The sequence below is a fragment of the Triplophysa rosa genome, linkage group LG2 (genome assembly GCF_024868665.1).
Source record: "Triplophysa rosa linkage group LG2, Trosa_1v2, whole genome shotgun sequence".
Lineage (NCBI taxonomy): Eukaryota > Metazoa > Chordata > Actinopteri > Cypriniformes > Nemacheilidae > Triplophysa > Triplophysa rosa.
The window spans coordinates 635,996-692,792 of NC_079891.1; the positions used below are offsets into that span (position 1 = coordinate 635,996).

A 56,797-nucleotide genomic window follows, 5' to 3' on the forward strand; every position below is an offset into this window, starting at 1 on the left:
ATCTGTTGGTGGTAAAAGCTACTACAAATTAAAATATCTACTGAATAAACTATTACTTGGTTTAATATGTGAAATAAAAACCAAAGCGAGGAGCCATCATGAGACTGTTTTTATATTTCATTTTTAGCCAATTTAAATTAAATAAAATAGCCTAAAATTAAATAAAATAAAACATTGAACAACATTCAACCACTTCCTCAAAGGCTAATATAAAAGAAAGTGATGTTACATTCAAAATGAAAAGACGACTGCACCTAAAACTCTGTCAGTGATTTTTATTAAGGCCACAGCCAGAAAATGTCTGCTTCCTGTTTTCTCCCCTGTTGCCATGGTGAATCACAGTATCGGAGCTCCATTGATGATGGCTTTTTACTAGACGTCAGGCACAAGCTCAACTCAGAGTTAACATATACTCAGAGTCGACTTACCTAACTCAGATCAGCTGTTCTGGAACTGAAAACTCACTTCACAGGGTAAGTCAAATCAGAGTTCAGGGTTAGGCTCAGAGTTTGTTGAACCTCCTTTTTGAATACCCCCCATGACCTGTTTATGAAGTTCACATGAGTTGTTATTCTGCAAACTGACATGTAGAAATTACATAAATGAAAAGGTAAGTATAAAGCATTCCACTAATCAAAAAGTATGCTAACCGATGGGTGTGAAACTAACATAAGATATAAGCATATGTACAGAAAATAGTTTAAACATGTAGCTTAGTTGCAGTCTAAGTGCAAAGTGCTAAGTGACAGTAATGTCTAGACATCATTAGCATGATTTGTATCCTTGAGGGGCTGAACTCATTCTTGTATTATTTGTGTTTTATAGTTAGCAGATGGTCCAGACCTCACTGACACTCCGGTGGCTCTCCTGACAGTTGATGACACTACTGATGCGGCCCTCTTCAGCCCTGAGAGCATCTGTATTGTTGTGGAGGATGAAATACTTGTGAGTGGTCCCACAAATCTGGCTGACTCATTTCTCCTGCTCCTTGGGTACGTCTTTGCACTAGACCTACAGTACCCAAAGAATCTCGAAATTACATTCACATTTATCCAAAAAGTTGTGATGTGTCTTGAGGACAACAAACCACTGAAAGGGCGTCTAATGACGCTGAAGAATGATTTGTTCAATGAGTGAATCACTCAGAATGGATTATTTGTTGAGCTGAGTATTGAGGAAGTTTTTTGATTTTTTTCCCCTCTTTACAAATGTAATCATTTGCCTCTTACCTCAGATTTAAGATGTGACGCTGTTTGCCTCTTCTACCTCAGATTTAATACATTGATTGTTAATAGATAAATTTCACAACATTGACGTATTGCCCAGCCAAAGTTTTTGTACTGAATAACTTGTGGGAAACGACTGTTCAATTCATGCACTATACATGTTTAATGTTCTGTTGCCTAATGCCTACCTTGATGCTCTACCTTGATGTTGCCAGTTGAAGTACGGCACAGTAGAAACCAGTACATTCTTTAAAAAGCCATTTTAAATGGCTCCACATTCTAATAGTTGTCATTGCTGTTGAGGATGGATTATACTTAGAATCTTATTGAATTTTATCATGAATCCTTTGTGAGTTTTTATCATAATGTTTATTGAATAATGTGAGATGGAGACCCAAAATACTGAATCTACCCTCTGTAGCAATGACCACTATCAGAATATGGAACTATTAACACTTAATGTACTTTAAAACAGATTTTGTTTTTGAGTCATTTCCTTTTCCTTTTGTTTTAATTTATGACAAGCACTTTGTTTTGACTGAGCTCCTTTGATTCGTGCCTTTTAAAAAGCACATTGTGTTGAATAAAAAAAGTTGTTAAATTGTCACTGTGGTGTCACTGTCATGTTTTCTAATATTATTAGCTGATTATAATTGTGTAGTGGGCTGACATCATTATTTCATTTTAGAATTAATTTTGAGTGTATGTCCCACATTTTGAGTTGAAAAATATTTAAAATTTTGTGTATTTCCCACATTATATGAGTTGAAAAATATTTAAAATTTTGAGTGAATTACTCCCTAATTATAAGTTGAGGAATATCAATATTTATAAGATAACATTGAGATAATTTAAGGCAACTATAAATGTAATTTTTATTTTATGTAAACTTAAAACATTTAAAAACATCACTAAAATATTTTTGTGTAATCTGTTACAAAATATTTTGAGTTCTGTGAATTATTAGGGTTTACAGGTGGTTGGAAGTCTCTTAACATCCTGATAGCGAAACATTGGTATTTTTATAATTATATATCGTCTGTGAAAGGCGTAGATTAAAAAAACTTCCGAGGGCAATGATACGTCTTGTGTACATTTTCAGTCAGCGTATTTTTCATCCCACTGCGCACCCTGTTCACGCAGACATCACACGTCATCAGCGCGCTCATGTGCGATGTGCAGGCAGCGGGACAATGGCGGACAGAAAGCAGGTACCTGGAGATGTTCGTCATTGTAGTAATGTAATTCACATTGTACTGTAATGTTTTCTCACCGGTGAATGTGACATGACCTCACTGGAACCGATCCATCAGCTTCTGGTCTGTGTGCGCGCTCATGTGTTTTGGAGGAGGCGTGGCTTTGGATGGTGATTCACAAGAGGGAGGGATCATATGATTGCACTGCTAGCAGGCATTTCCAAATGATCTGCTCTGCCTTTAAGACAGGTCAAACATTGATTTTAGTCTGGGACTAGCCTTAAGCCTTTGCCTGTGAAACCGGGCCTATGTGTAATAATAATTGACTGTATAAAATCTGATTTTTGTTTTATTTATTAAGGAAACGTTTGTCTTAATATATGGTCAGGTAGTGAGGGCTAAATCAGTGTCATGAATAAATGCCATCAGGAGTTTCTGAATGGAAAGACGAATGAATTGAATGAAATGTAAATCATTTTCATAAAAGGGCGATTGTATGCATGTAAATGTTTTATGAGAAGACCATGTATCAAGATAACCTAATAAGAAGGTACTTGTGTATGCAATAGTGTCACCATAATCACATCAGTTCAGATCAGTTCATGCAAACCTTACAGTCCAGTAAACAATAGATCATCATTTCAGACTGTGATGACTGAGTAAGCGCTTGAGTTTGTCTCTACATGATGTTTTTACACAGATGTGAAGGAGAATGACCGTGTCATCGTTCACACCGCAGTTAAAGATGATGTCATATCTGCCACATAAACAACACACTTCATATAAACAGTTAGGAGACTATTCACTAATGTCCTGATGACAGTAGAAACTGAGAGAGCGACAGAATTCTCCGCTGTGACCTAATGTCAAATGATGTGTCAGGAATCTACACGCGGCTCATGCACAGCGAGCACCAGGCCTACGAGGAGACGGGAGGTCTCTTGAGTTAACTCAACTCTGACACAAAGCATTCCAGATCCATCCGAGCCTCCAGCGAGGAGTAGCCCGAGACTCTGGCCTTCGATGATCGTGAAAACACGGCCTTTGTCCAGCAGTCAAAGTTTATCACTAGTGACAGATTCACACTGCGCTTGAATAACAACCAGACACATTGGTGTTGTTGGTCTTCTACTGTTTGCTGACAAACAGTTCAGTAAGATGTGTGAAAATCCGTCTATTATTTACACACCATCATGTTGTTTCAAACCTATGTGTTGTTATTCTTCAGTGAAATATAAAAGAAGAATGAATTCCTGAATTCTTTAGATTGATCATATTTGCCAAACCCTGCCGCAAATGGCACACTCCGGTCTTGTTGACCTCCTCCGAGTCTACACTTGTGTTGTGTGGGGAACTTGGTACCAGTCGACAAAGGCACATGAGAGCACATTTTGGGACAGACTTGAGGTTATCACGCTGGAAAGAGAAAGAGGTTGGGTGCATATGTATATGTTATTTCTCTATAAAACAGAAGCAGTTGTGCATGTGCCACATAAGGCCACGAGACCATAAGTGGGCCCTTGTCAGGCTTATAACCGATGGCTTGAGAATGTTTTTACATGCAGAGATAGCTGGATGTCTTTCAGAGAGATTGTGGAGGATATGGAGCGTCAAACCTCCAGCAAACACTGGAGGATGACAAGAGTCAAAACGGTTAAACGGCTCACAGAAACACTTCACAGAGTATCTGATCACAGATATTCACCTGACACGCAGCTCTCTGTTGGACACGTGTGAAGTCCTGTTATCAGTCTCACTTGACGCTCTGCTCATCTCGCTTGATCTCAGCACAGATCTGAAGACAGAAGCAAAGTCACGGGACACATGATTTGAAAGCATCAGAATTTTAGTTCTGCTTAACGTTCAGTGAAGCACAATGTCAGTGAATGTCTGAGAAGATCTGAGGCGCTCTTGTGCCGCCGCCGCCACCGTCGCTTTCATTAGAGAAGCTGGACAGATGCCTCGTCCGTTCCTTTCAAAACAAGTGGCACGTAAGATCTTGCATTTATTTGTAATTTGTTCTCAATGCCTGTCCCCTTCACCTTTATTCCGATCTATATTTCACATCTGGTCCCTCAAGCAATTAACCTTGGTTGAAACCAGAACACTACCTTTGGAGTGTTTTTTCCCTGGCTGCTATTTTGCTCCTGTATGTTACTTTTCAGCGATTGAACTGAGGGTAATGATTCTGAAAGGAAGAAGAATGTTCTTTCAATAGATAATTAGGGAGATTGGTTTACCAGACCCACTCAAGAGTCATTCACATGCAGGGACTACGCCAGGCCGTTGTCTGCGGCTCTCAAGAGGTCTCCCGAGACACATTCCCTACTGTTTCATTTCTCCCAGCAGGTGCCTGACAGGTAGTCGCTGGTGATGCGGGATCTAGAATGGAGAGGCCAAGTGAAAAGGTCAGTATCAGAGGTCAAAGGTGGGGAATCTAAGGTCAGAAGGTCAATGGCTACTGGAGTAAAAGTCTTGAAACATGGTTGTGTTGTAAGAACTTTCACAGCAGGAGTTTTCTGTCCACCGTCAGATTCCTGCAGTCCGAGTCACCTCCTACATCAACCAATGGTGGTAAGTTTGGGGAGGGACTACATGTTTGATTGACCAATGAAAACTGCTTGGCAAATTATTTGTGTGCATGTGTGTTCTGGTAAATTCTACAGTGTGTGGACTAAATGTCTCCATAAAGATCTTAACAGCAGTCATTTTTTACCTTGTGGGGACGTATTTTAATGAAAACAACTTTTGAATTGAACTAAACGATGTTTAAATGAAAACTTCAAAAAGGTTTGTGTGATGGTTTGGTTTAGGGCTTGGCTGAAGGTTACAGGAGACAGTATAAAAATCACTATGAAATGTGCATATATTGTACATTCTTTTACAAACTGATTTTGCCAGGTTGGGTCAATGTAATAATAAAGCTTCAAAAGCACATAACCCTGGCACATTAACTGCCAACTTTGGCCTCAAATCTGATTGGTTGATTGGAATGTTGACCTCGCATGATAAAATCAGAAAGGCCATTCGTATATACAGTACATAACACCACATGTGACCCTGGAGCACAAAACCAGTCTTCGGTAGCACAGGAATATTTGTAGCAAAAGCCAACAGTACATTGTATGAATAAAAAACTCATTAGGATATTAAGGACAATGTTGCACAAAGATATTTTGTCAATTTCCTACAGTAAATATATAAAAACTTTATTTTTGTGAGTCCAGAAACATACCTACAAACTTCACTCGCTGCTGCCCGCTCTTTGGGAATGACCCACTCAAGTTTGGTATCTTTGTAAAGTTTAGAATTTCAGCTTTGGGTTCATCTAGTCTCCACATCCTCTTTGCAGCGGTAAGCCAATAGAGAGCGTTAAAACAAACCTGTTTCTTCTCAGCAACGGCCTGCTACAGCGTCTCTGATTAACAACTTCAAAGGCCAAATATCGTCCTCAGCTAACAAACCATACATCAATAGAAAGCTTATTTATTCAGCTTTCACATGATGTATCAATCTCAAAATTGACCCTTAAGACTCGTTTTGTTGTCCAGGGTCACATATTTAATTGCTCAATCATGTAGATTGTTACTGGAAAATTCTACCATTTAAAAACAAATTACTACAAATATTTTCCAGACTTATTCTTTCAGAACGAATGAATAACAACTCATCAGTATTCCTCCACACAATCAATGTTACTCCACAGAAGCAGAGATGTGATGAGAACACACGGAGGGAACAAAACGTCCACTCACCTTACACTCCTAAACCTGCAGTGTGTAACCCAATCTGTGGATGTACAGGTCACTGTCACAAGTGTTGATTACTGTACGCCGCTTCATATCTGCTCTCTGCCAACAGATTTTACACAGTTACACGACTGACAACTTCTCTTTGTAAGATGACATGCTTTACAACGGCAGACAAAAGGCCAACATAATCCTGAGCAAAAATACCTTCAGCTGACTGAAAACGTGCTGTTTATTCGGGTTAAAGGATCACATATATCTTCACAATCTGTGAGAAAAGTAACCCAAGCTTTCGTAGTCTACTGGGACAAGAATAAAGATGCTTGAGGCCTTATCGACAGAGCTCCGGTTATAAATTTCTCTTAACGCATGGGACTAGCAGGCATATGCTAGTTATAGGAACACCAGTGAATATTGGCTGGAGAGGTCAAAGGGCCGTGAAGGTCAAAGGTTTCATCCTCTTCTCGTCATGAAGTGCATTATCATCTTCTCAATGGACACACCATCCAGATGGCTCAGTGAGCTCAAGACAGCTGTGTTAAGCTTACAGCATATTTCATTCATTTTTAAGACATCATATTTCAAAAAGGGCACATCACGTGACATTTGGCTCGCGCCTATAACAGGAGAGATCATGTAACAAAAGTCATGTCTTAAACACGGACTCTGATTGAATGTCGAGGATTTCGAGGAAATCTTTAGCAGTGTTTTATTTCTGCAGCCATCAGTAACTGAGTGACGTGTCCAAACATTGCAGCCTCTTTTTGTCCTCTTGGGGAAAACTGCCCGTAAGAATCATTTTATATTCCTTTTGATAGCTTAATTATTTAAGACTCAAAAAAGAGTGACCTCATGACCAGTGGTTCTCTCTATATACTTCTAAAATTAGCTCCACAGAATTTACATTTATTGACAAAATCGGAATACTGTTGGTTAAAATATCAGATTAGATGTCAACGGTTATTTGGAGAAAAAAAAACTTTTACACTGGACACATTTTTGTTGTGATGTCTGTTATTTCAACGTCAAAGCAGTAAGATGGTAAGAGACTGGGCATTTCTCCCACACAAGCATCATATGACCTTTGCAAAAACCTCTCATGTTCAGAAAAGTGACTGATAGATCGCTGTTTATTTATGTACTTCAGCAGAGGCACAAAGCGCACTTCCAGTCTAAAAACCCCTCAGCTCATAAACTGGTTTCTATTAAACCGTCTTGTCCACTGGGCTTAATTTCATTAGGTTTCTCCAATTTTGTGCTGGTGTGTCCGTGCGCTGACCAGACGTCTCATTAACATGCTAAACAGTGAGAATGAGGAACAGGCCTCTCATTCAGTCAATAGCCAACAGGAGGAATGTCTCCTCATCTCTGGACTGTGATAACATCAGTCTCCGAGACACACCCATGGGCCACGAGACAGACGTTTATGGACGTCTATCTGCACGAATGATCAACACGAGACCAGCCGACCTGTTTGTACCCCACTCCGAGAGACAGTAGGCCTGCATTTCAAGCGGTGTAAATCAGCCTGTATCAGTGGCACACAACATTACCTCAGGTAGTTGGAGAAAGGCCTCTATCAGGTACAGTGATCGAGATCTCAGCGTAGGAAAGTCAGAAATGCTTTTAAGGTCTTCCTGTTGTTTCATGATGGTTTGGTAATGGCTTGAGATGTCATTCTGCTTCTCATGCAGAAGAACGCGGAATCTCTCAGAAATCCTACCAGCCTCTTTAGTCGTTATGGAACGTAAAACTACATGATCCTGACATATGTGCAAATCCTTTCATTAAACATGTCAGTTCCATTAGGCCCAGCAAACACCGTTACAAAATAAATCATTAAAAAAAACACTGCCTTGTCTTCCATTAGAGAGGCACTGGTTGTGTCCGGGCAATGTTTGGAAAGTAACACAGCGTTTTCCTTTTCCTACAAATGGCTGATTCACATTATGTAGTCACGCCCACTTCTGCCATTGTGTTTCAACATCAGCGCTACAAAACGGGGCTAATGTATCAGTAAACTTTGCTTGTGGCAAGGATCACATGACAACTGAAAGTTCAAGGACTACCCAGGCTACTGTGTGTAGCATACGCTGTAAAAATGCAGAGTTATTTAAGCTTGGCTCAAACCCAGCCATTGGCTTGTGAATGAACCTAAACTGGGTTGTTTTAACCCTAAATGTTTGGTTGTTCTAACCCCTGAGTTTGTCCCTTTTGACCAAACGCCCAGTATTTTGAGATTGTAGGGTAAAACTATTTTAACATGAAAATAAATGTAACTATGCTATCGCCTCGGCCTCAATTCCCAAAACCCACACAATAGGAGACGCCCTCCGACCGACAGTAGAAACACACGGCCGACAGAAACTTCACGAGGGCCACTTCAATTTTTCTGATCTATCGCACATGCACTCTCTTCTATGACGGATCTTCATTGTGAGCCTCTCCTGGATGGTCCACTCTCAGAAAAAACGACATGTGTTCTCCGGGGAGTGAGCGTAATGAAATCAGGCGAGTCGCTCTCACAGAATGAGTCTCTTCTGCTTTTAGCTGGGGCAGCACATTTCTTTCAGACACGAGCACCTTCACGGAGGTCTGAGAGAGAGAGAGAAGCACATTACTGCTGTGTCCACCACCACGATTGTTCTCCCTTGTTACTATTTTGCCCTAACGGTGCTTTTGATTTTATTTTCATTTTTCTGCTCCTTGTTCGGAATCAGATTAGGATCGATTGCTGCACAAGAGCATGTGGGCAGCCGACCGGCACGCTGTCGAATCGCACCGGTCCGCCATTGAAAGTATTCAGGCAACTAAATAGAATTGTTTGCCCTTAGATGTCAAATTTCCTGCGAGACAAGGATGTCAATACCAATTAGATTGTCTGCGGTAGCTGCGGTGATTCGGCGAGCGGGCTGCGCTTTATGTTTGCTCTTGGTAGGGCGGAGCGGTGGGCTTTAAAAAAAAACCCTCCCAATTCAGTTTTCTGATGGCCAACGGGCCGACATTAACTCTATTAGCTCGGGTGGAGGAGGGGCCGTGGGACGAGCCCATGGAGAACACTGTACTCAGCCTCCTGGCATCTGTTGAAAGGTCAAAGTCCGCTGAAGTGAGCAGAAAATGAATTAATGAAGAAACGTATTTAAGAAGCCGATGGCCTTACTGTGTCTCCAGCCGGCAGCCGTAGTTCTTCTCCTGATAACATGACAAATTCGTTCACAGGTAAGAGCGGCACAAATCACTTTACATACAGTGTGTATGCACTATAAAAACACTAGTCCTGTTGAAGACGCCAGAGATCAAGCGGGCGATTGTTAGTTTCTTTCCTTTTACTATTAAATCACATAAACAATTCACTGATTGTCATTTGAGCGTCAGCAGAAACGTTTCCATCGATTGTTGGTCAAATGTTTCAGGCGTTTGGACGTCCATCACATCCAGGACGCTTGAAGTCATTTCCACAAACATTTGCACGGGAGAAAGCGAGAGCGGTGAGCGTCTTCCATGCGGTGCTGGTGCTGGTGCTCGGCCAAGAACAACAACTCTCACCGTCTGTCTGTGAATAACGTTATTACATTGATCGCAACTCAGCAATTAGATGGATGTCAACTGTGAATATTTAAAGTGCTTTACTCACCTTGAATGAATGTGGAAATCCTGCGAGAAAGACAAGGTCAATATTTTCAGCCTGATCATTTAAGAGCAGCAATCAGAACTAATTCAATCATTATAAAAAGCCTTCAGTTAAACTGCGCTGCCACTTTCTCTTTGCTTAAGACTTGACAAATGACTCATTCATTCAATGATCTTTAAGTCAGAAAAGCCCAAAGCAGAACCCGCTGGTGCACATCATTGCCATTCAGCTTGAGTATATGGACTAGTAAAGATGTCGTGGCCGACTGATTTACTGTAGACAGGCACATTTCTTCTTTGTTGTTGACACATTTATCTTGTTAGTACTCAGTTTGCTGAATCAGAGGACCACGTGACTCTTAGAAGTATTGCTTTCGGACGGCCGAGGACGACGTCAATTGAGAAGAAACCTCTATGTTTCTTGTTTTGCTTCCGCGGCCTCACGACTGCACGTATCTTGAAATAAAGCTGTTCGCCGTGCCATCTTCACGAGAATCAGCAGGACGGTTGTTGTTGTTCTGACACATCGAGTCACGGTGCTCACGGGTTTAAATCTGGGTCGCAACATTTCCAGCGTCTCTCCGCTGAAAAGAAAAAACAACTAGTCGACATCTTTCAGAACACAATAAACAAAAGGCCGTGAATTTATCGTCATCCTCTCAACAGGGTTAGAAAAGCTCATTCAATCTTTGTATTGTTTATGTGTGTGGACCCTTTCTGAACACAAACACTGATCACATCTCATAGTTGAGAGAACCTTCCCTCATTTAGAACACTTCTCTTCAAGCCAATGCACGTGAAGAAACACCAGATGTTTGTTTCTGAGACGCTGTGCATTAATAAAGCTGGACATTCACATGTAACATCATGAAGACGATCATATCACCTACAACACAACAGACATTTACAACACTTTCTGTTACAGAAGTCGTCTATTATTTTAGATTTGCTGGATCACAACTTTTATTGTTACAGCAATATCACAACAACACTGCGGTAAATTGTTAATAGCTGAACAGAAATATATCATATACAGATATATAGTTGGATTAAGATATGTTATAGGTTTCCTTATTAAGAAAACAAGTCAAATTACACAATGAAAAATGAGGTAATATGATGGTTTCTTATCATGATATGTCATCTGTCAAGTGTAATATGAATGTCTACACAGATGAATAATAATGTCTCTCCTGATCTCTCATATATAACCAATATAATAAACACAAGCTATACGCTGAGTATTCAAGTCCTGAAAATAACCAGATGACTAATTATTAATATAATCATTCTAAACCCATCAGCATCAGGAGCTATAGAAACATTTGTTCAGATGGACACTTAATGTTCAGCACTTCAAACAACACTGACACCTGAAATTAACCTTTAACAATACTGAGCTCTCTCTCAAAGTAATTACATATGATGACGACGGGTGAAACCTCAACTTGATTCCACCCATTTACATTAAAGACATTCAAGAAAAATGCTTTTTCTTGCTTTTCAGATGACAGAAATGTCTAGTAATGTCATTTGTCACATCAACTTTTTTTTTCAGTTTAAATTGTTGAAAATTGAAATCAAATCTGCATGCCACTTGGGTGAAAAATCACCTTTTCCTGTGTCTGTTTTATGTTTATACTTTCTTTTCACAAAAGGTTATAAATAAAATGAGCCAATATTGACATGACAGTGGGTATTTAATATTTGAGATGAAAATTATGACCATATTCCTGATGTATTTAGCTGAACACAGACCGAGAAAGAGGTGGAGGAAAACTAGGATTGAATGGAAATGTAAAGACTGTGTGGAATGCTCCAGTTAATTCTGCCATGAACTTATGAACCTCACCCCCCCCCTTCACCCCCGTCATATTATCATAAAAAAACCTGAGAATGTACAGGTCATATGAATGATAGAACTATCCCATCAGATGAGTCACATGTCGCTGGATTTGGTACATTCAACAGTATGTCATGTAGATGGATTTACAGTTAAACAAATATCACATCAAAAGGCAGAAGATTCTAGTTTCAACATTTTACAACCAACTAAAGTTTAATTAAATTCATTACTTGTTGAAGAATAGCCTGTTCATATACTTTTTATTATCCAAAACAAGGTTTTGTCAACAATTGTTTAGGGGACAGCAAATAAAAAAAACGAAACGATTCTGTAATCGGATCGTGACAATTGTATTTTTAAAAGTGCAAATGTTCCAAATATAAGGCTAATATCTCATTTCTGCTGAGACAGAATGATGTTGATCATAAAAGGGTTTTTGATGAATCATGACCTTCAGCCGAGGGTTGTTTCCGCATTCCCTCCAGCAGGAGCAGAGCTGAGATCGGCACAGAGCCGCTCCTCCCTGAGAACAATCTCATTCAGTCCTCCTCTCTGGAGACCTACTGGAGCAGGCCATGTTACCCCATCTGACGCATGCCACAGACACACAACCTTCAGCTGATTTAATGTGCCAAACCAGTTACTCAACTGTGGACTCAAACGGTCCAGCAACCTTCAATGCAACAGAACACACTTGCAGCGTTGCATGATATCAGGTCGGTGGAGAGTAAGAGGCCCTGACGTGTCTTTTATTGCTGCTGCAGCGGCGGCCCAGTCTGCTCATTGATCTTTCATCAGGTCATAGAAGGGAATGGAGGTGAGGAGCCTGCTGGAGCCTGTCTGTGATTGTTCCCAGTTTCCTCAGATTGTTTTGCCTTTGGTAAAGGCTCAGTGCTCCTCTGTGCGCTCTGAAGGTAAGACAGGAGACTGCAGACATTTCAGGGAACACGGAACTGTTTCACGCCGTGGGTAGACGGACGATGTGTGTGTGTGCGTGTGCGTGTGTGTGAACAAGCTGTAGGAGGGGGTGTGTGTTGTATGTCTAAAATGTGGGTGAAATAGGTTTCATTCCAGCACAGCTCAGGCCAAGGAATCTGCAGTGTCAATCAGTGTGGGGTTTTTCTTGATATTTACTCTGTGATGGATGATTGAATCTGTTAAGTGGCATGTATAAAATGAAATAAGATTCAAGTTTCTTTGCCATGATCCACAGAAAGGAAGTTGTCCACTTTCATCTGGGAAAGGCACTACACGTTTCCTCCAACGTTAGTTTATAATTACTGTACATATGTATTATTCATTGAAAGAAAGCCAAACGGTGGGCTCGGGCGACCCTGCGGGGTGAGATGGACACACAGTGACCGCTCTGCAGTCTCAGGGGTTTGAGAGCCAGGGACGGGAAAGATCCTCAACTCCAGATCATCAGATCAGCTTTCACTGAACTCTGAATATTTCATGCAGCAAGTCTTACAGTAGAAACCCAGATGGGCTATTGAAATGGAAAAGCTACATGTCCATAACTCACACCCCTCCCTTCACCCAAAGGGACAAGCTTCAAGAATGATGTCTGGCTCATGTTTCTGGTCAAACCGACCATGTGGTTTATGTAACCTCGTGCCAGCGCAGAGAAGCGCTGCGTACAGAAACCGTAAATTCATATTTGCCACTGCTGCGTCACTGCACGCGCACAGGATGAAGTTAGTCACTTCGACAAAACTCTGTATTTAACACTGAGGGGTCAGAGGAAGGTTAAATTGTACAAACATTATAAAAGAATAGCAAAATCAACTTGCAAATACTGGTTTTATACCTATAAACAGACGACGCACTATACAAATAACATAAACGAATCGTTCATGTTCAGGTTAAATACCTACCTTTGGTGACGTGTGTTTAATAACAATAAAAGATCGCGTGATGATCACAGTTGCTCTGTGATTTATATGCACACCCATTCCTCTAAACAATGTCATGAAAAATCCTGCTTAAGGCCTTTAGTCTGACCTTTTCTTTTATTTCGCCCGGTGAACGCGTATTAGAAACATTTCTCTGTACAGAAACAAGACGGAGTTGAGGGTAATATTTGAAGGATTTGTGCATAGGTATTAAAGAAACTAATATTGATAACCTAATTAAAATTAATAAAATTAATATCGAAACTAAAATGAAATACAATGCTAATGGTTGGCTAAACCTATTCCCACCTGATACGTATCCTATAAGGCCTATACTATATTTATGCACAGAATGTCCATCATTTCTACGGTTTTCATCACATCTGAAAACATTCTCGTGTTCCTCCGCGGCTGCACTGTTATTAAGTGTTATTCTTACCAAAAAACTACATCCAGCGTAAAAAAAATTATATTGCACCCATGTCTGTGTTTACACTGAGTGAATGGAATTATAAATCCATTAATGAAGGATTGATTAAACAAAGCCATTGCAATTTGATTTCTTGACATGTATATTTGCGATATCTTGGACAATACAATTTCAACAAACAAAAAAACGAATAAACTATTACTTTGTAATCAAGTGAATAAATCATATTTTCATGTTAACCGCTGTAAAAACCTGATTCAAAAACGCAAACCAAGAACATAAAACGACCATTACAAGCATACACTTTATGCGTTCATAAAACTTGTTTGACACCTGAGACTTTAACAACCTGTTGTTATTGCTTAATTGAGGTTTGGTGAGGGAAAGGGCTAGAATTATGTTTTGTAATTTTGTATTTATTTTGTAACATTAAACATCATCTTTGCGTAAAGTTGGTTTAATAAACTAATATTCAGGGGTTGGACGACTGGATTAGCACGTGATCATTTACCCTAATATTTCCTAAATAATTAAAAACATGATTTTTTATGAATTGTTGTGTTTAATAAGATTTCATAGAGCAACCGAGCATTTGGATTTAAATGTCCAGCCAGGAAAGAACGTAGGAATGTTGGTAATTCAATTAAAAATTTTAAGGAAATTAAATGTTGTTTAACTGAAAATAAACTGTGTATTTCTGAAAGATTCCTTATAAAAGTGTTTAATGTTAGTAGTTATGAATGCTTTTGTGTTACACGCATGTACAGACAACAATAACCTGTTAAAGTTATTTGGTCGGTGATGAGTCTATTTTAATACCGTTAATTGTTTTCACTGAACTGAAAGATTTGTGTTTGACCTTCTTTTTTCTTTACATAAGGCAACACTCTGCATGACTGCAAATACAACATTAAACATATCGCACTGATCAATTCTATCAGGCTAAACGTAATGTTGAATTATAATGTTATCCATATAAAATAACTCAACATAGTCAAACAGAAATAAAAATAAAACATTTGAACAAAAGCACGCGGTCTGCATTGATAAGAGCTAAAGTCAGTTACTGCTTAAATACATTTACACATAATCCAGAAATAAATATATCATATTCACCTCGTGCAAAATCTCATCGTTCCCAGAGTCTTATCTGACAACAGCTTTGTTCAACCAAATCCTTTAAGCTAGGTTTAAAATAATGAAACCTACCCTGCATTATAATTTACATTGTTATCAAATAAGTTTATAGATATTCATGATAAATCAGTTTAAATCCGGTTTAAGATTTTTTTATGTACTTATGTTTGTCTGAAATCACAGATGTTTCAGCATTAGTAGTCCGGTTACTCGGAGTGGAACATGGAGAAGTCTGTCATAATACACCCTTGCTCTCCAATTTAAAAGGCTTGTTGAGAAATTACTCGCAGTAACCGGGAGTGTCTTGAGTCCAGTGACCCGCATCGGGCTGGAGACTCATAATCTCATGACATAAAACACTTTCCTGCGCGAGCAGAGCGCGTCAGCGCACTACACACGCGGCAACTAAACGGAACGGCGCGGTATCACTTCATTTTACTTCAGTTGTTTGGTTTGCGTTCGGTTTCATCGTGCATGTAAAAGCGGCGTTTTGCTGATCATTTTATCATGTTTAATCCGGATTTAAAGTGAAGTAGCTGCTCACGGGTTCCAGACAACCTGGCTCCAGTAGTCTAATCTATGGGCTGAGAGGCTGTCTGTTTGGGCAACGAGACAGGTGTAAATCTCTTTGACAATCTTTACTGTTTGATTCCAGGAGTCATATCTGCGGGGTAGGGAATAAAACTACAGATCATTAAAAATGTTCCTCACATTTCTTACCTGTTTGCTCGTTTATGCGCGCATTAAATAATATTTCAACGCTTGTTTTCAAGTAAATCATAAAGTTAGAAGCTCTAAAGATTTGTATTTACAAAAGCTGCGTTCATTAGCTTTAAATTAATGTACTTAATATTCTTTGCAAATTTGTTCATCACATAAATTAATCTGAATGGTTTTCATTTTTCAGTATCAGGAAACTTTCTAGTAATTTTCTAGTATTATAGTAAACACAAAAATATCCATACTTTTTGACTTTGTTCAATAGTTTTAACACCAGGTTGTGCTTTTTATTTTTTATTTAATTATTATACAGCAAACAATTTGTCTTTGTTATGTTTTATTATTATACAATTACGCAAAGCTTTCGGAAACAACTTCTCATTCTTTTAAACAAGTTTAGCTTCTTTTTACTGTTCCTTGATACCTAAATGTTCGTGTAAAGGGATGTAAAGCAGGAGGAGCGCGAGAGGGGGAATTTTGTGCCATGCTTGATTAAGACTCGCTGCCTTAAACATGGCGAGAGAAATGAGATAATGAGGTCCTGTGATGAACTTTTTCCCATAGACTGAAGCTGTCGCCAGTTCACAAAACCACACTGTACAGGCACCACAAGACTCACTTCTCATTTAACACACACAAAAGCTGATCCGCAATAACAAGCTGAGCTCGAGACAAATCATATAATGTTCACAATCGCGACTCATTAACTAGAATCCCACCTTCCTCTTTAATATCATCAATTTCATTGTGTACGTATGTCAAAGGAGCAAAGGTCACTGTCGGCCACTAAGGGCATCGTGAAGCTCTACAGCTTCTTTGTGACCCATGGATCTTATTAGTATCTGACCGTGGGGTTACGGACTCTTCGTTGCCTCAGTCTAAAGCCGAAATGTTTTATAATCGGATTTTAATAGGTTTGTTGAATGGTGGTTTTGGGGGGTGTACATGTGTGGTGAAATCAGAGAAAGTCTGAATTTATTTTGATTGGCGTCTTTGGAAAGTCAAACACAATTAGGCCTACACTGTAAAAAATCAGTTCTCAACTCAAAATGTTCTAGTGACTGCTTACATCTAAATTTTACAATTTGCTCTGTTGAGGTAAATTTAAGGAACAGTCTTTTGCCAAAAGTGATCATTTACAATTGAACAACTGAAGATTTAGTTGAATTTTCACTTGAGGCCTAAGGTCTGTGCCGTCACGTTGAAATGAAAAAGTCGGAAAATATAAATAAATAGCTTCCAAACAATGAGATGGACCTTTGTGTGTTTGGACTCTAAAATGCAAAGCCTTGCAGAGTAAAAGTCTCTCATGTGTTTGGCACATAGTTGTTAAAAATCGGTAAATGATACTCTGCAGCCCCCTTAGCGAGTCGGTGAAAAACGAGAAGTCTTCATAGCACCGACTCAACAGTTTATATTAAACGTTGAGGTGAGTGAAACCCTCTCTCGGACTAGTTCACGTCCATCTCTCTTGACTCTTTCTGCTCCAATCAGCTTTCCCGGCCGCTGAACACCCCCTCCCACCCCCACCCCTTCATGCAAAACATCTGTGGGAACTGGAATACATGAAAGCTCAAAACCGCATTCGACTTCCTTTTGTTTTGAAGAAATTCATTTACGTCAGCCCGTTGCTGATAGATGATTACATACACATTGAAAATATCTAAAAAATAACGTCAAACTGAATGAGTATTTGATATTAAACCTGTTTTCCAATATAACAGTCGATGTTAAGAGTTCAGCTGTCGGGTTCAAGACTTTGGCCAAACCTAGAGGGTTACATGCACGTTTTAAAATTGTTTAAATATAAAACGCTTGTAAACCGATGCAGGGGAGATCAAACTAAAAAGATTGCTCAAAATGTGTAACAGATAATTGGCGTTGACAGTTCTACAAATACAATTATAAATCATTATATTTAAGCTCCCAAATGCTAAAAACATATTTTTGAATGATCATTTCTCTCAGAAAGCTATTTTCTATAGGTGGCTCAAGCGTGAAATACTGAATAAAAAATACTGAATACAAATTCTTCATATTATTTTACAAAATATATTTATATAAATAAAAAATATCGTCACGAATATGTTTCTTAATACGCAAAATCACTGATAAACTGATGGCGGCCAGTCGATAAAGATTGAGATCGTTTATCTGCCATAAGTGATGTCAACCTAAATACATTCTATCAGCATTAAATGTTGGTGGGAGATCATTTGATTTTAAACACAGCAGATAAACGCTAGTTTAGTTACAGTATGTGCTGGACGTGCAATAATAACATGGATGTGCGATCACACTCCGGCACTATCAGACTGAGCGAAGGACAACTGAGACGCAAGAACATTATACAGAATGATGATGAAGAACCAGGCACAAGTCTGCAGGACACTGTGATGTGTTTTAATGATCCTGCTCACAGTTCCTGTCAACCTGAATATAAATCACGTGTCACTGGATTACAGAGAAGAACATTTCCTTTTACATTCATACACAATGTTACATATTTACTCCATAATTTATGCACGCACGCAGATCTGAACTCTGGATCTGTATTTCAGCACATCTGCAGGATTATGCATTCACTGCGGCATTGTTTTGCTGTGATCAACTCTTCTCAAATAGTGGCACTCAATTTTTCCTTTTTTTAATTAAAATCCTGGTTACCATGAGCAACTTTGTCCTGTAGTGAATGCAGGTGAAACTCATGAGTGAATATCCTCTATGAAACGTGAGGAAAGCTGCAGTGAGGCAGTGTAGCACACATAAAATAAAAGACTGTTATTGGTGGGTAAATTCAAACTTGCAGTCAGCCCTGCAGTACTGGGCGTCATCTCAGTCCCTTTCAAGTTTTGCCACTATATAAATAGTAAATCACTGTAATTTAACCTACCAGAACATATCTGCAGAAGAAGAAGGGAGAGGCCTCCCATTGACTCGCACTGTTCTGTGACCTGAACCTATAGAGCAGAGAATCCCCTTATCTCACACACAAGCTGACTACACATTAAACGAGCACGCTTTGTGTAAATGTATTTAGAATATATGTCGTTAATGTATAGGATTACAAATGGTGGTGCCAAAATTCACAACAAAAACTACACACATAGATGTTCTAATACACCCATTAAATGGCATGATTTAATTGGGAACTTTTGTGAATGGCTATAGTGTATTGTATAGGGTGTATAATGGACACCTTTGACTGACTTGAGCTCCATAAATTCCATGAGACGAGACATACATCTGTCTGATGTTTCCCTGCATCATTATCCAGCTCTAAACAAATGCTTCTGTGTTCCATTACATCAAAAACAAAAGGTTCTGTCAATGAGAAAACTAAAGATTGTAAAGCGTTTACTACCTGTTATACTGCGGTGCTATGCGACAGAACCTGACAGATTAAGCCATGACATATTAAAGATCTTATGAATCCAGTTGAATTAATGCCAATCAACGGTTGATCATGGAAACTTTCTCTCAGGTTTTAATGAATCTTCTCGCAGATCAATCAATGAACCGTTCGCTATCTAAAACGATTTTTGTCAATACAAGTTTTTCACACATTGCTGACATGTACTTCACCTGCCAAATGTGACCAGCAGGACTACACCACTGACAGTTAAGGTGTGGTCTATTAATGACAATTTATTCTCTTAAAAACACCAAGAGCTCATTTGACTCAAAGCATCTTCTCAACTAAACGCTCTCAGCAGCTCCTGACAACGAAAGGTCATAAACCTCTAGAGATTTTAACACATTCACTGCACTCATTTTTCACATAAAGATGAAGAACTGTGATTCTTCCCACATTAAATGTCACAGCAGACAAATTAAGACTTTGTTTTATCAATCAGATATCTTGGGTTTGTCATTAATGACACCTGAGATTTCACTGAATACTTTTTACAGTAAATAAAGCAATGCTCATGCAGGCAGCCACTGAAAGAGGACACATATTAATGTATTACTGCCTCCTGTCATGACACGATTCTACCCGATTTCACCATGCACCTAATAAATAATTCTGTGGGTTAACTATTATCAGGCTAATTCAGTCAAAAATTATTGAACAGAAGAAAAAAACAATTAATTCACACGTTACTGAATTAAAAACATTTTAGGTTTCCTGACAAAAGATTTTCACTGCTACACAACTTGACGAGCGGCGGGGTTCACGGAGGCGCTTTAAAAAAAAACACAACTGGAATTAATTAGACAAAAAATATAGGAAGTTATATTTACAGTTCAGTGACGTCTGTAGATCACATGTCAAACTGCTCTCAATATAAAGGTGTTTAAGAATCCCATATTTATGAGCATACAAATACACTTGACGTAAAATTGTGTTATTTGCATTAAATGCATATAGATTTCGTCTGATAAAAATTAAAACAAACCTAACCCTAACTAAAAATATATACTGTATTAAGAGGTCCAATATTACAATAAATGTATAGGCATTCGTTGCTTAAAGCAAAGTGAAATAGCTCCTAGAAACTGTTGTCATGATACAGAAATAAATGTTGCGTTCTTGTTGGATAGACTTCAAAAAAAACTGAGAGACTGGGTGAGGAGCGATACGTGTACAGACGGGTTCTCTATCTGTTGACCAGATTTAGGCTAGATAATTCAGTCATTATTTAGGCACAGTATAACGACTCGCTGTTGTTTACGTGTGAATGAATTCTGTGTTGTGTGTCGACTGCACAGACTCCGACAAACAAGACGGATCATCTCCGCAACATGCGAGGCCTTTCAAAATAGACAATTTAAGACAAAAACAAATAACGAAAAACAAATCTGTAATGTCCAGATGTTTTCTTCAATCATATGTCGTGTGCAAAGGCGGGTTTAATCGAGTGTACTGTCATGTTTAAATAATGACAACTTTCATTTTTTTACGCTTTAGTTATTCTTTATGTTCTTATTGAAGAAGTCTCATTCAAATTCAATAATATATATATATATATATATATAAAGGCTATATCTAAAGAGAGAAATGGGTTGATGAGAATATTGTTTCGCGGTGAGATTTCTGTTACTTTAAATTACTAAATGTCGTTTTATACGCATTATTATGGCATGACAATTTAGCATGAAATCATCCACCTGTATAAAGTGTATAATCTTACAAATCAATGGAACGGCACGTGGCAGACAAAAAAAATGTGTTTTATAAAATGCGTTGATGAACTGCAAAATTTCCTAATTTCACAGATTTAATGGGTTCAAGTTTTCAAACGGACCTGACTGTGAAAATCCTATGCGGTCGCATATATCTCAGGTAAATATACTACGGTATATGATCTGTATGAAAAGAGGCCGAGTACAGTGACGCTGTGGAGCTTCATCTTCTCTGGGTCCCGCAGACCGACGGGTGCGCGTCCTGATGATCTTCATATTTTGTATTCACACAACAGCGAGACACGCAGCGCCCTTTCGCGGCGGCAATACAGCCCTCAAACACCTTCTTATAAGTCTGAAGTCTTTCCCTCCACCCGACCTGTTAAAACCACGCCTACAGAGCAACACAATTGGTCCGAAAGCGTCAAAGAGCCAATCAACAGAGACCTGCTGCTCGAAACGTGTAACACATCCACACGGCTGAATCCTATGGAGTTCAGAAGCACTGGGAATATCTCTGTGCTGGACCCTGCGCTCCGCTGAAATGTGTGTGCGCGCGTGAAAGAGAGAAAGTGTGCGTGCGAGCGCGTGAAGGTGTATACCTCCAACAAGTAAAGACAGAGGAATTATTCTGAGCCAACGAAATATTTCAACACATCTTATTTCGCTGGACTCGGGGCGATCGCATTTTCGGAATGTCTATTTAAAAAGAGAGAAGAAAAACAAACGAACGACGCCGCAAGCGGTCACTCAACAACTCTCGTCGCCTCTCATTTCGTTATTTTGCTCAATTTCCTGGCGCATGCTGTGACAAAAGGCAAACATCGCACATCGGCACCAGCGAAGATAAACGGATAGCCGTTTCTCACTTTCTCTTTTAGGTAATTTGTCGGAATAGTTAGAGAAGAAGCAAGAGACTCACTCACACGTCGAGGCGTCGGATGCTTTTACAGTTCCGAAAGCAAAGCTGGATTGGGTAAGGACCTCTCCCGTGCAAATATTTAGTCGACTGCATATTCAGGCGCTCGTCTTCAGCCACACCACATCTGCTGTCTGGACTTGAATGAGCTTCCCGATGAGAGATCCAGTCATCCAAGGATCCAGTATGGCATACCACCCGTTTTTACCCCACCGGGGTCCAGAATATGCAATGAGTGCAATGCTGGGTCACCAGCCGCCCTTTTTCCCGGCCCTGGCGCTGCCACATAACGGCTCCCTGTCTCTGCCCGGGGCGCTGGGCAAACCGATAATGGAACAACTTATGGGCGCAGCAGAGACTGGCCTTCACTTCTCTTCACTGGGACACCAAGCAGCAGCAGCCGCCGCCGCCGCCGCGCATCTCCGGCCTCTTAAGACACTTGAGCCCGAGGAGGAGGTTGAAGACGACCCGAAAGTTCACCTGGAAGCAAAGGAACTGTGGGAGCTTTTTCACAAGCGTGGCACAGAAATGGTCATCACAAAATCCGGAAGGTAAACTGAAATTATTGCATAATTGTTAAACTGTCAGAGATAAACGAAAACCGACATTTTAGTTTCGTGATCAAACACGGGGACTTCATAACTGATCGATCGATTGATTGATTGATTGATTGATTGATTGATTGATTTGAGTGACTCACGGTTTTCTTTAGACGAGCTCATGCGGGAATTATCAGATATGCAGCCTTTTTATTACCCTTTTTATCTTTATTTGGGCACTTGGCACGTTTACGTATTTTTTTACAACGTATATAATGTAACCCAACTATAAAAAAGCCACCGTTGGTGATTTGAATCACATTTTATGTGACTGCCCTTGCACACGTCTGAAGATTATATTGTGTTGTATTAAAAACATATTACTATTATTATTATTATTATTATTACGAGTATTATATTTAGCGACATAAATAAGTGTTCATAAATAAATGGACACAAGATTGATTTTCTCTCATAAACGATCATTTAAAAAAGTTAACACTCAGTCATGATTATTTGGGGGAAAACACATTTCATTTTGTAAAATTAGAACGCTATAATTAAGAACATATTGTGTTGGTGAATTGAACAATTTATCAAACTGTTTTCTGGAATGATTGTATTGATTTTTTGCTGCATTTAGATTTAGAGGCATTTCACTAGTTAAGGCTGAAGCTGGGCCTACCGCCTGCAATGAAAATTTACATTCTACAATTAATGTCTCCCTGAAAAATAAAGTTAACATGTCCAATAAAAAAATATAGCCCACATTTATTTTCTCGTTGTGCTCTGCTGAAAACATTCTGTCCTAATTGAAAGATTTATCTCTGCTAAATTCTGCAGGCGAATGTTCCCTCCGTTTAAAGTGAGATGCACGGGCTTGGACAAGAAAGCCAAATATATTCTGTTGATGGATATAGTTGCTGCTGATGACTGTAGGTATAAATTTCACAACTCGCGCTGGATGGTGGCAGGGAAGGCTGACCCCGAAATGCCAAAACGGATGTACATTCACCCCGACAGTCCGGCCACTGGCGAGCAATGGATGTCTAAAGTCGTCAACTTTCACAAACTTAAGCTGACAAACAACATCTCCGATAAGCATGGCTTTGTAAGTGTCAATTGTGATTTTATACTTTTTAATTATTATTATAGCACTATTATTAGAAGTATTCATTATTATTATTTTTAATGGTGGTCGTGGTAGCTTGAATTATTGGCTACAAAAAAATGAGAGACTAGGCCCTGGTTAACAGGTTTGTTTCTATGCTGAAAATGGGGCCGATGCCTGGTCGAATTTGACGTTTTTCGGTATAGTATACAGGACAAAGTTACAGGCCTCAACCTGTTTAGTGGAGAAAAATGTGCCGAAAGTGTGTCCCATAAATACAGATAATTTTTCATTTATCAAAGTCAAGAATGTTGTCTGAAATGTCTTATTTGTATTTTTAGACCATCCTAAACTCCATGCACAAATACCAGCCGAGATTTCACATCGTGAGAGCCAACGACATTCTGAAACTCCCTTACAGCACGTTCAGAACTTACGTGTTCCCTGAAACTGATTTTATAGCTGTCACTGCCTACCAGAACGATAAGGTAGGTCTAAACCAGTTTTGTGTTTTAAATACGAGTGAAACATTAAAGACAGAAAAGAAACACTGTAGTGGATTTAATTTTATAGATTTAACTTTACTAAATGATAATGGTACTGAACGTTAATCCTCTTGTAATGTTAAGCATCTCGATATCAGCATACATTTACAATTATATTCATGAATAAATAATGCACAGTAGAATTGTGTGAAGTAAAATAAACGTTTCTCTCTCTTTCACACAAACACAGTTCTTCCTTACATTCACAAAACAATCAAAACGTTGACGTAACATCTATGTTTGCATGGCATTTTGTGTTAGTGTGTGTTTATAAAAGAATGAAAGTGGGAGGGTGGAAAGCTTTAGAGGAGTTACTGAAGAGCAAAAAGGAGGTGTTAGAATTCTGTGTGTGTGTGTGTGTGTGTGTGTGCGTGCGTGTGTGCGTGCGTGCGTGCGTGCGTGTGCGTGTGCGTGTGCGTGTGCGTGTGCGTGTGCGTGCTTGCGTGCGTAATGTGTTTTAATAGTTTAGTAAACAATTGTCCCTCACAAAAACAAGGGTTCAACAGGTTAAACGTTTTTGGTTGTTTGTCAGCTGTTTTAATTAATCTCACATTCAAATATATCTTTAAATTTCAGGTAACACAACTAAAAATTGATTACAATCCATTTGCAAAAGGATTTCGTGATACTGGAAATGGGAGACGTGAGAAAAGGTAAAACTAAAGACAACTGCTTCTATTACGCCGTTTAAATGCACATTATTGAAAGCAGTACTGCTGTATTTAATTTTAAAATTAAATCATCAAATAAATAAAGATTAAAGACCCAAGAGAACATAATTTGTCCTCGAATGTCTCAGTAATGTATTTTCGAAACGTGTTTGAAACAGGAAACAACTGGCTCTGCAGTCCATGCGTTCATACGAGGAGCAGCAGAAAAAAGATCACGGGACGTCAGACGATTCTTCAGGCGAACAAGCGTCGTTTAAATGTTTTCGCCAGACCTTATCTCCCGCCGTCTCTAATGCTGACCACAACAACCTGAAAGGTATGAGAGTCCGATAAGCCATCCGTCTTTGAGAAATGCTATATCAAAAAGTTTACATTTATCAAGAAGTAAAAAGCAGTCGAATAATCCGGTTATTTGTAAGATATAAGATATACAATGGTATTTTTGGAAGCAGGCATAAATTTCCATACGGACTTTTTTACAAACTGAACGACTCCCGCAGGATATTATTAAGTCACATGATTTGCTGAAACTGATTATGTATGTTGCACATATTGCAAGCCATTTTTATCTGTAGCGTTATTCTAAACATCCAACTGCATTCACTTCGTTAACCTAAATAATAAATAACGAAAAACAGTTTTGCGACGAAATAAATGTTCTGTTATGTTTCTTGTTGCAGACTTTTGTGACAGTGATGAAGAAAGTGACGACGAAGAAAAAGACGGACATTTGAAAGACGGACCAGACTCCAGCAAAATCTCCACCACGACTGACGACTCGAAGGATCCCGATGCGAGTTTAAGCAAAAGTCTCTTTGTGGAAAGTGACACTGGCGCTCGAAGGACTGACAAACCCCGGGTAGACTCGCGGCAGAGTCCTATAACGCTGATATCCAGCACCACCCGGTCCGGTGAGGAGCTCAAGAGTCCAGGCCGGGATCCCCCCAAAACAGACGACTGCCGGACAGTGAGCAAAGAAAATGACATGCCATTGACTGTCCAAACAGATGGCACCGCGCAATTAAATCACAGCCACTTACACAATTTCGGATTTCCTCCGGGTTTAGCCGGGCAACAGTTTTTCAATCACTTGGGTGGTGGCCATCCTTTCCTCTTACACCCCAGTCAGTTCAATATGGGAGGCGCTTTCTCAAACATGGCCGCAGGGATGGGCCCCATCCTAGCAGCCGTTTCCTCCGGAGGGGTCTGTCCAATGGACACGAGCAGCGTGGCATCACCCGCGCAGAACCTGAGCGGGGCGCCGCTGCCGTTTCATCTGCAGCAACACGTCCTGGCGTCACAGGTAAAGCTCTTGTTGATCATTATTACGAGTGAAAGATACTGTATTTAACCCTGCACTTTCTTACGCGATCTTTTTGGACAGTGTAATGTTCGAGTTCAAATGTAGACTTGTGGGGGGGAATCAAGGCGAGGCATATTTTGCAGTGTTTTAACGGTCTTTCTGGTGCACTCTATAAATTGTCAGCGAATATAAAACTCCCAACAACTCTCGCAATAAAACTTGATTGATGTGTGTCTACACGCCATCAATTCATATGTGGGGGGATCAGTGACGTAGTCAGAGATATTATATAATTTGATGGTTCTTTGTCGATTACAAAAACATGTGCTAAAAATCACTTTTTAAAAAAACTTTAAAAAGCAAATTTACGAATAAGGCTGTGAGTATACGTATGAAACTATAGGCCTATATATATATTAGCTGTGTACACTATGACTGTGTAGTTTTTAAGCATATTTTTTCTCCTGATTGCCATTGACATATGAAGTAAAATGTTGATTGCATTTGTTAGTTAATTAGTTAATACTAATAAAAATCATCTAACACCAGATTTGACTCAAGCCAGCGGAATTTGTGTCATGATTGGCCAACGTTTCATTTCTTTTCATAAGATTATTGAATGTATGTTCGTTAATAAAACCACAGTAATATAAACCACAGGAAGAATATATATATGTGTGTGTGCATATGTATATATATATACATGATATATATATATTTAGATAAAAACGTCTCTCTCTCTCTCTCTCTCTCTCTCTCTCTCTCTCTCTCTAGGGTTTGGCTGTGTCTCCGTTCGGAGGTCTCTTCTCGTATCCTTACACGTATATGGCCGCAGCGGCAGCCGCAACATCCGCCGCATCTTCATCGGTCCATCGTCATCCATTTTTAAACGCGGTGCGGCCTCGGTTAAGGTACAGTCCCTACTCCTTACCGAGCGTCCCGGACAGCACTTTGCTAACAACAGCGATTCCGCCCATGACGAGCGGTGCCGTGGACCTGAAGGGAGACAGAACGGCCCCGAGTCCCGGTTCGGTTGCCCTTGACTGTGAGGTCACCAGCCGCTCGTCGGGTTCAGTATCATTGTCACCAAAAAACTGCGCGGAGAAAGATTCCAGCAGCGAGTTACAGAGCATCCAGCGTCTGGTCAGTGGACTCGAGGCCACGCAAGACCGGCCACGCAGCGTGTCCCCGTGACCGGATCGCGAATGATGGACATTGATATAGATTGCGTACGACGATTCACCCGTTAACAATACGGAAAGTTGAGACTTAAATGCACTTTGGTAGTACAAAAACAAACACGTAATGTATGTTTCTCTTTTGCTAAATGAAAAGAGTGGCTAACTTTGAATATTTTTCAACTCTTTGATTACCACAGAAGTATTGAACACAGAACAGTTCGGCGAGAATTCGTGAATGAAGCTGCTGCGCTCCCTCGTGTTATGCTCCAGGGAAACAGTGATTTGATTTAATATGCACTCCGAATAGCTTCTTCGGTTACTTGATCTCTCTTTATCGTTTGAAGACCGAAGTGTTTGAAAATATATTAAGAAATTAAAGTTAGTGGAGGCGTATTGCATGTCAAAGACCAGACCCGATCATTAGGTTACTGATGGTTTACAGTTGCAGCCTGAATTACTCAAACCGCAAAATAATCTAGTAAGAAGTGTAAGCAACACTAAACATGGCGCAATTTTAACAGAGAACCTGTTGAGTAGCCCACTTGATTATTTTACCTCAAATGCTGATACAGTTGATAAGAGTTTTTATAAACTGCAGAAGGCGGGCATCGTTATTTCGGCCCAAAGTTGCCCGAACTAGTCAATATTTATGATTCATTTGATTGTCTAGCAGACGCGGTACTAAAATTGCTTGTTAAATCCATTTTTTTAGATTAATTGGGGAAGGGATCATATGCATCAATGACGGATCATATGGTTATAATTAACACAAATGTAAATAGTGATAGGCTAAATATATAACATATTTATGTACACATTTCATATGAATATTGTTTGTAAATATAAATTACTTTCTTTGGTTGGTTGTTTGAGGGAGATTAATTTAATTTATTGTGGATATACGTGTGTGTGTGTGTGTGTGTGTGTGTGTGTGTGTGTGTGTGTGTGTGTGTGTGTGTGTGTGCGTGTGCGTGTGCGTGTGCGTGTGCGTGTGCGTGTGTGTGTGTGTGTAAAAGTTATGAAAATGAGCTATTTTTCCTTGTTTAAAACATTCTCATTGATGTCCACTGATGTCTCTGAACCCGTAACACCCACAGCGCTGGATTCTCCAGCGGACAAATCATGTGCCATCTGTCATCAACTGATGTGTGTTTTCATCCAACAAATTAAAGGCGATAACACAATGCACCAATGACTTGAAAGTAATGACACATTTCTTTCACAGTAACTAAAATGCTTGAGTCAACGTGTGTGTTTCAGTTTCATTTTTTGTGACATACGATTCTAAACTGCCAAAAATAAAAGAAACTGCAGAAAAGCGTCACAAAATAAAGATTTTCCATTTCTGTTGTCACGCTGTTCGGATTTGCCTCGTTTCGGATTATTTGCAATGTGAAACAAATTTTTCTTAAAACGTATAGAGACCTCAAAATTATGTAGCCTAACATTAAGTTACTTTACAATGCAGTAAAGAATACAAATGTTTTCCCAAATTTAATTTAAGCAACGTGTTCATAAAGTAATTAACTACAAAAATACTGAATTTCGGTGCATGTAACGACGTTTTTTTATACAGCCTACCTATTGTGTCGTACTAAGTCAATCTATTCTTCGTTCTTATGATAAACTACTTGTTGAATGCTTAGGTTAGTCTTAGGAAAAGTGAAAGTATTTTAGCACATCAAGACTTGTCATCTGTAAACCTTTCGTGGACAGTATGCGCCTCGAGAAGCGTCATCCATGTTTGTGTGTACCGATGTGAACCTGAAAGAATGTAAAATAACTTGATTGCTGCTCTATTGCGCCTGGAGTCAGAGTTTATCAGGAGTATATCTTTATTTGTGTAAAGTACAGTTAATGAGTAACGGCATTGGCGCTGGAGAACAGTGGTAAACACCACGCAAACTATCACAATTGGCCTTTCTATTGCTCACCTGGCGCCTTCTTTATCAGACCTGAGTTTATTACCCGGCGGCGACGGAGCGTCGTGAGTTCTGTGATAAAGTCAAAGCTGTCGCCACCCAGCGGTCACAGGCCAAAGTACATGTCCAAGTGCAAAGTGTCATTTTAAGCCCTATTAATACAAACCAAAAACGTTTAACCAACGTGACATGACGTGAAACAACATTTGGCTTCATGTAACACTCTTTACAAGAAAGATGATAGATGTTGTGTCTGAATTTGGGTATTAACCAAATCCACTCACAGCGAACAATATTGACAATCTGTTCCGCCATATAGGTTCACTAAAGATCAAAAGTTTAGGGTCACGTAACCGAAATACTTGTGTAAATGTTTCATAGTAGTTTTGCAGACATGTGCCTATTAATTTCTTCAAAACTAAAACTGTGTTTAACAAAAGGTTCTTGAAATGGATGACTTGGACAGCCAATTAGAGCTCAGAATAGACGCGAGACTGATTCAGTGGTGTTTAAAAAGCATCTCAGGGTGAGACCTCAAGCTTTTGGGTAATCAAATGCCAACAGAACGTTTTGCAAATTCTATGCAAAGGGTGACCACGATGAAAATGTAAAGATGATAAAAAAAGACTAATAGTTTACTAGGATTCTAACTATAATATTATAATACTAAAGAATAGATAGGAACCCAAATATTTCCACACGAGGTTCAGTACGTACTACAGTAAGAGCTTCATGTTCGACTAAGCAGACCAACGGTATTACAGCGCCATCCAGTGGTAAATCTTACAACATGACAATCACATGTCATTCTGAAATATTACATGCTTTATACATTTAGCAGAAAACTGTATAAGTCCTTTAAAGCTGTCCACAGAGGAGGTTTAAAAATGAAACAAGTCGATGTCTTTCCTCATTTACAATACTTTCTACAAAAGTCAGCTTCTTCATTAATTCACTTTCCACCAAAAACAATTCAAATTGGGGCTGCTCGATTATGACAACAACCATGATCACGATTACGTTGGCCAATATTGAGATCCCGATTATTTAACACGATTACTCATTAACTTTTAAAACAAAAACTTGTCTTTTAAACTGTGAATTCAACTGCAAAATAAATGTAAAGAAGTAGCACAGTTGAAACACTGTAAAGGAAAAGGGTGCACTGTGGATTTATACCACAAGAAAAGAGAGGATCCTTGCTAAATGGAATGCAGCACAATAATCGTTTTGCCTCGATTATTTTGTTTTTGTAATTGTTGGAAGGCCAAAATTGACGATTACGGTTAATTTTCGATTAATTGCACAGCCCTAATTAAAATTAAACAAACTGGTGTGTTGTTTGATAATAGATTTCTATGTTTAAATCCTTCTATTAACACAGGGTGACTACATAAAAAAGTAAACTAATTGATGTTTTTAAAGGTCATTAATGCAAAAAAAATGAAAATGTCTGCTCGGTGATTCTCTTGTCTGACACATGTCAAATGTTACCCTTTCAACAACAATCTAACGACTCCGATGTGTCTCTTTTAATGCAACATCGTTAAGTTTTATGTTATATGCTGATAGTGTATATCTGTTATTTCCACCACACCCACATGTGGGAACAGCTAATAGCTGCTCTCTTAAACCACAGGAACACACTTTGAGCTTAATGGCCAGAGATTGTGATCAACATGAGTTACTATTGGTGAATGACACAGAAGCTGACAGACTCACCGACTCATCTGCATATCACCCGACCCGACCCGTCACTCACAAACACCAGAGCATGTGATGGCGAGTGATCTCCGCCCCTGCTCACGGCTAAACAAACGTATTTCTCTGCAGTATTTCATGTGGCTTTTAGAGTTGACACGCTCACAGAAATCATCTGGCAGCTGATCAAAGACAAACACAAAAATCTGCAGTTCAACTACAACTTCTCCAGATCTGAAATATAGCGCCTTCTTTTTAAAGCATCCCAAAAAAAACATCCCAGTCGATCATTTCTGCTGCAACTCTCTTGGACTGCTGTAAAAAGGTGAAGGGAGTGGTCTGGTAGTCATATCCCTGCGTCCCAATATGCACAGGCTACTATCTGTCCTAAATGGTATTCGAAAATTCTATTAGTATGTCCCAAATCATAATGAGTATCCATAAAGTTGAGTTTATTGTTTTTGGTGAAAATCCGAAGTGTAGATCAAAGGACACTCAAAAAATGTTATTACCACAACCCACCGCGAGAGGGCGCAGTTAAGTTGCACTACACAGAATTTAAATGCATGATAAGTAACTGAATAAATAATCTAAACCATACAATAAAGATTTCATGATAAATGAAGAAATATTTAAAGCTGTCATATCACAAGCAGTTTATGCCAATCTCATATTAATCTTGAGTAGTACCTATAGAGTAGTATTGCATACTTTGTGTCTTCGAAGAGTATTTAGTTTGATCACATTTATAAAAGAAAGATACAGATGTACGATTATTTCTAAAAGCATACGGCGCGTGCGGGGGGGGGGGTGGATTGTAGGCTGAACTAAAGCACGTGCGCACCCATTGCCAACAAAACACAGACATCAGATTCATTCACCGCATGCTGTTCATGTCCGGCATCTGTTAGCGCTGGGATGGCTCCATATATCAGTTACAAAGACCTGAACTTCTCTCTCTCTCTCTCCTGCACACAAGTGAAAGTGACGTCTGCGCATGCTCCTTCTCCTGCTCTCCTTGCTGCCGCGTGCTTTTTCGGGAGAATTGTCCAATAAGGGACTAAGAAAAATTGTTACGAAACAGTTTTATATGTTCAAAAAAAACTTTCCGGAACCTATACGATCGCTGGGGGAGTGTATCGAGCACAGAAATACCACGTCATTGACATGTTGACCATGTTAAGCATGAGAAGACAGCATGTTTAACATTGTAAAGAAGTCAGAATGCATGACACACCGTTGCAGCACCCCTTTAAAAGCAAAAAGGAGTTTGTTTGAGTTTGTTTAGGCAAAAAATCGTCACTTCCGTCACACGTTAGTATGTCCCAGTTTGTGCATACTCATTTGCCATGCACTTAAAAGTAGCCTACCTACTATTCTAACACAAAAAAGTTTTGAGGATATGTGTCCTGCTATTGATCTACAGTCAGCTCAGTTCAGTTGCATTCAGACTTTTTTGGTGAACTAGCTCCCTCTTCTGGTTTCTTGAAGACTTTCAGACTCTTCAGATCAATCAAACAGTCCCAGGGCGCGATTCTACAGCAGCTGCCCCCAAACTCCAGTATATTCAGCTGTGGAAAAACTTAAGAGACCATTTCAAAATCAGTTTTTCTGATTTAAAAATGTACTATTCATAAGTATGTGTTTCGGTTCATTCTGTCAACTACTAACAACATTTCTCACAAATTTCAAACAAAATATAGTTTCTTTTTGAATTTATCTGCAGAAAATGAAAACTGGAGAAACAGGTGAAAATAACAGAAAAGATGCTCTGTATTTTTTCAGACCTCAAATACTGCAAAGAAAACAAGTTCAGAGTCACTTTTAATATAAAAATAATAATATTTCTTCCTATACATCAATTTAGGAAAAGTTTAAAGTGATTTTTAATGTGATAATCTGGATTTTTCTCACAGTTTTTATGCATCTTGTCATGCTGTCAGTCTTTCACATTGCTGTTGGATGACTTCATGTCACTCCTGAGGTCACTCCATTCAACACACACTGGACTGGAATGACCACAACAGAAATGATGATTAAATGAATTTATTACATTTGAAATGATCTCTTAATTTTGTCCACAGCTGTATGTATTTAACCATTCAAATTCATACGGAGATAATTTGGGAAGGACATAAAAATGAATGTCTGCATGCATAAACGTGGAGTCAGAGAAAATATCAGTATATCACAGAATGATATTTCTGATGAATGATGATGATTATATATGTGATGGAGTCTGCTTTGTGTTGATAGTTTTGCCACAGCTCAATAAATGAACACTTTAACACACAACTTCTATAACATCTGACAGCTTTATACAGCGCATGGCCGTGTAGAAATATGATAGAACATGCTGTTCCGTTACACACGCACAATCTATACACAGTGACAATAAAACAAACTAAGAGCCACGCTGACCAGGTGCAGACTCAGTGGACATAAACTCAGGACTTAAAGAGAAAAACATGACTCACAGGATCACAGTCCACACTGACATCTTAACAAAACCGTGACGGACTGCATGTACAGACAATAATCTATGGGGAAATAAAGTGCATATACATCACATGTTTGTTAAATGAGGGGAAATACACAAAGCTTATGTGTCATGAAAAATCTGACTAGCACTTTTCATAGTTAGGAATATTTCCACAGTTTGTGATTGACTCCAGAGTTTCATTTTAAATTGACTGTAAACTTTAATGATTGGTTCTTCCCAAACTCATGTTTAAAACTTCATTTCTAAATGTTAGTTTACACCCCTAAAACTAAAAGTGCTACAAAATGTTCTTCACAGCGATGCCATAGAACAAGAATTGTTTTCAGTAAAGATTATTTAAAGAACTAGTCCTTTCTTACCTTTTCCTGATCTGAGGAACCTTTTGATGCCTGCTCTTGATGGAAGCATTCAGATAAAAATACAGTAGTTCTGATCGTGTAGCTCATGATGTTTTGTAGACAGGAGGAGGTGAAACTGTGCTTATTAGTAAACGGGTTACAAAGAGAAATGTGACGGTGATTTGTGTTATGAATGGTTCCAGTCGCTAGGTGGCCCTAGTGTAGAAGCGATCACTGATTTATGTTGATCTCTTCATTTACATTAAACACAACTAGTTTACTTGATTCTTCCCTGCTCCGACTTTTCCCGACTACAAAAAGAAAGTTGACACACACCAGCAGCACAACAGCCATTGTTTATATAACGATTAATCTGTGAAATTAATAGTTTGATCTGAGGGACGAGAATGAAATACATTAATTGGTAAGACACAGGGTTATTAAAATGTACACTTAACTCAACACCCATACAGAAGGAATAAAAAAACTAACCCAACGTTTCTCTGTGTCCAGTAACATCTGAAAACTGGAGGATATCCGCAAAAAATTAAAATAAACACTTACTATTGCTTTAAAGGTCCAGTGGACGCAATTTAGCGGCATCTAGTGGTAAAGTTGCTAATTGCAACCAACTGCTCACTCCACCCCTCCCTTTCAAAGCACTACAGTGGCTGACGTTTTCTCTTCCTGCCAAAGGAGATAACATATTTATTAAACGTGTTCTGTAGAGCAGTTTGTCCGTTTAGGGCTTCTGTAGAAACAACGTGAAGAATTCTATGTAAGGGGACCCGCGGTGTATGTAGATAGAAATAGCTCATTCTAAAACGCTTCATTCTGTAAGGTCTTTACACACCTCTGAACACATAGTTATGAGTATTAGATTGCATTTCTGTCAATAGATCCTCCAAAAAATTACACACTGGACCTTTAAAATACATCATGTTCTAATCTGGGTGAGAATGAGAAAGCTCGTGTAGTTTGTTTATATGTAAATCATCTATTGTCTGTATTGTATTACTTGATTTCATGTTTTTAATTTTCAGTTTGAGTTTTAAAGTACTTTGCATGAATAATTGATAATGTAGGCCTATGTATGAAGAAGAACGCTAATTACAATATGACACAGCCACCCACGTCAAAGAAGGGTCTTTTTAGACTATAAGAAAGAAAGGTAAGAAAGCAATGGCTCTTTTAAAAACCTTTAGGTAAATGTTTTTTTGGGGGGGGCAAAAATGAAGAACCTTTCGTAGCACCTTTTTCAAACGGTCAAGAACATGAAGATGTGTGGTGTCTCTTTTTAAATGCTGCTTGATGGTCTCTGCAGGTCAACACAATAAGCACCTCACCTCATACAAACCTCTCAACCCTACAGCGCTGAATACAGCTGTCATCACAGAACCTGCAATACATCCACTAATGTATTGACTCAATCCCTTCATTCACTCATTTCAGTCAAGACGTCACTCATGATAAACAAAGAGGATAAGTGAACTTAACTTAAACGTAACGATCAGCTGATGGAAACTGAATCCACTGATGCCCTGCAGTCAGTCAAGAGAATAAAAGACATGAACACATGACATAGACATACATGTACATATACTCATGTTCTCCTCCAGCTGTGAGACAGTCACAGAGAAACACACTGACAGAATAACACTGAATATTCAGCACATTCTGTGCCAATGATGATATTTTAGCTCCATGAGGAGATGGCATGTGCACTTATGTAGTCCTTATCCAAGCATGAAACCAAAACTACAGTAACTAAACCCTTTCTAAAAACCTGAATCAGCCCACAAAAGTATTTTACAGTACTTGATGGTTTAAAACAATACATTGTGTAAATGATTAAAGTGAAAGTGACCTATTTGTCAGATATGGTGGTGACCCATACCCGAAATGTGACCTCTGCATTTAACCCATCCAGTGAGTCGTGAACACACGTACAGTCTTTCAAGATTAAAATTAAAATCTTTAATATGTTGATGGTTTCTTTAATTAATCAGATGACTGCAGAAATGTATTTCCTGTAGATATTTACTCTATAACAACGTTCCAGTGCAAACTGAAGCCTATAAATGGCCAGCAAATAAAGATGATAAACTCTTAATTAATTAGCCTATAAATTATACTGTAGATACAGAATAGGTTACACGTGCTTTTATATGATGACACCAGCAGGTGACGCCACTGAGAGTCTTCGGCCGGATTCACAAAACATTCTTTTTCGAATTTAAGAAAAAATCTTAGGAATGTTTTGTATTCCCGAAAGAAACTTTTTAAGACAGTTCTAACGGGTTTTTTTCTCAAAATTAATTTACCTAGCCTATGTCGTTTTATTCTAATGAAACAATGAAGATGATCTTAAGAAAATACTTGAGAACTTCTTAGTAAGGAACATTCTTACGAACTTCCTTTATTTTATGAACAATCTTATATTTTGTCTTGAGAACAGTTTCGTGAAAAAAAAGCATCACACAACATTAGGATGATCAAAATTATTTCACTGATCAACACTAATCTTTCGTGTGAAAAAAATCAGATTTTAAAACACCAGGGCTCAGCACTATATACAGTGAGGCATGACGAATAAAACCAATCAGATCTAAAAATAACAGACCTGTGAAGAACCCAAAAAAAGACAGACAGGGATTAAGACAAACCCCAGACTAAACTGAATGTTTGCGATGTCTTACCTGGCAGATGTTCAAATATTACAGAGCCATTGTTCTGTCTAAAGATTCACCGTTTATCAATAACGTTTATAAAATTATTTAAAGATTAGCTCAACTATCACAGTGCTTCTGAGAAACAGCCTTTAATTCAGAGATGATTTGAACACGTGTGTCCGTGAACAACAGGCTTTAAAATGATTTGAGGAAATATCCGTAAGAACCAATAGAGGGCAGAATATTACAACATACACACATATACACACACACATCTCTGATGTTTAGATTAGAGAGTGGGACTCGTGACCAGAAGGTTGCCGGTTGGATCCTCAGGGCCGGGGGGTAACGACTGAGGTGTCCTTGAGCAAGGCACCTGACCCCTACTTGCTCCAGTGATAGCTGCCCACTGCTCCGGGTGTACGTGTGGTCACCACTTGCTGTGCGTGTGTTCACTACTCTCTGGATGGGTTACATGCAGAGGTCACATTTCAGGTATGGGTCACCATATCTGACTAATAGGTCACTTCACTTCACATTATCCTTACACATTAATAATAATAATGATAATAACGATAAGTCATAGTAACGATAATAATATTAATAATGATAACAATAACAGTCATAGTAACGATAATAATAATGATGATATAATGATAATAACGATAACAATAACGGCCATAGTAACGATAATAATATTAATAATGATAACAATAACAGTCATAGTAACGATAATAATAATGATGATATAATGATAATAACGATAACAATAACGGCCATAGTAACGATAATAATATTAATAATGATAACAATAACAGTCATAGTAACGATAATAATAATAATGATAATAATATTAACAATGATGATATAATGATAATAACGATAACAATAACGGCCATAGTAACGATAATAATGATGATGATAATAATATTATTAATAATAATGATAATAATGATAACAATAACGATCATAGTAATGATGATGATGATGATGATGATAATATTAACAATGATAATATTAATAATGATGATAATAATGATAATAACGATAACAATAACGGTTATAGTAACGATAATAATAATAATAATGATGATAACGATAATAATAATAATAATGATAACGATAATAATAATAATGATAATAACGATAACAATAACGGTTATAGTAACGATAATAATAATAATAATGATGATAACGATAATAATAATAATGATAATAACGATAACAATAACGGTCATAGTAACAATAATAATAATAATAATGATGATAACGATAATAATAATAATAATGATGATGATAACTATAATAATAATAATTATAATAATGATAATAACGATAACAATAACAGTCATAGTAACGATAATAATAATGATGATAACAATAATAATAATAATAATGATAACGATAATAATAATAATATTAACAATGATAATAATGATAATAATAATGGCAATGCTTTATACATTGTGAGAACTGTATTCCTAAATTCACCAATAGTTCATTAACAGTTTCAAGATAATCAAGGTAAATTCTGTGATGATATTTATCATTTTAACAGAAGTGTTTTGTCTATTAGTTACATGCAGATAAAACATCACTGAATCATACGGATGTTTTGAAAGAATTCATTTCTTCCCCACAGGTTGACTTTAGAGAACTTTTAAACATGAGACACTGAGAAAAGGAAGCGTGTTGTTTTAATCACTGAACTTGAGTCTTTTTTTAAGACTGTAAGAGCAAACAGAGTTTTTAATGACTATGACCTCTGAACACATGTACGTGGGGTGGGGGTGGTTCTGGGACCACGGGTTGGAGGTTGTTGTGGATGTGAATGGAAAAAAAGCCGAGGGGACCAGGAAAGCGGAATGTGTCCAGTGTGTGATGTGATTGTTAGCAGAAATGTGTCAGCTCCAGCCCAGCACCCAGAGTCCCGGCGGCCTGGAGAGTTGTGAGGAGGTGAGAGGTGTTGGGGGACGACGCTGTTCAGCTCTTTTCTGAAGAGACGAGATATCTTATCGCTCTATAGAGAAAGCAGCATCCAGTCAGAGGAGGTGGGCTGAGCCGGCATGCTGACATGTGTGGCCATGTCAAATTCAAAGACGTTGAAAGTTGAAAGCAAAAAACCAACACAACGTTTTCTTTACATGAACAACCGTGTACTGTTACTCTTTAAACTGCAGAACAACAAACATGTTCCTGACTCACTCAAAAGAAAGTCAAGAAAAATTTGTGTAACAGCAGAAACCAAATCATCTCTGTGGCAACAACAAAAGGCACTTGAACTATTACTCTATTATTCTGTTATTTGTAATGCTATAGTGTATCACCTGTGTTTGCATTACAGCCTCCAGAACATGTGAAATAATCTTCTGTGTGTGAGAGAAAACAATCTCTCTGCAAGTCTCTATAAAGTCACTTAAAAGAATGAAAGATGTGCCTGAAGAACACTTCTGTTGATCTGACACATGTAACTGCAGTAGATGTACAGTTTAAATCAGTCACAAGATGCTGTGTGTGTGTGTGTGTGTGTGTGTGTGTGTGTGTGTGTGTGTGTGTGTGTGTGTGTGTGTGTGTGTGTGTGTGTGTGTGTGTGTGTGTGTGTGTGTGTGTGTGCGTGCGTGCGTGCGTGCGTGCGTGCGTGCGTGCGTGCGTGCGTGCGTGCGTGTGTGACAAAATGTCCCCACAAAGATGTCAATAGCCAAAATCCTTGTCCTTGTGGGGACATTTTTTGGTCTCCATGAGGAAACGAGCTTATAAATCATACAGAATGAACTTTTGTGAAAATGTAAAAGAGCAGACAGTTGTGTGTGATTGTTAGGGTTAGGGGGAGGGAATATGAGATACAGTTTGTACAGTATAAAAACCATTGTGTCTATGGAATGTCCCCATAAAACATGGAAACCCAACATGTGTGTGCGTGCGTGCGTGCGTGCGTGCGTGCGTGTGTGTGTGTGTGTTCATGTTTGTATATCCCGGTGGGGACCTAAACCTGAATACACACCAACATGGGGACTCGTGTCACTGTGGGGACCAAAATTGAGGTCCCCAGGGGCAAAAAAGCTAATAAATTGTACAGAACAATATTTTTTACAAATCTAAAAATGCAAAAAGTGTTCTATGATCTTTAGGTTTAGGGATAGGGTTAGGGATAGGGGATAGAATATACAGTAAAAACATTACGCCTATGGACTGTCCCCACGGGGATAGTCAACCAAAGCCTGTGTGTGTGTGTGTGTGCGTGCGTGCGTGCGTGCGTGCGTGTGCGTGTGTGTGTGCGTGCTAACATATTCAAGTTTACATGCGTGTGTTTTCTGAGTTTCTGCACTCACACACATTTACTGTGATTTTATCCCTTCTCTATCTCTTCTTCTTTCTCTTGTAGTATTTCACTCTTTTTTAAATATGTATATATCTGAGCTAAATGAAGTCATGTGTATTGAAGACTAAAATGGGTTGTATCTGAAGTGTGGAAATTCTCACTCGTGTTAAAAAATGAACCACAGGGTTTTTCTATCGTCACAAACAGAAAACATTTGATCAAATTTAACAAAAGTATCACAGGGAAACTAAAGTTATCAGCTGCTCATGGACTGCTGACCGACTTTAAATCCGCACTGACTAGTTTTGCTTCATTCACATATAAACTCTGTGTTTTCGGTTAAGATTCTACAATAGTAATATTACATTTATGATTATAAAGCATATGATTAAATACATGCAAATGATTTCAACAAAAGATGTTTTGCCCCGACTGCTGCGTATTATAGCGCGCCATTATATACGTATACACAAGGCTACTATTTAATTGATTAGGCCTAAATAATTTTTACAAGTTTTAGTTTTAATTCAAGAAAATATTGTGTAAAACATATGACTCGTTATTCTCGACCACCCCACCCCCCTCCTCTTAGCACAGGTGTGTCACATAACAGCACATTTTATTTCGTGATATGAATGAAGCTCTGCGCGCGCACAAATGTTAAACTAACTGAAGAATCACGAGAAAATATGTCATCAATAAAACTATATGTCGAATAGGGTACATTACTCTTAATAATAAAGATTGCATAATCTTTAAAAATAATACAAAATACGTGTATCCTTATTAATAAATTACCACAGATTCAACAACATCAAAAAAGTTCACACTTATAACAGTAAGAACATACATTTGAAATATATCTAATAAACTTTTCTTAACCTTTATATACTACGGTTTTTAAGTTGTTTTAACTTTAAGACTCTTTAAAACTTTTCGGGCCATTTAAATAACAGTGTAGAGCGTTACCAAGTCCTCGAAAAGAGATGGACTTTTATTTATTCAGACGACAAAAAAAATCATAGGAAGAAAATAATGTGACGATAGAAGTGCATTAGGTGGAAAACATCGAGTAAAATTGACTCAGATTTAAGATTCAGACTCACTTGCATTATTGACACATAAGCGAGTAAGTTTATATTCACATTATTATTATTATTGTAGTTTTAAGCGAGTTTATTGTACAATTATAATATTGCAATTAAGCAAGCTTGTTTTGTAAAATGGTCTTTTAAGCAATATTCAGTTTATACCTCTACTAAAAAAAACGAGCTTGCGACGTGCAAGGAATGTTAAAAACTTTATTTCTTGCACATAAATACACATATATCTCTGAAACACTTAAATCCACATCATGGCATAATTTTGGTGATATAATTTTAACCACTAATGCAGATTAATAATATGGTTCTAGTTTGTTATTATTGCATGTTGTGTAAAGCCTTGCTGCATGTTTTGGGGGAAATGCTTCAAGCTTTTGCAAAGTACGAAACGGTTTTTGCGACAGTCTTGTGGTGCAGATTTATTCATCATACCGAGAGGCTTTGTGTGTGTAAAGAAATCGGATTCTTACTCTTCTTTGTGAATAAAATCATGCTATTAGCCTATGTGATGTGATCATGGATTGCAGTTGTTTTACCGGTGGCTTCTCATCACCACAAATCAATGTTGTGCTAAATTATTTATTTAATTTACAAATAGCAACTGACGTTTATTACAGGAGCATTGGTGCGTAATCCTTGAGAATGGCGATACGGAAGGACTCTGATAACCCGCTGCTGTCTCTTCTATATTTAGATCCTGAGTTCAGCAAACTTACTCATGTTAGGGTGTCCATTAACATCTGACTGGATTACTGTCCTCAAGAGGGATTTGATCTCTATGAATATTTCAAATCTACATTGAGAATTTGTGGCGGTAAATAACACGACTAAAGTTCAGACACGCACACAAACGACATTATTTAAATGTGCCGCTTTAATAGATTACGGTTTCACTCATAACCTTTAACACAATTTATATCTGAAAAAACGAGCATCACTTCAGTTACGCGACATTATTCGTTTGCGGGAGAGTTTCAGGCCCAGATATGAAAAACAACAGCAGTTCAGATAATTGCTGTCTAATTCATTTGTTTGTTTAAACCTGTAATAACTCCACTTTATATTCATCAATATTTGCATTAAGATGAAATTCAAATGACATATTTCACCACAGTCACAACAATCTCACACGTGTGTCTTCGCATTACTAAATCACAACACAAGACAAACATGAGATGCGAGTCACAATAAAAACACTCTTCATTTCTCAATTCTAGAAAATGAATTGACAAGAAAACGACACAAACGTGTTGTCTGTACAATAAGTGTGTGTTTCCCCGCTGTAAAAACAATATTCTTCATTGAAGAACAGGCCTATAGTGAAAACTTTATTTTCATTCACAAACACAAATAATCTGAGGATTGAGAGCACAAATCTGTTAGAATATATTTCCTGTATATTATTTAACACGAGGCGTATTTCTAAGTGAATTTGGATGCGTGTTTAAAATGTTTTGCGGAACTGAACGCACATCTTAATAAGGATGAGTGGCTGGGTGGTGCTGTGGGGGGGTGCAGCTATGCTGTGGGTGGACCGAAATTATCACGGCACCGCTTGTCCACAAACTACAGACGTGCTTCCGTTTTCTAGACTAACGTAGAGTTTGAGAGAGAGAGAGAGAGAGAGAGAGAGAGAGAGCAGGGAGGGATAGAGAAGAGAGACACCGGGAGGGTGGGGGTAATCGTGCCGTTTTCCTCGAGGAATTTTAGACTAGTAAAAGGAGAATAAAGGCTGCTGGACTCTGAATGTGAGCGTGACGTGACAATCTCGTGTTTCTTCGCTTCTGTGGATGAAGATTTCAGGATAAACTCATGGATTCGCACAGCTGCACTCCGCGAGCTACATGCTGGGAATATAATGCACATCGCCATTAAAGCCTCAATATTTGGATAAGATACGAGCTCTCGGACCAGTTCACACATTTTGCTGTCAAACTCGCTTTGTCGCATCAGAATTAAAGGTAATGTTGTTCTCATCAGTCTGATTCATGAAATCCGTGTTAACCCGCTGCTTTTAGGCCACGCGCGTTTGATTCACTATGCTGACACACAGATGATACTACACACGTGTAAAATACAGATATGTGTCTATACACACGTGTGTAAAATACAGATGAAAGCAGAGATGTGCGTTTTCACAGGAGATGAACAACTATAATATGTTATGTTGTAGCTCGCAACAGAGGAATATTATTCTGATCTCCATAAACTTTCCATAAAGACCCGAAATACAGTATAATAGAATAAGCAACAATATGAAATGAAATTGTGTTTTGTTTTTGTGACTAAATATGAATTTGTAATACACGCACACTGCTCTTGTGTTTTCATGATTGGGTCAAACAGACATTGTTCACTTAACTTACTCTTGGGTTTGTCCATGTTTTACACAACCATGGGACGAACCAAAGCAGTATTTTTTAGAATACATGCATGTGTACATATTAATCTGTGCATTTGTAGTGTGTAAGAGAGAGAGAGCACGCCCGTGCGTTTAAAGAAAATTGCAAGTTATGTGAAAATATATTTTACCAAATAAAAACAAAAAATGTAGGCCTGTCTGGTACTACAGGCCCACATGAGCGCGTTATTTCTCATCACAAAACTATTCTGCACTTAAACAGAAAAAACATGGAAATAAATCAGAAATGTTCGTGTATGAATGTTGAAGAATTATGCTTTTTTTGTCTCACGGTTGAAGTATTTCTTGGGCTCTTCTGACATGGCGGACAGTGAAGACTCGTTTCGGCTCCAAAATTCTCCCACTGACACCGATCCAAAAGATCTACAAAACGACGGAAAATCAGAGAAACAGAATGCAGCCTCCAGCAAATCTCCGTCATCACAGACAACATACATTCAACAGGTAACAACCACTGTATAACTCGTGTGTGTGTGCGTGTGCGTGTGTTTATGTCCAGTTATCGTACATGAGACACTTAATTCTTCATTTACTGCCATTCTGAGACCCGCCAGACAAAACAACGACAATCCATGACTGATGTAAGAGGATATGCATAATTTAATATTAGCTTTAATATTCATAAAATACATGTGTTCATGTTCCTTGACTAATGCAAAGAAAAAAATCACAAACTAATTAGCGCAACAAATACATCGAAGGAATTTATATAGAAGCGAGTTTAGTTCCTGTTCAATTCGATGTATTTCCCCTCATTCCGACACATTTTATGCTAAAAGAGAACTTGTGCAGGTATTATCGCTGAGGATTGATCAAGTTTGTGATTATTTGTGCTTAAGTTACTTTCAGTGTGTGATGTTTAATGCTTTAAACAGATGTTTCGTTTCGTTCATTTTCCTGCGTGTGTTTTTGAAAGGGAATGGAGGGAATAAAAGTTTACCTGCACGAGCGAGAGTTGTGGGCAAAGTTTCATGAAGTTGGGACAGAAATGATCATAACTAAAGCAGGAAGGTAAGAAACAACACTTTTATTTTCACTACATCTACAACCTATATCTACGGGATGAATGCCACTTGTTCTTGTGTAACACACACACACACACACGCGCGCACACACACGCACACACACACACACACACACACACACACACACAGTGTGAAGGAATTTCAATGCTTTAAACATTCTTCGCATTTTCATTGATATTACATATTAAATTCTCCCTCTCTTACTAGAATTATTTAATGCAATGAATAATTTAAAAGTATCGTTTTGTAAATTTAGTCATTTTGTTCGTTTAACAAACTTTACACACACGATTGTAATTGTTGAGAAGATAAATATGCTGATATTGAACTTTTAATAAGCGTTTTGCACCAGAATTGTGCTTTTATTGTAATAAATTTGATTAAACAATTAATTTAGTTTTAAGCCATTTCTGATGGTTGTATTATCAATGGATAAATGCTTGTTTATTTGTCTTATTACTCGGTCGTTTTAGCTGTAGTTGCAGTGGACATATTTATCCACTTTTAATATTTAATTTATGTATTTTACAATGTGTTGAATGCTGTCATCTGACACCATTTGAACATTTTTACTGCCCTTCTTTTTAATCATACAGTCTAATAGTGTCGTGTTTTAACATGGTGCTGCTGTAGGTTTTTATTCTTCTCTGACTGCTAAAACGATTGTTAAAGGTTTTTCTTTAAAAAAATCTTGAAAAGCTTCATACGGCCTCTAACAGAAATCAGTGTGTTCTGGAGGAGCTGCGAGGAAGTAAAATCAGCGAAAACGCGTTTATTTCAGCTGCATGAATGTCTCAGTGACTCTGTTGCAGTTGTTGGATTTTATTATGTATAACTGTGACGTTTTGCCATCAAGCCTTCGAAAAACGCGCCGTTTAACCTATTATATTCTCGGCTGCTCATTGCGTTTTAATGTCGTTTCATTTTAATATAAATTTCAACGAGTTGCTTTTGTAGTTCAATACAGGCTTGCACGTGGCCCAGCTGTGTGTTAGAAAAACTATTCATATACAGGAGTTTTAGTCCATAACATCTATGTATTTTGCTATTCTTTATTAATGCTGTGCTTTAATGGTGGTATTATAATGTTTATAAAGAAAGATTACGTTAAGGCCAGTTATGTCTCATGAGTACAGTATCGATCATAACACACAGATGATGGAATTGTGTGACGCTGCAACATCGACGCAGAATAAATGTGCCGCTGGTTTTCTCTCGTGAAAATATTCATTCATGCCGTACACACAAACTTACATATAAACACACGTTTAACCTTTATACGCATTTTTGGTGCTGTAATTGTTTGCCACTTCTCTCTACAGGAGAATGTTCCCGAGCTTTAAAGTGAAGGTCACCGGGTTGAACCCGAAAACTAAATACATTCTGCTGATGGATGTCGTGCCAGCGGACGACCATCGCTATAAATTCGCCGATAACAAATGGTTCGTGAGACGACAAAAACTTCATTAATGGTCAAATTTATTAACACAGAAAGTCGTTTTAATTTCACTGATGGACTTTGGGTGAGTTTTGAAATTTGGACATCATTTAACTAAAACTTTGGAAGGTTTGACTTTCTTTGGCGTCTGATCCACAAGAGGAATATATCGCTCGTAAAGAAAACCCAAATCAAAACTGGTGTGTGTTTGTGTGCGTGTGTGTGTGTGCGTGCGTGCGTGCGTGCGTGCGTGAGTGTGTGTTTCTTAGTTTTGGTTGCATTACTAAATTAACTCACGCATTGCTCATATCTGAAGATTATGACTAGCATCAGAAACAGATTCCACGATGTTCTTTTAAACAGTCCAGTCCTTTAGTTCGTCACAGTGCAAGACACGGTTTAAGCTGTTTTAACACATTGTTTCTAAAAAGTCCTTTCTCGTGTAATAAGTAAATATATAACTCACCTATTCATATTTCATGTAGAGTTCTCAGCCAGCTGCACGGCATACAAAAGATATATTATATGTAGATGTATCAGATCCAGATGAACATTAAGAGTTAAAATGTAAACTCTTCAGTTCCAATGTGTTTTTACCTTCTTCTGGGGTCCTAATGAGAAACAATTTCAGGAACAGTCACTCTACAAAACACAGTGATTAATTATATAAACTTTGTTTTTAAGGTCAAATGTAAATTCATAGATAATAGACCAATTTCAATAATACTTCTCACAGTTTGGTAGAAAACAGAACATGTTTCTCTTCCACTGTTCTGCAGCTAGACCGGCTAGACAATTTCAACATTTTACTTGCCAAAACAAAACAATTATTTTACTTATTATCAGGTAACCTTTTCCTAATGATTTACAGTGACTTACATTCTGTCCAAATAAATGATAAAAATCCAAAATAATTTATACAATTTTGTTATACAATTTTCCTATCCTTTTTTACCTTTTTAATCCTTTTTTATTTTTAACTCTTAATTTTCGGCCCTGGCAAATCTACAACATCCATCAGAAATGATGTGTGAAACATTTGAGATGCTGGTCACATATTCCTGATATTTTAAAAAGCTAACATGTTGAATTCTGAAGTGGATTATTTGGTTGTAGTCTTTATCAGAAGATTTATTGAGGGACAACACAGAAGTCAAGATCACAGATGATGTGAAACTAACGACAGTGTGTTTTTTTCTGTGATTGTGTCTACACAAAAGATAAAGGTGTGTTTCGTATCTTCAGGTCTGTAACGGGTAAAGCAGAACCAGCGATGCCGGGACGACTGTACGTCCACCCCGACTCTCCGGCCACCGGCGCTCACTGGATGAGACAACTGGTGTCTTTCCAGAAGCTGAAACTGACTAATAACCACCTCGATCCCTTCGGCCATGTGAGTGAAGAACATGTTCGTTCTTTTTCCTGAAAACACAAACAAATAGCATGAATCGCGTCAGATCATCACAGAACGCCATCAAAATCTTTGTCTAGATTGGATTTCTGTGAATTGCTGTGAATGAGCAGACGTCTGTGAGGTGTTGCTGACAAACAGCAGAACAGCGTAATAAGAAAACACCTCTAATGACATCAAAACCAACAGTAGAGAACCTCAGTGAACACACTTAATTCACATCATAAACTCTGTGTTTGTTAACACTCAGCGAGCACGGTAATGTTTCATTATAATAAAGTCTTGCCGGATAATACGCCTGCAGCGGGTCAATGTCAAAGATCTCGCTCGGTGTGTGAGGGACTAGCTCAAGTCTTGTTGAGATAAACACTTGAATAAAGCAGAGCCGCGCTCTCTGAGGCCACAGCAGATTCATCTCGTATTCCTATTTTGATGCTCGGCAAACGCTCTGTTAGTGTTTCGATGTGAAGTTGAAATTGATGGAGCTTCATTTCTCTGCCAAACCTCTGCTGGTAGAATGAAACTGGAGCCCAGCTGGAATGCGAGCCGTGTTGTAAATTTCTGGCCAGAATGCATTTTTGATTGGTTGCAGTGGTTCTTGGCGTGCCCCCCTTTTGTGCTGAAAGAGCACCCTGGGATTTATAAATGAAGCACAGCTTCTCCACCAAAATAACAATCCACTGCCTTGTTGTTCCAGGTGCTTGAAATAAATTCAGACTTATTTATAATTACTGGTCTCCGAACATGCAATGCTAGAAGCTATAATTAAACCAGACCGTCCTTCAGAATTCTAGAATCTACATTGGCCTGGAGTCACGAGATGAAGACGATGTCTGAGCAGAATTTGCCTCCGCTTCTCAAAGTGTGCACGTAGAGACAGTGAAAGCAAGCAAAGACTTTGGCTGCTTTGATCATTTTTCGTGTCATTACTCAATAGACACACGCACACACACATTCTGCGCTTCTTCCAGCCGTGTAGAGATATGCGAGTGAAAGCGGCAGAGTTTGGATAACTGCGTTCACACTGTTTATATTGAATGACAGTGTGAGATGAGTGATGGACAGAGGTATACAAAGGCTGTTCATCTGCAGCGTTTCACAATCTCTGTGATGTCAGGAACATGAAAGAGACGGCATTCGGTGATCTCTCACTATCATTAAACACTATCATAGCACGCCCGGGGAAAATGGAGCAACAGGCACCCACGAATACTGAACTCCTGCTGGGTGGTCCCAACACAAACCCACTGAAAAACACCCCTGTCTCCTCACAGAAATATTCACATCACATTTGATCTAACATCACAGAATTATTCAATCATACATATTAAAAATGTATTTGACCCCGAACCATTAATAATTAATAATGCGTATGTGTATAATATAAGCACTGTTAAAGCAGCGCGCAGGAAAAACTGGTGTGCTGCTTTCATGTCTCAGTGTTTTTGTTAAACCATGAACAGTTGAGAGGAGCTGAAGTCAAGTCACTGATCAAAGCAGAAACTCTGCTGCTGTTTGGAGACACATGTGAGACCAAAATGAGATTGTGTGGATGAACACACCTGGCAAGAGCAAAGTCCATTACAGCAGGTTTGACATGAAAAGCTGTGGGGGACAAAATGAGAAATTTAGTTTTTTTTATTTAGACTACTGCATACACAGAGAAAAGAACTAGCCAGTGTGAGAGGGACAGAACGAGTTTGGATTCATTAAAACTGTGCCCGTTTAAAGAGAAAAAAATAATACAAACACGGCATATGAGAGCAAACAGATAGATCATCACATAAAAACTCTTTATAAGTTATACATCACTGACAGCACTTTATTTATTTGTTCATATATTCTGTAGAATGAAATAATAGGTTAATTGGAAGTCATTTTAAAGAACTCATTTTAAATCTTGACTAACTTATACAAAAATATTGACATTTTAAAGCCATGTAAAATTCCTTTCATGTTTTTTACTTGCATAAAAGAAGGATTTTAGTTTACATGCTTATATTTCTTGCAGATTATTCTGAATTCAATGCATAAATATCAGCCGAGGATTCACATCGTGAAGGCGGATGAAAATAACGGGTTTGGGTCTAAAAACACGGCTTTCTGCACGCACGTGTTCCCAGAAACTGCGTTTATTGCCGTCACGTCTTACCAAAATCATAAGGTAAGTTTGATTATACTTCATATTAATGCTGATGTGATTATTTGAATAACATTAACATAAAAGTAAACTAAACTGAGTAATTGAGGTGAGTGACGGGACGATTAACGTATAAATTTAGGTTAATCTGCGCCAGTCCAAATATAAACACACAAGATCAATAAAAGATTTACTCGATGATATACGAACAATTATTTCACAAGGACATCTATCTGATGTAAAGTGTTATTTATGGTAACATTAAAAATGAGAAATTAATAACAGTCATAAAATAAACTAAGGACAGTAGCCTACATGTTATTTTTACAATTCTTGATAGAGAATGATTATTTTCAGTATTCTGTATGTCCGGGTAGAAAAGTTAAACACACAGTGAACATGCGTGACTCTGCCAGTGAAAACCAAACTGAAGTCATGTTTTATGATTTTTATGGTTTTCTACATAAAATCATCCTACAAAATGTAAAAAACCATTATGTGAAAATATAGTCATATCTTTAAATATTGACGGAGTACGTTCACGTCAAAGATTAAAATCATAGTGGATAAAATCAAACTTTGATGCTCATTATCTCCAGTCGGAATAACTTTAGTCATGGATTTCACAGACAGGGTCAAATTTGATGAGGTTTTTTGTCAAACTGTAAGTTATAAACTCAAAAGTTCAACACTAGAAAATGAAGACAAAAACTTTGATTACTATTATTAGTGTAATATTTAACTAATATAAAAAGTCATTTAATTTTTGGGCACATGACGACAATTATGACAAAACAGTGGAACGGAAAATAGCTCTTGAAAAAAATACTGACACTAATACTTACGCATAATTTTAGCCATAGGCCTACACCTAAACGGGCAAGAAAATAGGGTAAAATAAATACAGCCTGTGCGGCTACACATTTCACAACTTATCTTATTATTTTAAATAACATCTTACTATATTAAATATTATAACATTAATAGGTTTTATAGGGTTTTACTTCGTTTGCTGTTAGTTTGTGTGACTTGCCAAAGTTCTTGCATACCGTCAAACATTATAAAAGAAAATTACATACGCAAACATTAAAACCGAATAATAAAAATTGTACAACCATGAGACAAGACTATAAAGAACAGAACGATATGACGACTTTAGGATGGAGCGTTGTTCATCTCAGACTCTAAAGTCAAACGTCTTGTGATTCAGTCAGTCGTGTTCGGCTCTTCTGCATATTTGTTTGATAACAGATTTGACGGGAAAAGGCACACAAGTGAATAAACATGTAACAGAGTTTTAGGTTCAGTTTATTTGAAGGGTTTTGTGTTGTATCGTATCGACGATGAGAATTGAAGCGGAATCATTTACTTTCTCTTCACGGTTTCAATTTATGTCAACATTAGGTATTTTAAATTCTGTTTGTTTGATTTCTCGTTTTATAAACTAATGTAAGCAGACACGTTTTCTTAATCATTCTTTTTATTAGGTTAAATGCTGAAACACGTGCACATGAATTGAATTACAATTGCATGAGGAGAAACTGTTTGTGCTTTTTCGCCTGCAGCTAAAAGTAGGAATATAATCACGTGCACGTGTATTTACCGTTAAATTCAACAAAATATTTTTACCAACTTTAACTAACGTTAAAAAGCCACGACAGTTTGCCGTCATTTACTGTTTGAAGCTTAAATATAGTCATGATAAAACCGCATACTACGATATAAAATACACGTACGAGAGATAAACAACAATGAACTGTTACAAAAATAAGAAAAAGAGAATGCATACGAAGAAAGAAACATGTGACGTGTCTGTTTTTATGTTTTTGGCTCTTGTGTTTATTGATGCGCCGTAAAACAGTCAAGTTTCTTTATTAGCGATTGTGAGAGAGTTTACAAAAGACCGAATGCTGAAATCTGCCTGCAATCAATTACATTATTGGACAAGAACCACGAAAACCTGCTTGATAAAGAAAGTTAAATGAGAGCAGATGCATGTTGTGGGTGTAAATGATTGACTTCCATTCATTAACATAAAAACACACATCGCGGCTCCAGATACTGAAAGAGCGTCTCAAATATGACATTACTTTGTGAAATGATTTTTTTAAATGACTTCAAATTGACATTAACAAATGGAGTCAATTTGTGTTTATGACAGCTGGTAGATCAGGTTCACCACAACAGCCAAAATCTGCCAGACGGAGTTCAAGAATATAAACCTTTATAAGAGTCTACAAACACACTGCAGTTACATGTGTAAAGACATGATATGACTTAACGGGCATAAACCTTAGTTATTTATATTTGCCATTCAAACGAGTTTATGATGTAATTAAAACAAAAGAGAAAAGAGTGTGTCTATAGCCTAAATCCAAGACTGCAGGATTGTGTTAGCACTTACATTTGTGAACTGATGATGATGATGATGATGATGAAGAGCAGACCTTCGGCAGGATTATTGTGTTTTAAACCCATAACAGAGGTGTTATCTCTCCATCAGCTGCCGACCGTCTGTCAACATTCACACACAGCAGATCACATTTATATAACATTCATTGATAAAACCTCATCTCAAGTGATTTTATTCACTGTTACAGTGTTTTTCAAGACATATCCATATTCCAATGAAATCCATGAACACATCACTGCTAAAGCCAAATCTACTGCTGCAGTATTTTAAACGTGTCGGTGTGCGTTTCACAGATTACCCAGTTGAAGATTGAGAACAATCCGTTTGCTAAAGGCTTCCGTGGAAGTGACGACATGGAGCTACATCGCATGTCAAGAATGCAAAGGTAAATGTGAACCTGTGAGGAAAAATCTTAACAGCTGATGTTAGTATCTTCAAGATAACGGTGCTGTAAATGTGATCACATGACTGACAGGAGCCAGGGTCAGCCGGAGGGGTCAGCGCTCAGATTAGCTCTCCGACTATCACTAAACACAGATAGAAAACAGAAGAAAGAACTGCTGTGACCCTATACCATCAGACACGTTCTTATTTTCTCCAGATGACTGCCGCATAATGTGTGGAAAAACACATTTTCAAAGCAGAAAATCTGGTTTTAGGGCTCACGGCCGCCAGCGCAGGCGTCGTCCACTCTGAAATGACAGAACTCGTGATAGATGAGGAAAAATGGCAAGGCATTTTCCATGCCGTCGCTCGACTCCGTCTGTTGTTACTTTTAAATGAGCAGAGAAGGAATTGACTAATGTCTCTCTCGTAAGAGCCTCTCGGGATCAACGTTCAATTGACTTTCCAGATATAATGACCTGAAGACTTTTTAAGCCTGTGTGATATTTTGGAAGCTCTTTTCTTCATTTCTTCATTCAGCAGACTGTACTCGCAGTTATTCACTTAGCAGACATGTTTGTCTCAAGTAACTCAAGACACGGATCGTTAAAAGCTTTTGTAGAGATCTATTAGAATCGCTTCAGAAATGTACTGTCAATTAAAACACTCTTAAAAATAAAGACGCTTCACGATGCCATAGAAGATCCACAAAAGCTTTCTGGTTGACAAAAGGTTCTCGGGTTTAGATTTGAGGCTCTATTAAAGCTAAGGTAGGAAAGAAATGGTTCTTCTATGGCATTGTTGTGAGCACTTTTATTTTGAAGAGCATCTGTCTCTGTTGATGTGTGGAGATGAATGAGCTCTGGTTTGAGTTAGGTTTGGACTGAAGTATACTGAAGCGCCTCCATTGTTTAATGAGTTCATTCTAACCGAGAGCGGTTAGTTTCCAGATCTCTGAGTGAGAGACGGCATGCAAATGAATGTCAAGTAAATCCCTCTTTCTTCGTCTCTAAAGCACTAAGGAATATCCGGTGGTCCCTCGCAGTACTGTCCGTCAGCGGGTGGGCAGCAGTCAGAGTCCGTTCAGTGGAGATGTTCAGAGTCTTTCAGCCCCGAGCGCCATGAGTTCGCAGTACAGCTGTGAGAACGGCGTCACGAGTACATCTCAAGATCTGCTGCCGCAGTCCAGCTCTTATCCACTGCCTCACGAACACGGACAGGATTATCATCACTGCGCCAAGAGAAAAGGTCTGTGCCGTTACTATATTTACACACTTTTCTCCAAAGTGACTTATGGTGCATTCAAGTTTTTTATCAGTACACTATGTAGACAAAAGTATTGGGACGCCCCCTCTGTTAAAGCAACACTTTAGAACTTTAGCTCACGGGTTCCTCCATGTTGTTGATAGGCGTTACTAGTGTCTTAATGCGGTCGCTGTATAAGCTTCCCCGTGGGCAGCACAATACACGTGAATTTATTTACTAAGCTGATGGAACCGGCGAATGCAGAAACATTGTTTGGAAACCATATCGCACTCTTCCGCAGGGAGGGGATGGGCGGGGCTGTGTGTACTGACCCCAACACTGAACTTACAGAGAGTGCTTGTAGCCGCTATGAGACTGCTCAGGTAGAATTCGTCCGGTTAAGAGTTGTTCTACCACTGATATCATTTTAGAGACAATATTTTAAGGTGGAAAAACTACATATGGCACTTTTCCACTGCACAGTACGGCGCGGTCCAGCTCACTTTTGGGGGGTTTTCCACTGGGTACAGTACCTAGTACCTGAAACTTCTTTTTAGTACCACCTCGGTTGAGATTCCAAGCGTACTGTACCGATACCAAAATGTGACGTGTTTACACACAGATCACTGATTGGGCAGAGAGAATCATTACCAGCATCATTGGATTTGCAACACATGAATACGCATTTCAATACGTAATATTGACATTTCGTTATATGCTTCGTGACAGTAAAATAAAGATTGAGACCCTTAATGCAATGCTAAATGCTACATTAGCTTACCCTCGTGCACCGTCGAGCAAATCGTGATCATTGTCTGCTCTTTCCTGTAAGGTTTTCCAAACTCTCTGGTATTTTAGCAGTATTTTCTTTTGCTGCCATCCACCATCGATATGCTCCATTACTCCTGTTGTGCGTGTGTTTATGATGTATTCACAATGATGCTACGGCAGTAGAGGCGGCGCAACTATGACAATAAGTTTATAATCCCCACCCACTTTGAAGCACTACTAAACAGCTGTGGAAAAGCAAACTGAGCCGAAGTGAAGTGAGCTGTACCGAGCCTGACGGTACCATGCAGTGGAAAGGCGCCAATAGTGTTGCTTTAAAAACATGTTCATCTATTCCAGTCATTCTACACCACGTTGTTTCTTGTACAGGTATTTTGCTGTTGTTCAAGTCATTGATGGGTTTCTGTCTTTCGGATCTGAGCTGTATGTTCCTCCACACTAAACTGAATCAATCATTTCTTTTTCAATCTTGATTTGTGCGTTGTCATGTCGGAATAAAAAAGGCCTCCATCCAAACTGCTGCTACAAAATTACAAACACATAATTCTCTAGAATATCATCATAAGCCGTAGTATTAAGATTTGTGCTCACTGAAATGACTCAAGTACTCAAATGTGTTCATTAGAAGAGAGCGTCCCAATACACTGCTAAAGCTCCTCTCTACCGGTTGAGCTACAGGAAATGTGTTAATGATGACCATCTGTGTGTTGCCATTTCATTCATTTCTATATATCACTGTGTGTGTGTGCAGTTGAGGACGGCTGTCACGCAGGAGATCACTCGTACAAGAAAACCTACGTGGAAAGTTCATCCAGCGAGGACGACCACTACTATCGGCCGGTGAGTTACCCTCAGCCTCTGGGTCTCGCCGGCGCCCCCTACAGGACAGAGTCCGGTCCGCGGCAGGCCTGCATGTACGCCAGCGCTTCTCAAGCCGCCGAGCCACCGCCGAGCCTGGAAGACATCAGCTGTAACACTTGGGCGGGAGTGTCACCGTATGGCAGCTGCTCGGTGTCGGCCGTCCAGCAGATGGAGCGGCTGCCCTACCAGCACTTCTCGGCTCATTTTAACTCGGGGCCCCTCGTGTCCAGATTAAGCGGCGTGGCGGGTCACGCCTCTCCGCAGCTGGCCGATACTCACGCTATGTACCAGGGTCCCGTCCCCCATCAGCCTCTGGGGCGTCAGTGCAGCCCGAGCACCGGGATTCAGTCTCCGAGCGCCGGCCTGCAGGGAAACGAGTATCTGTACGCTCACGGCATCCCTCGCACCCTCTCGCCGCATCAGTATCACGCCGTCCACAGCGTCAGCATCATGCCCGACTGGAACGAGGGAAGCTAACTGGATCTGGATCACTGCAGCGACTGTCCTGTGTGTTTATATGTCTGAACACTCTCAGCTCTTCTCCAGAGCCTCTGTATGAGAACGACTGAGGCGAGAGAGACACACACACACACACGCTCAGCTCTTGTATGAAACTGTACATCAATGCACAGCGATGCCAACACTTACTGACTTCTAACAGATGGATGAGGTAAACAAGGGAAAGAACGAAAGACTGTGTTCAGATACTTTTCTCATCTGTGATTGATGATTAGTAGGTATGAGGTGATGACATTTTAGGATCTTCTGACTGATTGTTCTGCTTTCTATAAGCCAATGAAACTTTCACAAACCACAGGAGAGCTTATCTGGTGACTCTCATTCATGCACTTACTATTTTATGTTCAGGGAAACGCAACAAGTTTATTTTTGTACTCGATCTCTTTATGTCTCTGTATGACTAGTGGATTCATGACACTGAAATATCAGTCAAAGAAAATAAACGTAAACAGCAAATACACGACACGTTCATCCAGACTGCTGATGCAATAGTGTTACTCTATAAGCTAGTTCTCATAAACGCACCGTCACATCATCTAACACATCCACGCTCCTCAAGAGAGTCTGGTGCTGCGTCCCAATTTCGCATACTATCCGTCCTAAATAGTATTCGAAAGTAGAATTAGTATGTCCCTCGTAGTGTGTTGAAAAGAGTATTCCAAAGATTAACCGGATGATCTACTTCCGGTAGAAATTGGAAGTGCAGAATGATGCACGGCTGATATTACCCACAACTCACAGCGAGTAGGCGGAGTTTAAATGAATAAACATAGAGTTAACATTACATATGAAACAATGAATGAATAAATACTTCAATGGAAAGAAGAGCTGTATTTTGATGTGAGTGACAGTTAATGGCCACAATGTTGTCTAGGCAACAACGGCCACTTCTGATTCCTGTTAGTGTGTCCAAGTGCGTGCAGATCGTTTTGCTACACACTGTAATGTATATACGTTTCCATAACAAAAACAGAACATACTTTTAGTGCATAGTAGGTGAATTGGGAAGCAGCGTCTGTTTCAGAACACACACACGAAGAGTTTCATCTCTGGTCACATGAACACAATCTCTGTTAGTTCTCAGTTGACAGGGGTGTCATGTATAAGACGTTGTGTGGATTTCATCATTAAAACATGCTTTCAGACAGTCAAGAGTGTGCGTACAGTGTGTGCATATGTAAAGAGTTTATTTTTTATAAATCCCAATAGGTGTGTGTGCGTGTGTGTGTGTGTGCGTGTGCGTGTGCGTGTGCGTGTGTGCGTGCGTGCGTGCGTGCGTGTGGTTATTTACACGTTTATACATCAGGTCCCTGAACACAGACGCTAAACCTCTTAAAACATTTTTAACACTCACAGTAACCAGATTT

The 56,797-nt window shown here is 38.7% G+C and overlaps 2 protein-coding genes across 2 annotated transcripts; both read left to right on the forward strand.

Moving 5' to 3' along the window:
- The first annotated feature begins 20,923 nt into the window (after positions 1 to 20,923).
- Positions 20,924 to 28,560, forward strand: tbx3a (T-box transcription factor 3a). Its single transcript, XM_057356103.1, has 7 exons — positions 20,924 to 22,426; positions 23,258 to 23,525; positions 23,867 to 24,013; positions 24,647 to 24,723; positions 24,900 to 25,057; positions 25,422 to 26,044; positions 26,819 to 28,560. The coding sequence occupies exons 1-7, from the start codon at positions 22,020 to 22,022 to the stop codon at positions 27,236 to 27,238; spliced, it is 2,100 nt and encodes a 699-aa protein (XP_057212086.1). The 5' UTR covers positions 20,924 to 22,019; the 3' UTR covers positions 27,239 to 28,560.
- A 14,069-nt stretch (positions 28,561 to 42,629) lies between these two features.
- On the forward strand, positions 42,630 to 55,388 carry tbx5a (T-box transcription factor 5a). Its single transcript, XM_057322962.1, has 9 exons — positions 42,630 to 42,744; positions 43,485 to 43,649; positions 44,122 to 44,216; positions 45,553 to 45,672; positions 46,914 to 47,061; positions 49,091 to 49,243; positions 51,926 to 52,017; positions 53,032 to 53,264; positions 54,802 to 55,388. Exons 2-9 carry the CDS (start codon positions 43,506 to 43,508, stop codon positions 55,386 to 55,388), a joined length of 1,572 nt encoding a protein of 523 aa, XP_057178945.1. The 5' UTR covers positions 42,630 to 42,744; positions 43,485 to 43,505.
- Positions 55,389 to 56,797: the final 1,409 nt, after the last annotated feature.

Excerpts from the sequence above, each read along its gene's own strand:
- tbx3a (XM_057356103.1), top strand. The coding sequence starts at position 22,020 with ATGAGCTTCCCGATGAGAGATCCAGTCATCCAAGGATCCAGTATGGCA. Across the intron at positions 23,526-23,866 it reads TCTCCGATAAGCATGGCTTT|ACCATCCTAAACTCCATGCA; the intron begins GTAAGTGTCAAT and ends TTGTATTTTTAG. Across the intron at positions 24,724-24,899 it reads AATGGGAGACGTGAGAAAAG|GAAACAACTGGCTCTGCAGT; the intron begins GTAAAACTAAAG and ends TGTTTGAAACAG.
- tbx5a (XM_057322962.1), top strand. The coding sequence starts at position 43,506 with ATGGCGGACAGTGAAGACTCGTTTCGGCTCCAAAATTCTCCCACTGAC. Across the intron at positions 45,673-46,913 it reads AAATTCGCCGATAACAAATG|GTCTGTAACGGGTAAAGCAG; the intron begins GTTCGTGAGACG and ends TCGTATCTTCAG. Across the intron at positions 52,018-53,031 it reads CGCATGTCAAGAATGCAAAG|CACTAAGGAATATCCGGTGG; the intron begins GTAAATGTGAAC and ends TCGTCTCTAAAG.